Below are 72,089 nucleotides of genomic sequence, written 5' to 3'. Positions count from 1 at the left end.
AGGTCAGGGCCCTACTAAAATAAAATAAAAATTATAAGGTATGACGGTATAAGATAAGCAGTACAGTTGAAAGCTAATAATAAGGATTTAATACAGGAAAACAAGGAATTCAATAACTGAAATAAAGGCAAAACAATCACAAGGAAATAACCGGGGATCTCTCAGTATCCCGAGGATATCTTAGTACTCTCAATATATGCCTGGGATCTCTTGGTATCTCGAGGATCTATAGGTTCCTCAATATGTGCTTGGGATCTTTTGGTATCCCGAGAATCTCTTGGTATCCTCAATATACGTGCTAGGGATATCTTGGTATCCTCAGTATCCATGCTAGGCATCTCTCGGTATCCCGCACCTCAGCTCAAATCATAAATACGTTCAGGGGAACCCCTGGGATGTTGTCCCGTAGTCCCAAAGTAAAACACGCGACCACAACACAAGGAATATTCATTTAAGCTCAATTTGCAACAACACAAGGAATACTCATTTAAGCTCAATTTCGTACCAAGTAAACAGGTAATTCTAACCTAACATGCTTCACATAATACGATTAAGGCAGTTTAAGCAAATAAACAGTTAAGTCAATTAGACAAGCTTTTTCTAAGCTAACATCAGGTTTAAATTGCAAGTAAGATAAAACGGGAAAAAGGAACACAATTGAAATTACTTTAAAAAATCGGATTTTCAACAATTAGCTCAAGTACGCACTCGCCACCTCACGTACAGGACATTTCAATTATCAATACCAAATCCTAAAGGGAAGGTCCCCCACACAAGGTTAGGCAAGCCACTTACCTCGAACCGGCTCAAATCAATCTGAAACCACGTTCTTACCATGAGTACTCGACTCCAAATGGCCCAAATCTATTCAATTCAATTTCATAATGTAAATAACGATTCAAGTAACTGATTCTACAAAGAAATTCTAAGCTAATATGCGAAATTAGGTAAAATGACCAAAATGCCCCTTGGCCCACAACTCAGAATCAAGTAAAATTTATATTTCCAGAATCCTCACACTCTCACGAGTTCAGTCATACCAAAAGTACCAAAATCGGACCTTAAATGGTCCCTCAAATCATCACTCAAAGGTCTCTAATTAATCAAGCCCTAACCCCCAATTTACCACTAATTTTCCTTAGTTTTTCATGTTTAAATTGATAAAAATCATTCCAATAACGAGTTTAGGGACCAAAGACCTTACCCCAATGAACTCCTCTGAAAATTTCCTTTGAAAATGCTCCCCAAGGCTTCTTCCCGATAGAAAAGAGGTGAAAAATGGTTAAATTTCGCGAAGGCAAGTATTTATATGTTTCTGCCCAGCGATTGCCGCATCTGCGGTCAAGGGAGCGCACCAGCGGTCCCGCACCAGCGGAAGAATGCATCGCAGGTCCGAAAAGTCACTTAACAGTCTAGGTCCGCATCTGCGGCACCGCATTTGCGAAAACCCAGCCGCACTTGCAGATCCTGGAGCTCTAGGCCAAACTCGCTTCTGCGGCGCTGCACCTGCGGTCCCACACCCGCAGGTGCGGTTATGACAGAAAACCAGCAGCTAAAGCTGCAACTCCAAACTTCAAAATCCTTCCATCAACCATCCATAATCATCCCAAGGCCCCCGGGACCTCAACCAAAGGCACCAACAAGTCTAATACCACTATCCAAACTTTTACCAATCCTTAAGACACCTAAAACAACATCGAAACGACGAATCAACCACAGATTCAAGCCTAAGAACTCCAAAACTCTAAAAATACGCTTTCGATCAAAAAGTCTATCAAACCTCGTCCGAATGACCTGAAATTTTTCACACACGTCACATTCAACACTAAAGAGCTACTCCAACTTCCGGAATTCCATTCCGACCCTCGGATCAAAATCTCACTATTGAACCGGAAACTTCAAAATTCGACTTTCGGCATTCCAAGCCTAAACTAGCTACGGACCTCCAAAACACAATCTGAACACGCCCCTAAGCCTGAAATCACACGATGGAGCTAACTGAGCCATCAGAATTCCATTCCGAAACCGTCTTTACACTGTTCTGACTACAATCAACTTTTCAACACTTAAGCTCTTATTTAGGAACTAAGTGTCACAAAACTCTCAAAAACTTAAAACCGAACATCTCGGCAAATCAAAATAGTAGAAATAAATACGGGGAAGGCAATTAATAGGGGATCGGGGCGTAAATTCTTAAGATGATCGGCCGGGTCATCACATCCTCCTATACTTAAACATTCAGTCATCCTCGAACGAGCATAGAGACATACCTGAATTAGTGAAAAGATGAGGGTAACGGCTGCGCATCTCCCGCTCGGTTTCCTAGGTTGCCTCCTCGACCGGTTAACCCCGCCACTGAACCTTTACTAATGCAATGTTCTTTGACCTCAGCTTTCTAACCTGCTTGTCCAGTATTGCCACTGGCTCCTCAACATAGGATAGATCCTTGTCCAACTGGACTGAACTGAAATCCAACACGTGCGACGGATCACCGTGATACCTCCGGAGCATCGAAACATGAAAAACTGGATGAACTACTGCCAAGTTGGGAGGTAATGCAAGCTCATAAGCAACCTCCCCAACACGCCTCAATACCTCGAAAGGGCCAATAAACCTCGGACTCAACTTCTCTTTCTTCCCAAATCTCATAATGCCCTTCATAGGCGAAACCCGAAGCAGAACCCGCTCTCTAACCATATAGGAAACATCACGAACCTTCTGGTCCGCACAACTCTTCTGTCTGGACTGAGCTCTGTGGAGTCTATCCTGAATCACCTTAACCTTCTCCAAAGCATCCTGAACCAAGCTTATGCCTAATAATCTAGCCTCATCCGACTCAAACCAACCCACCGGGGATCTACACCGCCTACCATATAAAGCCTCATATGGTGCCATATGAATGCTGGACTGATAGTTGTTGTTGTAAGAAAACTCTTCCAATGGCAAGAACTGATCCCAAGACCCTTCAAACTCAATCACACACGCACGGAGCATATCCTCAAGAATATGAGCAATGCGCTCGGATTGTCCGTCCATCTGAGGGTGAAATGTTGTACTCAACTCCACCCTAGTACCCAACTCATGCTAAACGGCTCTCCAAAATCGTGATGTAAACTGATTACCTCTATCTGAAATGATGGAAACTGGAATACCATGCAGACAAACAATCTCCTGGATATAGATCTCCACCAACCACTCCGAAGAATAAGTAGCACACACAAGAATGACGTGAGCGGACTTGGTCAGCCGATCCACAATCACCCAAATAGCATCGAACTTTCTCAAAGTCCGTGGGAGCCCAACTACAAAGTCCATGGTGATTCGCTCCCACTTCCACTTAGGAATCTCTATCTGCTGAAGCCACCCACCCGGTCTCTGGTGCTCATACTTCACCTGCTGACAATTTAGGCACCGAGCTACAAACCCAACTATATCTTTCTTTATCCACCTCCACCAATAGTGTTGCCTCAAATCCTGGTACATCTTCGCGGTACCCGGATGAATGGAATACCGCGAGCTATGGGCCTCCTCTAGAATCAACTCCCGAAGCCCATCAACATTGGGTACAGAAATCTGACCCTACATCCTCAATACACCGTCATCACCAATAGTCACATCTCTGGCATCACCGTGCTGAACCTTGTCCTTAAGTATAAGAAAATGAGGGTCATCACATTGTCGCTCCCTGATACGATCAAATAAGGAAAACCGAGAAACCATGCAAACCAGAACCCGACTAGGCTCCGAAAGATCCAATCTCACAAACTGGCTGGCTAAGGCCTGAACATCCATCGCCATAGGCCTCTCCGATGCTGGTAAATAAGCCAAACTCCCCAAACTCTCCGCCCGACGACTCAAAGCATCGGCCACCACGTTAGCCTTGCCCGAGTGATACTGAATAGTGATATCATAGTCCTTCAGTAACTCTAACCACCTCCTCTGGTGCAAATATAGATCATTTTGCTTGAACAGGTGCTGCAAGCTCCGATGGTCAGTATATATCTCATAGGGAACCCCGTATAAGCAATGACGCCAGATCTTCAGGGCATGAATATTGGTAGCTAACTCAAGGTCATGGACAGGCTAATTCTTCTCATATACCTTCAATTGTCTGGACGCGTAGGCAATCACCCTACCGTCCTGCATCAACACCGCTCCGAGGCCAATCCTTGAGGCATCAAAATAGACCGTATAAGACCCCAAACCTGTAGACAGTATCAAAATTGGGGTTGTAGTCAGAGTTGTCTTGAGCTTCTAAAAGCTCGCCTCACACTCTTCCATCCATTGGAACAGAGCACCCTTCTGGGTCAGTCTGGTCATAGGGGCTGCAATCGATGAAAACCCCTCAATAAAACGACGATAGTAACCCGCCAAGCCAAGAAAACTGTGGATCTCTATAGTTGAGGATGGTCTGGGCCAACTCTGCACGATCTCTACTTTCTTCGGATCCACCTGAATACCTTCACTCGATACCACGTGGCCTAAGAATGCCACGGAATCCAACCAAAACTCGCATTTCGAGAACTTAGCATATAACTTTTTCTCTCTCAGAGTCTGAAGCACAGTCCTCAGGTATTGCTCATGATCTTTACGACTCCGGGAATACACCGGAATATCATCAATAAAGACAATAATGAACGAGTCAAGATACGGCCGGAACACACTGTGCATCAAATGCATAAAGGCTACTGGGGCATTGGTCAGCCCAAATGATATAACAAGGAACTAGTAATGACCATACCGAGTCCTGAAAGCAGTCTTCGGAATATCTGGCTCTCGAATCATCAACTAATGGTAACCTGAGTGCAAGTCAATCTTAGAAAACACTCGTACGCCCTGAAGTTGGTCAAACAGATCATCAATATGAGGCAAAGGATAACGGTTCTTCACTGTAACCTTGTTCAACTTGCGATAATCAATACACATACGCATAGAACCATCCTTTTTCTTCACAAACAAGACAAGAGCACCCCAAGGTGATACACTAGGCTGAATAAAACCCTTATCAAGCAATTCCTATAACTGATCCTTCAACTCTTTCAACTCAGGAGGAGCCATACGATACAGAGGAATAGAAATAGGTTGAGTGCCCGGCAACAGATTAATGCCAAAATAGATGTCTCTATCAGGCGGCATGCCCGAAATATCAACTGGAAACACATCGGGAAAATCTCGTGCTACTGGGACTGAATCAACTGAAAGGGTATCAATACTGACATCTCTCACATAAGCTAAATACGCATCACACCCCTTATCAACCATACGCTAAGCTTTAAGGAAAGAATTAACTCTATTGGGAGTGTGATCTAAAGTATCCCTCCACTCAACACGCGGTATACCTGGTATAGCCAGCGGCACGATTTTGGCATGACAATCAAGAATCTCCCACAAGAGTAACCAAACATGACCGATAAATATGGTCCACAATTAGAGAATCTCCCACAGGAGTGGAAATATAAATAGGGGAACTCAAAGAATCCCGAGGTACACCCAAATACTGAGCAAAATAAGAAGACACATAAGAGTAAGTGGAGCCTGGATCGAATAGAACCGATGCATCTCTGTGACAAACCAGTATAATACCTGTGATGACAGAATCGGAGGCAACAACCTCGGTACGGGCAGGAAGGGCATAGTATCGGGCCTTGCCTCCCCCTCTAGGGCGACCTCTACCTTCCTAACCTCCACCTCTGGCTGGTTGAGCAGGTGGGGTAGCAACTAGAGCTGTAACCATAGCCTGAGAACTCTGCGGGCGCGTTGTGGCTGAGAAGTCTATGGAGGCGCACTCTTCCCAAGTCTAGGTCAATCCCTCACCACATGGTGTGTGTCACCACACTCAAAACAAGATCTGGGAGGATATGGTGGCTGTAACTGGGTCCGGCCAGGTCTGCTGGACTGACCTCTGAAAGCACCCCGTGTAGGAGGCGCGCTAGATACCGGAGGTGCATAATAAGGCTCCTGAGGTCTAGGAGCAGCTGGAATACCAATGGTTGCTGGAAGAGCTGAATGAATAGGGAGACTTCATATAACCCCTACCATGACGACCTGTAGCTGGGGCACGGGCACCAGAATAATGGCCCGACTCTCGAGACCTCTTGGCCTCCCTCTCCTCTCCCTCCCTAGCATGCATACCCTCAATCCTCCTAGCAATGCTCACCACCTGCTGATAAGAAATATCCATCTCCAACTCACGAGCCATGCTACACCTGATGCTGGGAATAAGGCCCTCAATAAACCGGCGAACCCTCTCACGAACAGTAGAAACCAAGGTTGGGGCATGTCTAACCAAACTAGTATAACAGACAGCATACTCTGAGAGAGTTATAGCACCCTGGCGCAAGTACTCAAACTCTGCGTGCCATATGTCCCTGAGGCTCTGAGGAACATACTCTCTCAGGAACAGATCTGAAAACTGAGTCCAAGTCAGGGAAGCAGCCTCATCCGGACTGTCTAACTCATAGGTGCGCCACCACTCATAGGCAGCTCCTCAAAGCTGGAAAGTAGTGAAGGAAACCCCGCTCGATCCTGATATACCGATGGTACAGAGAATATGGTAACACTCATATAGAAATCCTAGAGCATCATCTGATGCTAGACCACTGAATACAAGAGGCTTGTACATCTTGAACCTCTCAAGCCTCAGCTGCTCATCCTCGGAAATCGCTGCCCTGTCCTCGGGGTGATCTCGGATTGCAGGGTGTACATGAATAATCTTAGGGACCTGATCAACATGCACTCGCTACTCAGGAGTGCGGGAGGCGGGAGTTTGTGCTCCTTCCTCGGCCTGAGATGTGGCTGCAGCAAGGGGAAGCAACCCTTCCTGAGCCAAAGTGGTGTGCATGCTCATGAACTGCGCAAGAGTCTCTTGGATAACTGGAGTAGTAGTAGCAATAGGCATATCAGGTGCCTGGACTCCGGCTGGAACTACTGGTGGTACCTCGGCGGCAGCTCGTGCGGGTGTTGTGGCTGCACCACGTGCGCGTCCTCGGCCTCTACCCCGGCCCTGGCCCCGGCCGCTGACAGCTGCAGTAGGGGGTGTGGGTGGCTGATCATCTCGGGTAGCGTGTGTCCTCACCATCTGTGAGAGAATAAAAGACAGAAGTTTAGAATTGTGATATCAAAATCTCGCTCGACAAGAAAATTAAATGAAGTGGAATTTTCCTAACAGTTACATAGCCTCTCATAGATAAGTACAGACGTCTTTGTACCGATCAGCGAGACTCTAATAAACCGGCTTGTGATTCATGACTCCTATGAACCTAGAGCTTTGATACCAATTTGTCACGACCCCATTTCACCCTCCGTGAACCATCGTGACGACGCCTAGTCTCTATGACTAGGTAAGCCTAAAATGCAGAAGATAAACCAATTTGCAGAAGAAAACAATTTAAAATAGAATAGAGCGATATAACATCGTTTAAAAGTATCGCTCGGCATACACAATATAAATCCTCAAAACTAATACATTTTCCCAAAACCCGGAAACCCATGAATCACAAGCTACGAATATAATAAAAATGCTCTAACTCCGGAATGTCTACATCAACGAAAAAGATAGAAGGGATGTCACTACAAGATAGAATGGAAAGGGGCTCCTTGGTCTACAGACGCAGCAGATATACATCGAAGTCTCTGGAGCGGTCGCCTCGCCTCAAGGGTGATAGGACTAAGTCGCAGTACCTGGATCTGCACATGAAAAACATGCGCAGAAAGAGTATGAGTACACCACAGTGGTACTTAGTAAGTGCTAAGCCTAACCTCGGTCGGGTAGTAACGAGGAAGGTCAGGGCCCTACTGAGATAAAATAAAAATTATAAGGTATGGAGGTATAAGATAAGCAATACAGTTGAAAGCTAACAATAAGAATTTAATACAGGAAAACAAGAAATTCAATAACTGAAACAGAGGCAAAACAATCACAAGGAAATAATCGGGGATCTCTCAGTATCCCGAGGATCTCTTAGTACCCTCAATATATGCCAGGGATCTCTTGGTATCCCGAAGATCTCTCGATATCCTCAATATGTGCTAGGGATCTCTTGGTATCCTCAATATACGTGCTAGGGATCTCTCGGTATCCCGCACCTTAGCTCAAATCATAAATACGTGCAGGGGTTCGCCCAGGATGTCATCCGGTAGTCCCAAAGTAAAACACGCAGCAACAACACATGGAATACTCATTTAAGCTCAATTTGCAACAGCACAAGGAATACTCATTTAAGCTCAATTTCGTACCAAGTAAATAGGTAACTCTAACCTAACATGCTTCACATAATACAATTAAGGCAGTTTAAGCAAATAAATAGTTAAGTCAATTACACATGTTTTTTCTAAGCTAACAACAGGTTTAAATTGCAAGTAAAATGAAACGGAAAAAGGAACACAATTGAAATTACTTAAAGAAAACCGGATTTTCAATAATTAGCTCAAGTACGTACTCGTCACCTCACGTACATGACATTTAATTATCAATATATCAAATTCTAAGGGGAAGGTTCCCCATACAAGGTTAGACAAGTCACTTACCTCGAACCAGCTCAAATCGATCCGAAACCACGCTCTTGCCACGAGTGCTTGGCTCCAAATGGCCCAAATCTACTCAATTCAATTTTATAATGTAAATAACACTTCAAGTAACTGATTCACAAAGAAATTCTAAGCTAATACGCAAAATTAGGTAAAATGACCAAAATGCCCCTCGGGACCACATCTCGGAATCAAGTAAAATTTACATTTCCAGAAACCTCACACTCTCACGAGTTCAGTCATACCAAAAGTACCAAAATCGGATCTTAAATGGTTCCTCAAATCATCACTCAAAGATCTCTAATTAATCAAGCCCTAACCCCCAATTTACCACTGATTTTCCTTAATTTTTCATGCTTAAATTGATAAAAAATCATTCTAGTAATGAGTTTAGGGACCAAAGACCTTACCCCAATGAACTCCTCTGAAAATCTCTCTTGAAAATGCTCCCCAAGGCTTCTTCCCGTTTGAAAAGAGGTGAAAAATGGCTAAATTTCGCGAAAACAAGTATTTATATGTTTCTACCCAGCGATTACCGCACTTGCGGTCAAGGGAGTGCACATGCGGTCCCGCACCAGCGGAAGAATGTATCGCAGGTGCGAAAAGTCACTTAACGGGCTGGGTCTGCATCTACGGTCGCTTGGCCGCACCTGCGGATCCTGGAGCTCTGGGCCAAACTCGCTTCTGAGGCCACATAGCCGCTTCTGCGGCGCCGCACCTGCGGTCCCACAGTCGCAGGTGCGGTTATGACAGAAAACCAGCAGCTGAAGCTACTACTCCAAACTCCAAAATCCTTCTGTCAACCATGCGAAATCATCCTGAGGCCCTCGGGACCTCAACCAAAGGCACCAACAAGTCTACTACCACTGTCCAAACTTTTACCAATCCTTAAGACACCTAAAACAACATCGAAACGACGAATCAATCACGGATTCAAGCCTAAGAACTCCAAAACTCTAAAAATACGCTTTCGATCAAAAAGTCTATCAAACCTCGTCCGAATGACCTGAAATTTTGCACACACGTCACATTCAACACTACGGAGCTGCTCCAACTTTCGGAATTCCATTCCGACCCTCGGATCAAAATCTCACTATTGAACCTGAAACTTCAAAATTCGACTTTCGACATTCCAAGCCTAAATTAGCTACGGATCTCCAAAACACAATCCGAATACGCCCCTAAGCCCGAAATCACCCAGTGGAGCTAACGGAGCCATCGAAATTCTATTCCCCTCCTCTTATCCTTCCTTTTTTCATAAGTCAAGGCCTTTAGACTAGCCCTCTGCTGGAAAGAGATTCTATAGCATCGAACTCGTTCAAAGAGCCCTTCTTTCTATTTTTTGTGACAGAGCCATCGGAATTCCATTCCGAGGCCGTCTTCACATTGTTCCGGCTTATGATCAACTTTTCAATACTTAAGCTCTCATTTAGGGACTAAGTGTCCCAAAACTCTTCGAAACTTGAAATCGAACATTCCGGCAAATCAAAATAGCAAAAATAAACACGGGGAAGGTAGTTAATAGGGGATCGGGGTGTAAATTCTTAAGACGATCGGCCGGGTCGTCACAGCTATGATTACATTACTAGGGTTGTCTAACGACTGTAAAAATAATGGATGCCTGGGGTTATCAATGTCCAGCATCGCCATTGTTGAGCTTCAAAACTTGTGAAAAAATAATTAACTGCTTTCAATTGAACAAAATTAATTTCTCCAAAATCAGAAAGTAAGAAGACGAATCTGAGATCTAATCGATCCACTCAAGCTCTGATACAATGTTAAATCTCACAATTGAAGCGTGAGAATGGAGCTTCTGAATGTATCGAAGAAGAAGAGAAAGGAGATTCTAGAAGGGACTCCAATTGTATTGCAAAAACTAATCAAATTATTTACAAGACTAAGTTATATATACTATATACTTGACTGATAATTAACTTAATCTCTTAGCCAACTAACATAACTAACTTGGCTAAGAGCGCACAACTGTCACTTAATATCCTTCTCACCCTCTAAGCTGTTAGACTCACAATTGTCACCAGTTGTTACTCTACTCATTTCAACAGTTATTGATTTTTGCTTCGCAGGAATCTTAATGTAGTTATCTGGGCTTTGCAGGAATTATTGTCACTGCCTGATCAATATTAAGAATCTCGATCGATTGATCGAATAATATCTCGCTTAATACATTTTGAGGCTTTAGTAGGTAATTATTTTTACCTAACATGCCAGATAACTTGAAATGACATGATCTTATTGGTCTAGGATTTGACCCGTCATTCCATATAATTGGAAGCACATGACATGGGCTTGGATATTATATAAGATGAAATAACATCCAAATGGACGTTCAACTAATATACTCGTTACGGGAAACTCAATTAGACGTTTTAATCCAATCAAAAGTGGACTTTTAAGTAATTTTATTTATTGGATTTAAATAGTTAGTTGATATTCAGATCAATTCTTGTATTTAGGAATTAACTCAAATATTATAGTCTCAATTCAATAATGTTTAAGTGTCTACCGAGTCATATATATAAGGTTCCATAATCCTACTATAAAAGAAAGAAGAAGGAAAACAAGCATGTTATGAAGTAAATGTCAAGCACTTCCATATTTGTACGTTCCAAAACAATGTGGACGATTCTCAAATCACTTACTGAGTACGACCTAAAAAAATATTTTCACCCATAAATTAATTGTGAAAATGTATATTAATCTAAGTTGGAATACTAATTAGTCGTTAAGATAAGGATTAATTAACTTTTATCTTGTCAAAACTACTGTCGCGTAATGAGACATCATTTATTCAATTCCCAGGCTGTAGTAGCCAGTAGGGAAGAGAATTGTGTGGGTTCTTTAAAAAATGAAAAGCTATAACCACTTATAGAGAAGTATTTGTGGTCCTAAAATGGGTTTTGTGGCTTGTACGACCTTCGTTTTGATAATCTCTTCGCTTTCACACATTCCTCTTTTGTGCATAATTGCCTTTGTTTAGTGATGTCTAATCCAATCATTTTTTGCAGAATGATATTTAGCATCATTATTGGCTTTAGAATTTAGATACATAATAATAATAATAATAATAATAATAATAATAATAATAATAATAATAATAATAATAATAATAATAATAATAATAATAATAATAATAATAATAATAATAATAATAATAATAATGTAAATGTTCTAGCTGTCTGCTGCTAGCTTACGACAAAAATAAAGACAACTTTTTGAACTTCATTATTGCCCTCAATGTGATTAACAAGATAATATAAAGTTGGATTAATAAAGATTTTAGTACCAAATTTATGCTTCATTGGCATAACCGAGTCCAATTCGACAAATTGTGAACAATTTAACAAAATAAATGAAAATAAAAATTTGAATCAAAGTTATGCCCCACGCAACAAAATTTGTGAACAAGGCAAGAATTGCCATTTAGAGATCAAGGCTTATAAATAATTTAATAAGATAGGTAGAGTGAAGGTTGTACCCAAATAATAAGAAGAATTAACTTAAATAGTCACTCACTCGATAGTTTAAACTAAAAATAGCCGATGAAGGTATAATATATGCATAATTTGTGTATTATATATGTATAAATGTATATAACCAGTATGTGTGTATGTGTATGACTACAAAAAGTAAACTATGAATATAACCGGCTATTGTGTAAAAAACCCATATTATTTGAAGAAAATAATATCACACCCGACAAAACTTGTGAAAGCATTTTTCATTCTTCGGGGTATGTAATATCGATGTTTACACAAATTCCTTAAACGATGGTGAGAAATCATACCGTTTATGCAAATCTCCTAGCATCTCCAATGCAGAAAAATACATCTATGTACTTTTTTAGAATCACTGCTTATATTTTGTCCCCGTTAATTTTTTTTTTTTTTTGTTGGTAAAATAGCTCCACTAGCATAATTTTAATGCCGTTGAGAGAATTTAAAGTATACGGCATGATTTCCTTTACAAAAATTAATGTGATAAATTTTGGTGATCATCATTTGAAAATTTATGGCGATTACTATATTTTTGCAAATTGCAATGATCACCCATTCGAAACTTTCCGGCGGTTGTCACATTTTTGTAAATCCTTATAATTATCATATAAACAATTTTAGCAATTATTATATTTTTTGGCAAATCCTGAAGATTACCATGTGAATTTTTTTGGCTTTTGCTATATTTTTGTGACAAATCTTGAGAATTACTATTTCAAAAAATTCGGACGATTATCAAGAGCGCTTACCAAAATTTTGATGAATAATATTTTACTAAGACTTGTCTTAATGAGGTCATAAAATCAATAGTTGCACCAAAATATCCTATTCTGCTATCCGCCTTACCTAATGATATCTCGTTTTGTAAAAATTGCATGAGGCACCCTGTTTGGTCGCCCACATTTAACATATACCTATATTTTTAAAATTATTTAACTTATACCCTAATTTTTACAAGTTTAGGCGTCTCCTTCTTTGCGCTCCACTCTTCCTCCTTTCTTTTCCTTTTCTTCTTCTCGTGATCACCAAGTATAATAGATGTTAAAATTAAGATATTTTGTAAAGTAAATCTGAACCTTATATCTAGTTTATTCTTCTGCCACAAAGATTATGTCCTCTGTAGCGTGTTCATCAGCAAATCTGAATTGGTACAACGAAAGTTTAATAGTTCTTATACTTTAACTGCTAACAACTGCATCAAATGTGGCTGCAGACCTACTGAGAGTTGCTTAATCAGTTGGATGGATTTGATCAGCTTGGAGAGGTTGTTGATCTTAGTTCAGCAAATATAAATAAAAACTTCAGCTCCTAGAATTCTAGTTCACCAAATACAAAACAAACTTCAGTCCTGAAGTTCATCACAAATATAACAAAGTTAAGTTAAAACATGCTGAAGTTTAGCAATATAGAACAAAACGTTAGCTAAAACATGCTGAAGTTCAACAAATAGAGAACAAAACTCCAGCTAGTAGAATGCTTAAGTTCAGCAATTACAAACAAAAACTTCAGCCAACACTAAGTTTACGTAAAAAACTTCAGCTAAAACATGCTAAAGTTTAACAATTACAAACAAAAACTTCAGCAAATAGAGAACAAAACCTCAACTATTAGAATGCTTAACTTTAGCAATTACATACAAAAACTTCAGCACACTTGGTTCAGCAACTTTTTTTACTTCAGGCCCGTCTACTAGAATGCTGAAGTTACATAAAAAAGTGAGTACGCTTGTAATTTTTTTTGCAAAGCAAGTACAAGTTAAAACCCGACTCCTCATTTTCAGGAGGAATGGCCCACAAATATGCAGCCCCATAAAGCAAAAGAGGCCCAGAATATTATAGAGCAAAATTTACAGGGAGGTCCCTGAATACTTGTATTGACAAGCTATCAACTATTAATTTGTCACTATCAACTTAAAATCAAGTAATCAACCAACTTGAATAGGTCATCCGTCTTCAAATTGCAAATTGAAAGGTGTTATTGGCAAACCAAATAATAAATTGAACAAAATTAGAAAGCAAAGCTAGATAATACAATTATCCAAAAAAAAAAAGTTAGCTACAAACTTTCTCCCTCATTTTGATCCAATTGGGCTACTACTACACCATCCTCATACCAAGATAGGTTCCTAGCCAAATTTTCCTAAAGATTAAGTTGATCTTTTTTTGCAATCCAAATCACCTTAATCTAGTTGTTTAAAATTTCCCAAATCTACATTGTTGCTGATTCATGTCTCAAAAAGAGATAAATTTTCTCTACTATTGTAACAGCTTGTTTGGATGGTTGTTACGCATCGTTTCATAATATATCGTATCGTACTGTATTGTATTGTACTGTATCGTTTGATAAATACAATGTTTGGATAGATAATATCGTTTGTCATTGTTTCATGATATCACGCACCAGCAATATGAAGAATAAACTTGCAATATTATAAAGAAAAATTATGATGCAAGGTAAAATTACTATATAAAAAGTAGCGTAAATGATAAAATAAAATAATTTAATAATTATAAAGGGTGAGATTGAGAGAAAAAGACAAGGTAACGACGCGACCACACCAAATCGGTCGTTACATAAAGTGGCACATTTCATCGTTATGTAACGACGGATTTACCGATACGATACAATAAAATTTAAGTAACAATCAAAACAAACATTGTATTTAAAGTAACAATACGATACGATACAATGAGTAACAATCATCCAAACAAGCTGTAAGGGATCGTCTGATTATCAAGATAAGAAAAATACTTCTATACAATATTTAGTATTATTTTATGCTAAATTTAGTTGGTATTTTGTAATCGATATAACCAGTACAAATATAATTTTATGCTACAATTTCAATATTATCTAACGATCGTCCAGATCCAACTATAATACCTTATATGTGGATAAAACCGATGAGTATAAAGTACCTAATATATCAGTATAACTTTGATTTCATCTTTGAATTTTTATTTAGGTTAATAACAATTGTAAAATTATAAAATTTTGTATAATATATACGATATATATTATTCTTAATTGAATAAACTAAATATTTGCTCACTATTTCAAGGGGCTATATGGAACTTTACTTATTCATTAGGGACCTGTCTTTAAAAGTTATATAAGCCTCTTTTAGAGCTAGGGTTTTATCATCGTCTTTATTCTTCTACTCTCTGCTTCAATTCTTCATACTCCTCACAAACCCGCCGGAAAGTTGATAACTTATTCAACAATGGTAGGTTTTGAACTCGGCTCCGTTCCATTCAATGCCGACGGATGGGGTCCACCAGATTCCTCCATCTCTGTACCAAACCAAATCTCTAACGCCCCATTCGCTCCTTTCTCCCGCTCCGACAAGCTTGGTCGTATTGCCGACTGGACTCGGTCTCTTTCAAACCGACCCGGATCCAACTCCAAGCAAAACGCTACTGATTCCGCCTTCGACTTCTCCGGCGACGATTCATTCGCTACCCTCGCCGCTGACGAAGACTCCTCTTTCCGCCTCGTCGACACTGCCGCCAAATCCCATCACCACGGGCAACACCGCCCGAAATTCAATCCTAGGTGGCGGTTCAACCCTCACCACAACCGCTCTCAGCTTCCCCAGCGCCGCGACGAGGAAGTCGAGGCCCGAAAACGCGAACAGGAGAAAGAAAGAGCTCGAAGGGACAGGCTGTACAATCTCAACCGTTCGGGAACAAACGCTGGACAGAGAAGAGAATCTGCTGTGTTCAAATCATCAGTTGATATTCAACCTGAATGGAATATGCTCGATCAGATCCCGTTTTCAACTTTCTCCAAGCTTTCCTTCTCCGTTCCGGAGCCTGAGGACTTGCTGATCTGCGGCAGCCTTGAGTTTTACGACCGGTCCTACGATCGGATTACTCCGAAGAATGAACGTCGTCTGGAGAGGTTTAAGAACAGGAATTTCTTCAAAGTTACTACTACGGATGATCCTGTTATCCGCCGTTTGGCTAATGAGGATAAAGCTACTGTTTTTGCAACGGATACGATTTTGTCTACTTTAATGTGTGCTCCTAGGTCTGTTTACTCGTGGGATATTGTAGTTCAGCGTGTTGGAAATAAGTTGTTTTTCGACAAGCGTGATGGGTCCCAGCTGGATTTGCTCTCTGTTCATGAAACTTCCCAAGAACCATTGCCTGATGTGAAGGATGACATTAATTCGGCTCATTCGTTGAGTGTTGAGGCTGCTTATATCAATCAGAATTTCTCGCAACAGGTTCTGATAAGAGATGGGAAGAAGTTGAATTATGATGAGCCTAACCCGTTTGCGACTGAAGGGGAAGAGGTGGCGTCCGTTGGTTACAGGTACAGGAGGTGGAAGTTGGATGATGATACCTTTTTGGTGGCACGATGTGAAGTGCAGAGTGTGGTGGAAGTGAACAATCAGAGATCATTCTTGACTCTGAATGCACTAAATGAGTTTGATCCTAAGTACTCTGGGGTTGATTGGAGGCAGAAGCTTGAGACGCAAAGGGGTGCTGTGTTAGCTACCGAGTTGAAGAATAACGCAAATAAGCTCGCGAAATGGACTGCACAAGCGTTGCTAGCTAATGCTGATATGATGAAGTTGGGTTATGTATCAAGAGTCCATCCTAGGGATCATTTTAACCATGTGATATTAGCTGTTGTTGGATATAAGCCTAAGGACTTTGCTGCACAAATCAATTTGAACACATCAAACATGTGGGGTATTGTGAAAAGTATTGTGGACTTGTGTATGAAGTTGAATGAAGGGAAATATGTGCTTGTTAAGGACCCAACCAAGCCACAGGTTAGGATTTATGAGGTCCCTCCAGATGCATTTGAGAACGACTATGTTGAGGAGCCATTGCCAGAAGACGAACAAGTTCAGCCTCCTACAGAGGATGCGCAAGGTGCTGAGGCAAATGGGGCTGCAAATGAAGTAGAGGACAAGGAGATTAGCACTGAAGCTGCATAAGGGTAATATGATACTGCACTAGGATAATGATTCTTCCTCTCAATATTAGTGTTCTGCCGTTGAGAATTATTGCTCTTAGATAGTGTGACTGTACTTTGCGTTCTTAATTATTTTCAGTTTTGCTATTCTTATACTATGATTGCTCTTGGATAATGTTGCTATTCTTATACTATGATTGCTCTTAGATAGTGTGACTGTACTTTGCGTTCTTAATTATTTTCAGTTTTGCTATTCTTATACTATGATTGCTCTTGGATAATGTTGTCTCTTTTGAAGAAGGTGGGGAAAAAGTTTATCAATACATATAGTTCAAAGTGGATTTTATCTTCACTCAATTTTCTCCTTAGAACCATTCGTTGTGCTAATAGCTGATCTGCTTCGAAACTTTGATGTTTGCCTTTTCCTTTAAATGAATTAGCCATGATGTGGCTGTGAAAACCGCTTTTCATTTATAACTTTAAAGCCACATAGTTGCCTTTGATGTTATGTGAACAGATGCTATTACCCATTTATTAGTATCTTAAGGATATATTCATACTCCACTTTCCTCCGAGAGCGTGAAGTCTCTTAAAAGGAGAAAACTGAATCATAAATTTAGGATAATAGAAGACATAATAAAATCTGGAACGATGAGAAAAATGAAAGTGAATTGAAACACCTTGGTGTCAAGGACACTGTAGGGGTGGGTCCTTACCGGAAAAAGGACACCTTATGTCAAGGACTCTTGTTTGCTTTCAACTACTACACTCCGTATATAAGAAAAAAAGTAAATCCTTAGTTACAGGACTTGACAAGAAATTGCCTTATAAAGATTTTACAAGACAAACCTATTTGCAATAAGATGAACTTAATACCTACACTGAGGGACTCTTAGCTATTTGTAGAGCATTGTGGCTGAGTGTATTTTCTAGTAAGTTGGTTGCAGTGGCCCTTGTAGGGATAGCAGCTTGGTTGTGGTCTTGCGTTCCGGGGCTGTGTGCTGCATCTGTGTGAACCGATGTACTGCCGATGCAGTGGAAACTTGATGTGCCTGTGTGTTGTGGGCCAGAAGTCAATTAGTTGTACAAATAGCTGTAGATGCGCTTGTCTGTTAGCACGGCCAAGGTTTGGAGGTTGTACATAACATAGGGTGCTTATACGCTTCTTTTAGTCCGCGGCGAGTTTCGACTAATGATTCATGGGATAAATATAAAATGCAGCCCACGAGTTTTATTATGCATGTGTTGTGCTTGGATTTTTGCAGTACCTATAGAAGCTGTACTGTGGTTGTTTGCCTTCATGCATATGCTGTATATTTGGACCCAACTAGGAGAGTATAGACAGAAGAGAATGTACTCCAACATATGCTAAAAGAGTAGCTTAATGCAAAGCTGATAATCATGCCCTTCTCGAAGCTAGTTATGGATTTTCTTGGATCTGCTTTTGGTAACCTGTTCGTGTAGGAGTCTTGTGGATCACTTCATCAATACTTAACCCCCCTCCCCTTTCCCTTCCTTACCTTAGGTTTCGTGGAATCTGTTTCTGAAAGTTGTTATTGCTTGAGCCAAGAGGCTACAAGGTCTGTACTATTGTTTGCCTGTGGCTTTGCGGACAACTTGGGGTGGTTTTGGTTTTGTATAGTTATCAAACTGCACGCAGTTCCCAGGTTTCTGGTTTTTGTGTCCGATTTGAATCATGAGTTATGAGTTGTTGCAAATTACGGGTGTATGTATCTTATTATTGTTGGTGTTTTAACTGTATGAATTCTCACTTTGACTCAACCATTCTTTCGAGGGTAAATTCTTGTTGCTACAATGTAATTTGGAATTTCTATAGAGTGCAGTGTTGTCAAAGGCACACTTAAGCCCGGAAGCAAGGCTCAAAACTTGTTGAGCGCTACGCCTCGCTTTGGGGGCACTTTAGTGTCGCATCAAGGCTTTAAGGCATACATTTTCTTGCCATTGAGTGTAATCCTGAAAAGGCGACACTAAACAATTGATATTTAATTTTATCGTAATTCTTTTTCAATTTTTTTATCTTTATATTTGTTATTCATGCTTACAATTATTGGTGTTGGACACTCTCTCTCTATATATATATAGCCTTTTTTCATTAAAGTCCATGTTTTATTTGTGCTTCGCGCTTAAAGCCCCAACGGATTTTAGAGCTTTTTTGCACTTGTCACCTTTGATAACACTGATAGAGTGATCTATAGAGTGACATTTCTTAAGTATATAGTAATGAGCTACTCTATTATATTCAAGATAAAGAAATTTCATAGAAATACTGTCAATTTTGTTGCCCTGATGACTTGCTACTATGTTCCAGTATGAAGATACTGATTGTTTTTCTTGCCATCCAGGTTGTCCGGGAATAAAGTGATACTGGTTGAAACCTCTTTTAGATCTTGAGCTTTCTCTTATCAACAGCTTTATGAGGTGACTGTGCTCTTGTGTCTTTCCAAACAGATTAGAAACAAGGCATCTTGTCGAGAGCTTTGTACCATCTTAACGAACTTGTTCGGCTTCCTTTCTCCCACCTACTGTAGTGGTTTTTTGATGATTATGGACCTTTGTCAAGGCTAATTTTGTGATAGGTTTCTCTTTTAGTTGGATGTTTTTAAGAAACGGCTTTTCATTATATATTTTTCTGTGGTGTAATACATCATTGACTTTTTAGCCCAATACAATACTTTTGAGAAACCATTCATAAGTTGAAAGAGCATGTGTTGGAAGTTCAGGAAAGGAGTTGAATACGTGGAGTCCCTCTAATCCAATTGGCTTCTCTGTAGCAGTGGTTGATGAAGAATCCATGCTCTTCGACTAACTCTTGAATTTCCTCTATGTACTTCTTGATTCTCCATGGCGGCTTCCATTCGCTATTAACACATTTTGTGAGCAACATGGAGTCTGTCTCTCCCAGAACAAGACTTGCTCCTCTGTTAACGCACCATTTTAGACCAAACAACATTGCATTTGCTTCTGCCATGTTACTTGTGCCCGGGCCTAGTGGGATAGAGTAGGCAAATAATGTATTTCCATAGCTATCTCTAATTATTCCCACCTCCACATTGACCCAATAGGCAACTTCCATCACTATTGAGCTTGATTCTTAGTGTCGGAGGCTTAATCCATTTGACGATGGTTATTGTTCTATGTTGAATGTTTGAGTCACATGCTTGGCATAGGCTGGGCCAGCAGTCTCCTAACCTTGCTCTTCCAAATTGGCTTCTCATTACCTGTACCATATTAATCAATATGTTAGTAGTTGATAAGTAAATGGAAGGTCTTACACCTTCATATTTGCCGTTACACCTGGATCTCCATATTTCCCAGCATATAAATGCAGGGATGATCCTAGTGATGTAGGCCTTAATAGGATTTGTGGTTTTGTGGTTCCACCAATTGAGCAAAGTCATCTTGAGGTTTATATTTCTATGGTCAATGCCAATAGGGCCAGCAAAGAATTGCCACACTTTTTTGGCATGGTCACCATGACAAAAGATATGATCAGCAGTTTCCAGTTCAGCTCGCATATTATCAATGTTACAACAATAACATTTAGGGACTAAGATGTAACCAAACCTAGTCACCCTCTGGTCAGTTGCGAGCTTGTCATGAACAGCTCTCCAAGTTAGAAAAGACATTTTGAATGGAATACTTTTATGCCATATTTTGCTATCCATATAGATTGGTTCTTTTCTCTGTCTAATATTGTTCCATGCGGAGCCAATCGAGAATTTTCCTGTATGTGATGGTGTCCAGATAGCTCTATCATCCTTAGATTCGTTAAGGATGATTTTCAGATCAATGGTTTTATTCTTTAATTCATCAGGAGGTTGTATCATAAGGTAGTCCCAGTCCCAGTCCCAGTCCCAGGACCCCTCTTTTAATACCTCTTTTAGTTTAGCATGGCCCAAACTAGCATTAGGTGTCATCAAGTGGTACAATGGTCCTAAATTAGACCAATTATCATACCAAAAGTATACATCACCTTTTCCAATATCCCAGAGAACTTTGGAATCAGAATTGATTTTAATTTCACATAAAGCTTTCCAATTGTGAGAGTGACCATTCTGCCACTGAGCCCTTGTGGGGTGGCTCCCTGTAAAGTATTTGGCCTCCATAAAATCACTCCAAAGAGAGCTGGAGGTCCTTGAGGACCACCACTGCTTAATGTTAAAAGCAAGACATATATCAGTGAGCTTTCTAAAATTACCCCCCCCCTTGGTCATAGGGATAACACTACTGCCAGGACACCCAGTGATGTTTGCCACCACTGTCTGTCATTTCCAGACCAAAGAAATCTAGCTATGTATTTCTCAATAAGATCAAGGGTTGGGAGGAGTTACAGCAGATAGGAGGTGAATGGGAAGGGCTAATAGGACATGCCTTATTAAGATAGCCCTTCCTCCACTGGACAGTAGCTTATTGTGCCACCATTATATCATGTTGACAATCCTGCTCACCATATCAGAGAAATAAGCAAGTTTCTTTTTCCCAGTAATGAGGGGGCACCCCAAGTACTTGATAGGAAATTGTTGATGATTCATCTCAGTAATGTTTTGAACTCTAGCAACAATATTATAGCTAGTATTTGTTGCCACAGCAAAACATCTTTTGTTTTTATTGATCAGTTGCCCTGAGATACTTTCATAGGCTTTCATTGTATCCATGACCCTTTCAAGAGGTCTCTGTCCCCCGTTACAGAAAATGATAATGATTGTGTCATCTGCAAAAGTAAGGTGATTTATTTGAGGACCATTGCCTCTCATAAAAAAATCCTTTATACCCAGGCTTATCATATAGCCTACTCAACATATGTGATAATAGTTCTGCACCTAGGACAAATAGAGAGGGAAGAGGGGGTCTCCTTGTCTCAGTCCTCTCTCTGATTTGAAGAAACCATGTCTTTCTCCATTTACAACCATTGAGTACCAATTGTTGGAGATATACCTGTGAATGAGTTCCACCCATATTTCAGAGAAACCCATTTTCCTCGAGGCCATACAAAGGAAGGGCCATGATACTCTATCGTAGCTTTAGTCATATCAAGTTTTATGACTACATTTCCTCCCCTGTTAGGTTTTTTTATGTCATTGATGTTCTCTCGTGCTAAAAGGATACTTTCAGTGATGGCTCTGCCCTTAACAAAACCACTTTGGTTTTTGGAAATGATCCGGGGTAAGATGTTAGCCAATCTAGCATTTAGAATCTTAGCAATTATTTTACTAGAGACATTGCACAAACTAATTGGTCTCAAGTCACTAAATTTCTGAGGATGATCCACTTTAGGAATCATAATAAGGCAAGTGTGAGTGTAAAACTTGGGGAGAATGGCACCTTTGAAAAATGCCATAACAGCTCTATGAAGGTCATTAGCAATGATGCTCCAAGATCTTTGATAGAAGCACCCACGAAGGCCATCAGGCCCAGGTGCACTGTCAGTGTCAATGGAGAAGACAATATTTTTGACCTCTTGAATGGTGGGAATACCAGTGAGATTGTCATTATCTTCCTCTGTTATGCATCTCTCAAGACAGTTCAGGGCATCATAGTAGTTATTATGATTCTCCCTCTCAAATAATTTCTTGTAGAATCTGACTGCAGCTTCAGCAATGGGTTCGTTACCCTCAATCCATTGCTCCTCTTGATCCATTATTTTCTTGATTGTAAGCCTTCTCCTTCTTTCTTTAATAGTGCTATGGAAGTATGCCGTGTTTGCATCCCCCTCTTCAATCCATTTAATTCTAGTTTTCTGCCTGAGGATTGATTCCTGAATCTTTAAGTATCTGGTGAATTCTGCTCTACATTTTGACAATTCTCTCCTATTTTCAGGAGAATTATCATTGACACAGTTATCCTCCAGAGTTCTCAGATGTTGCTCCAATCTTTTAGGTTATTCATGGATATCCCCAAAGGTCTGTCTAGACCAGATGCTCAGTGCTTTGCAAGTTTTTATTTTTATTTTTTTATCTTCTGGTGTAGGATGTAGAGTGGATTACCATGGATCTCTTCCTCCCAGCTACTCTGAACCAACAAACTGGTTATAGTCAGGATGGTCAGTCCAAAAGTTTAAGAACTTGAAGTATTTGATTGTGCTCGTGACTTCATTGTTCATCTTCACTAGCAAAGGAGCATGATCAGAACATGCCCTAGATAAGTGTGTAACAGAGGTAGCATTTAAGAGGTCTCTGTCTAGTCTCTTCCATATTGTAGTTGGTGGATCCCTATTGTCACACCAAGTGAAGTTAGAGCCACTATATCCTGCATCTTGAAGGCCACAATCATGTAAACATGTAAGAAAATCCAAGCTTTCCTCCATTCTATGACTTCTTCCTCCTTGTCTCTCTTCACTGGTTGTGATTACATTGAAGTCTCCAATGACTCCCCATGGGTCTTGTATGGTTTCAGCAATATCTGTTAGATCATCCCAAAGCTCTTTCCTGAGTTCCTCTGTGCATTTAGCATAGACCACTGAGAGAAATAATGGATGATCATTTGAATGAGTCAATTTGATGAGTACATGTTGTTCCGTATCTTGAATGATATCTACTTCTATCTCGTTGGTCCATAGGATCCAAATCTTGTTAGAGCAGTTAAAGATACCATTTTGCATCCCTAATCTTCTTTTGTATTTCTCCATCTTACTGCTATGCACCATAGGCTCTTGCAGGCAGATTAGAGACTGGTGTTTGAGCTCTTGAAGCCTTTCCAAGGACCCTTTAGATCCTATCCCCCTAATAATATTGTACTTATCATTGGAAATATTAAAGGTAGGATTTGTTTTGGTTATCCTGCGATTTATTTGTCAGATCATTTGTATGGTCTGAGCATTTGGAGGTGACAAATTGTTGTAGTAGATTATAGCCTCTTGGACTTGTTTCCATACTTGTACTTACCCCTCACCAATTCATCATGGCATGAGTTTCATGGGCATCTTAGGATCTATAGAGTTGTCCTCATTGAAGAACGGCATTCTTTCCTGTAGCTACTTGGAGGTCGGGTGGATCTGCTTCTTTGTTTTCAGCAAGGTTCCCTTTATGTACTTCTTTATTTTTAATTTCGGAGTTTATACAAAATCATCACCTCTCTTTCTTTTGAATTTGGACTTGTTGTAGGAGATTTTCAACATTTTCCAGCACTGGGGCTTTCTCATTGCTAGATATCTTGACGCTTAACTTTGCCTGATGCTTTTTTGCCTTCTCATTCTTCCTGGTGACTTGAGATTTGTTCCATCTAGTGTTGTTGAGAGTATATATTTTTAACAAAAGAGAAATACACAAACAAAAAGAAGAGTCGTTATAGAGAGAGAGAGCTCTTCTGGCACCGAAGATGAAAACAATCGACGGAGACACTGACGGCGAGAGTAGGTGAAGAAGCCCTGAGCTGGGTTTTATTTTAGAGGTCGTTTGGTGGAGTGTACTAGAGAAAATAATGCATGCGTTAGCTTTCTGTATTAGTAATATTTTGTTTTGTACACTTTTTCAATCTATGTATAATTAATATAAACATTAGTTATACACTCTACTTGTTATTATTCTATCTTTAACTAATGCATAAAAAATCATGGTTTAGTAATACCAAGGGTATTAATGCATGCATTAGTATGATAAAAGATAAAATTGTCATTAAAGTCCCTTAAAGCTAAAAAATAATAAGGGTATTTTTATAAACAACTAATTTATTTAAAAGTTGTGTAATGCATTTTAATTTTTAATGCACCATACCAAATAGTGTATAAAAAATAATCTTTGCATAACTAATGCTTGCATTACTAACTCATACATTACTAATCCTTGCATTACTAATACACCATATTCAACATTATTCTTATACACCCTACCAAATGACCCCTTACTGAGCTATGTTCATTGCACTAGGAAAGGAACCGTTAGTTTTGTGCATCTGTTTGGGTTTGGTGTTGACAGAGACTAAAGGTTGCTCAACTTATATAAACTTAAAGGACAATAAGTGCTCAAGATAATATATAAAGGACAAATTTAAATCTACCCTCAAAAATAAATGACAATTTTGACTAAAAACTCGTTAGAGAGATGTAGGAGAAGACAGATGATGTTTTCTCTATTACTTTATTCAATTCGAATTAAGCTTACTTTTTTGAACCCCAATCAAGTTTATTTGAGTCAAAAACGATGTCTAAACCTCCCCGAATTGACTGATATAAGTTGATGGTACTATTGAATCAAAGAATTCCCAAAAATTACAAGCGAAAAATAAAAAAAATGAAAATGGAACAAGTGGCAGGAGCTCGTGGTTTCATATTTCAGAAACAGCTAGCGGTGGCTGAGCCTCCATAAATGAATACAACTGTACGAGCCTTCCTTTTTGACAAAAACAAACTGTTGACAAGAACAACCAAAAACAACAGGAGCCAACTGCTGGTAATGCTTACAACTCGAAAAAGAGTTTATCGATATTTATACGAAATTATATTAATTTATCATAAATAACTGATAAGATTAATATAATAATATGTATGTACTAATTAATTATGATTAAGTGATGATGTATATGTACAATTTTGAAAGTATATATGTATTCGAGGGTAAATAAAATCTTTCGTATGCACCCTCTCCCCACGCAAAACCATAACCATAGTTGTAGGTTCATCACTTTTCTCCTGAGCCAACTGCTTTTGTTTGCCCCATGTTACACAAAAATGGTTGGTTCTTTTTTTAAGAAAAGAAATTCAGTGGGCCGCCAATATGTTTTTAATATTCAACTACTTTTGGTTCCGCTTATAAATGGGGAATTGTGTGCCCTGACTTCATTGTCTTAAAACAAAGGCAAATCTTGAAAAGTTTAACATAAAACTTAGAAATAGTCTCAAATGGCTTCTCTGGTTCTTCTATTATCTGAGCTTCTTAAACATGAAAATACAGATTATTTAACCTCATCCTCACCTTCTTTAAATTCTTCAGTTTCTAATTCTTGTGCTGCTGTGGCTGCCAAAGGAGCTCAATCATTTTCCAACAAAAGGGTATTCAGCTACTCTTCAAATTGTTTCAAAGTGGCTGAGGAATTAGAAGAATTACCCAGGATTTGTGTTGTGTTGATTTAGTTTGGCCTTAAAGCATTTATTATCTTGTAATTAACTATTTTGCATCACTAATTAATTATTTCACCACCATTCCTTTCTATATATGCTTCTTTTGTTTTTCTTTACTGTTTTTCACATTCCATTTATTTTACTTACGTATTAGGTGTAGTTTTTTTTTTTCCTTTCATTTCTTTGTGAGTAAAATTCACAAATAGACATATAATTGTGACTTTTTTCACCAAGTCATATAACTATATTTCCTAACACAATATTCACAAGACTTTCATCTGCATTATTTTTTCACACCACATTTTTTATGTTTTTAAATATTTTTAATCTAATAAATATTGCACCCAAAAAGCCTTTTAATAGAGAGAAGTTATTAAAAAACAATTCAAGCTCTTTTAATTGGATCAATATTTATTAAACTAAAAATAAAAAATAAAAATTGAATAAAAAAATATAACATTGTGGAGTAGTGGAAAGTCTAGATTAATTCCTCGTATTTTAAATTCTAAAAAGCTTATTTCGTAAGCAAGTCGAATATGTGGCGTTCAGTTTATGAATTACATTTGAAATTACAAGTATTGACAGACTAGTAAGTTATACCGACTTAGTAACATATGCAAAACACAACTTTGGAATGTAAATACTCAAAAACGAGTGGCTGGGATATTGCATTAAGCTTAAGAAACTAAATTCGCTAAACTCAAGTAGTAGAATGATGTAGAAAAGAGAAAAGAAACGTAAAAATAGCACGGGCTAGCCAGTTTTCGGACTGGTCATTTAAAAATAGCCACTATTTTGCTGCAATAGGGACCGGTCCAGCATAATATACTGAAGATCGGTGCATTTGTGTATGAACTTCCAGCATATTATGCTGGAACTCCAACACGCGGAAAGTTCCAGCATAATATACTGGAGATCGGAGCACCTGTGTATGAACTTCCAACATATTATACTGGACCGGTATATTATACTTGAACTCTAGTATATTATGCTGGAGTTCTAGTATACTTATGCTCGAACTCCATTATAATATGCTGGAGTTCCAGTATACTTATGCTGGAACTCCATTCTAATATACTGGAGTTCCAGTATATTTATGGTGGAACTCCAGTATATTATGCTGGAGTATTTTCTGGATTTTGAACAGTGTTTTCGTTCAGATTTATCTTTACATGTAAAGTGGCTAAATTTCGATTACTTATGAAACTGTGGCTATTTCTGAATGACCACTTATAAATCTGGCTATTTTTGAATTTCTCCCTATAGTAAAAATAGCACGGGCTAGCTAGTTTTCGGACTGGTCATTCAAAAGTAGCCAGTGTTTGCAAAGTTATTAAAAAATAGCCACTATTTTACTGCAACACAGAGAATTTCAGCATAATATACTGGAGATTGGTGTACCTATGTATGATCTTCCAATATATTATGCTGGAACTCCAACATGCGAAAAGTTCCAGTATAATATACTGGAGAGTGGAGCACCGGTGCTCCAATCTCCAGTATATTATGTTGGACCGATATATTATGCTGGAACTCCAGTATAATATACTGAAGCTACAGTATATTATCCTAGAATTCCAGTATATTATACTTGAGTATTTTTTCGGATTTTGAATAGTGTTTTCGTTCAGATTTATCTTTACATAAAAAGTGACTAAATTTCGATTAATTTTGAAACTGTGGCTATTTTGAATGACCACTTGTAAATCTGGCTATTTTTGAATTTCTCCCTTGGTTATAGGATCGAGCCCCTCTATTTTTCATTTTTAACAGACTCGTGCCCTCATCTAGTCCCTTGAGGTGATTGAAGTACACAAATAGTCTATAATGTGGATGGTCTTGAACTTGTGTCTTTGTTTGCTTCACGGGCATAACTTCAATTTTAACAATTATTGCCCTATGCTTACCTCATAATGGATACTTTTAATTTTTGACCTTAAAATTTTGCCCATTTGGTAATTGGGATTAAAAATTAAAAGACGTCCCCAAAAATATCATATTTCTGCAAATTTTTTGAGTCCTTTCAGATTGCAGGTTAATTTTTGAAAGATGATCAACTTCTAAATATAAGGCCAAAATTTGGCTATTTGGTAAAAGTGCTCCTTAAAATGAGGATTGGACCAGAGCCAGAACCAAGCCCGGGTCAGTGGAAAATTCGCTGGTCACTTGTTAGGTCCATGTAAGGTACATGTAACTCTTTAATTATAACTTTGGAAATTGAGATAATTTTATGGAAAAATGACACTATATAGCTGTTGTAAAAATAATAGCCGAAAAAATATATAAAATTTGTATTTTTTTTTGTGTGTATATATATATATTTGTATGTTATATACAAAAATTATACACTTTTTTGGCTACTAGATATAAATAATTTCTGCGTAGGCTAAAAGTGATAATGCCCCTAATTTTATATGCTCCCATTTGGCCATAAAATTTGGGATTTTTTTTTTCAAATTTTATTTTCAAACATCTATTTATTTATAGATTTTAATTATTTTTTGGTAAATTTTGAAAATAAAATCTTCAAATCCCAAAAATAGCTCTAGAGTAGTTTTTGAAGTTTTTTACTCATAAAACTTCGAGTTTTGTTTAAGTAAAATATGTGTCCAAACACAATTTTAACTTTCAAAAATTATTTTTTGTCTCATCTTTAAAAACTTTTTTTTTTTTTAAATTTCAACTAAATCTATGTCCAAACCTAGCTAGATGTTCCCTCTAGTTTGGGTTCGAAAGATTTACTTCCTTTGTGCTGTACAATAATTAAGCTTATCTCTCTTATCTTGAATTTATAATAATAATTCCTTTGAATCTATTTATGGTTTAGCTGATTTGTCCTTTCAAATATGTTATTTTAATTAATTAATTTTGTCAGAATACATTCTTTTATTATGTAAGCAGATAGTGTAAAGTTACAGTATAGCAGAAAAATTAAGGTTTTTCTTAAGATGCAATGAAATAATATGGAAGTTAGGGTAAATTTTGGATGGAGGGTATATAGTTTAAACTTTCTTCTAATTATTTTGGATGGAGGTTTTTCTTCTACAATTCAACTTTCTTCTCCTCTCAAGTCTCAAGTCTCTCAGTCCTAATTATTGCTTCTATTTTCTTTCATGTTTCCTCCGCAAAGAATGGCCTAAAACATAATTTCCTCGATAGTGAGCAACCCATAAACCCGAATGACCCTAAAGTCGTGGGAATCGCAACATTTGCTGTAAATGAGCACAACAAGGAGGCTAAAAGCAACTTTCGACTTGTAAAAGTGATGGCAGGAGGAATTGATGTAACTCCTGATAGTACTGTTTAGCAATTGCAAATCAGTGTCAGTGAATCAAATGTTATCACAACGCGTCTCGTGGCTGTTTTAGTGCATTCAGACAATGTTAAAGACCTTCTTTCTTTTGAATGATTATCCTTTCTTATAATTTTAGTGTATGTTCATCTAGAAATGATATTAGAAGCATTTATATTAAATAAACTATTTGAATTAAATTTTTATCTTGTTCTATTGATTCGTTTGGCCATATTAAAGATGGATGATAAATTTTCATTTTGGATAAATCGAATAAATTGTATTGATATTATACAAAATTAAACTCCAAATGTCCCAATTGTCTATTTTGAGAGTTTCAAAATATATATCACATGTTATTTTTCTATTTGCTAATCCATTCTGTATCTTGGGAAAATTGTGCAGAACTCATTCTTCCATAAATCTAGAACTAAGGGTTGTGTGACCAAAAAAAAAAAAAAGGACAATGCTGTAAGCCTAAAACACCTTCACAAAATTATCACTTTTCTTGTTAGTGATATAGCCTAAAACACTACGCCTTTTCTCCTCATAATTTCTCATAGTAGTTTTTCCCCAGTGTTGATTAATCCACCAATTCACTTTAGTACATTTATACAATATTTAAAATCATATATATATATATATATATATATATATATTGTAATATAATTTACAAATATTTCTTAAACTTTTTTACAGTTGTAATATTTTACGTATTATTTCAAGTTTGGACTTAACATTCTTGAATGGTAAATAAATTTTATAGCTCATAATTGTAGTAACTCAAACAAAGTTCAAATTAATACTAATGCCAACATAAGAAATTCAATTCGAAACTAGGAATGGTGATAGTGTTGGATATCTATTTTTTAGTTTAACATTGGTTTATAATGAAAATGCATAACTTAGTTTTTCTATAGCCCATAATTGTTGTAACTCAAACAAAGTTCAAATTAATACTAATGCTAACATAAGAAATTCAATTCGATACTAGGAATGGTGATAGTGTTGGATATCTATTTTTTAGTTTAACATTGGTTTATAATGAAAATGCATAACTTAGTTTTTCTTTTTCTTTAGTGCTTAGTTATGTAATTAATAGTACTTATTGGCTATGCTTATTTTAGCATGGCCTATATAGTATTTTTAGATTATGTTAATTTTCATTATGACTTATTAATTAGCAATATTTTCTTTATGCAATTTTATTATCTTTGTTATTGAATATTTTAGTATAATGATATAACTTATCTCATATAATTGTATTATTTTTTTGGAAAATACATTATATAGTTGTATCTTACTAGGACTAAAGAAATATTTGAAGCACAAGTTACATATTTTGTGCTATGAAGACTTTATCGGGAAAAAAATCCAAAAACTCGAGAAGAAAAACCCGAAAAATCTGAGAAAACCCGATTTCGTTGGTTTGATTTGGTTTATAGGCTTAAAAATTCGACACCATTGGTTTGGATTGGTAATTGAAAAATCCGAATCAACCAGACCTATGTACACCTCTACTAGGAAGTATATCCTTTTCTCTAACCATGGACCTTAACTTGACTAAGCTAACCCGTTTTTCATTTTCTTCTTTAATTTGTCACTCTTTTACTGGTGACACAAAATTTGTACTCGCTTAATCGTTTGAAAATGTCACAACCCCAAAACCGACCCGGTTGTGATGGCGCATATCGTGAAATTAGGCCAGCCAACTCATTTCCAAAACAACCACATTTTTCCTTTAAAACTTAATTAAAACCCTTTTTTTTCAACAGAAATCCAATAAAGATATAAAGATCAAGTTTAACAAAGCGGAAAAATCCAAGTCCAACCTCGGGTGTCACTAAGTGATGAGCAAAATACTACAACTGTTCGAAATAACAAGACCAACACAGTCTGAGAATACCCAACAAATATACTAAATGAAGATAAGGAAGGAGAAGCCGGAACTGCGGTTGCCAAACAACTACCTCGCTATCTCCAAGGAAAAGTCCACAATGATATGATCAGCAACCACTACCGTGACCCGAGATACCTGGATTTGCACACAAGGTGCAGGGGGTAACGTGAGTACACCAACTCAGTAAGTAACAAGTCCAAACTATGGACTAAAAGGTAGTGACGAACCAAAGTTCAATAGGTAATATCATTAACTGTAAAGAAAGTAGACAATGCTTGCAGTCTAGGCAAAATTCAACAATAAATAAATGTAGTCTGAACAGCACAGAGTTTAAAAAAACTCAGGAAATATCTATGTACCAATGCACGGATAGCATGATCAATGTTCTATGTACCTCCACTCACAAGTGCTCAACCACTCGGTACTGTATATGGCCATCCGGCCTAGGGAAGATCCATCCCGGAAAATATATTACTGACCGCGGTCATCCCGTACCGAGGAGGGTCATTACAGCCCTATGGAGAAGATCCATCTTCAGGTATAAATATTTCGGACAAGATCCATGTCCATGGAAGATCTATCCCTCAATATAATCAACTGCGCTCACTGTGGGTGTGTTACAGACTCCGGAGGGGATCCTACAGCTCAAGCGCTATCATAATCATCAACATAATCACTGCGGCGTGCATCCCGATCTTATATAATGTCACTCACAACCAGGCTCTCGGCCTCACTCAATCATCACCTCTCCAGTCTCACACACAGGGGCTCACAATATTATGATACTGGCCCGAATAATGATATGAAGTGCCAAATAACAATAATCGAGACTGAGACATGATATATGATGCATGAACAAGAGTGAGTAAAAAATATCAATAAAGATAATGATATGACAGCAAGAAACGACCACTCGGGTCTCAACAATATCGGTGTGAAGCCCTAGCAGGATATCTAGCATGTTTTCATAGCGCATTTACTCAATCACATGATAGAAACACGGATATCAACAAGAAAGATTTACTAAGCGGTGCCATGGAATGATCCAGGCCCCAATTTTCACGATGCACGCCCGTCACTTGGTATTTGCGTCACCTCAATAGCAATCATAAAATACATAGTTCGGGGTTTCGAACCCTCAGAACCAAGTTTGGAAGCGTTACTTACCTCAAGCCAAGCCAAACTTTAGCCCGCGACGCCCTTGCCTCTCGATTCGGCCTCCAAATGCTCCGACTCTAACCAAAATCAGTACATTATCATCAATATACGCTAAAGGAATGAAACCCATTTGAAAATTATTAATTTAGACCAAAAATCCCGAATTTGCTCAAACCCATCCCCCCGGGATCATACCTCGGAGTTTGATAAAAATCACATCAAAAGAATCCTCATCCTCCCACGAGTTTATACATATCAAGAACATCAAAATCAGACCTCAAATGACCCCTTAAATCCCCAATTTACACTTTCCAATTTCAAGCCCTAATTCCCCATAGAATTCCCCAATTTCATGTCTAATTAGTTAGAAATTACCATAGAATCGAGTATTGAGTTCAAAAATCTTACTTCCAAGTGTTTCACTTCGAATCCCTCTTCAATCCCTCTTAAAAAGCTTCAAATTCGGCCAACAATGGTGAGAAATGGCCTAAAAATCACGAAGACCTCTTTTTAAACATTCTGCCCAGGTATTATTTCCTTCTTCGCGAACGCGGTAGCTCCCTCGCGTTCGCGAAGCACAACTTGCCTCAGACCAATATTCCCTTCTTCGCGGAGGGCCCACCCGCGAACGCGAAGACCAAACAGCCGACCCTACGCGAACGCAGATCGCTCCTTGCGAACGCGTAGCTTTAACTCATGAACTTTCGCGAACGCGAAGAAGAAACTCACTGCCTCTCATAACAACCCTTCGCGAACGCGATATCCCTCTCGCGAACACGAAGAAGGATTCTCTGCAACAAAAACACCAGCAATTCTGCCAACTTTCCAAGGTCCAAAATGATCCGTTGAGCATCCGAAACACACCGGAGGCCCTCAGGACCTCAACCAAACATGCCAACATATCTCATAACATCATCCAAATCTGTTCCGATTATCCTGAAAACCAAAACCGACGATTTACATAAGTCATAATACATCATACGGGGCTAGTCATGCCCGAGAACTAGCGAGCGAAGTGCAAATACCCAAAACGACCGGTCAGGTCGTTACATCCTCCCCCTTTGATAATAAAAAACCCTTTAATCCTCCTTTAAGTCGATTTTACTTCATCCGTCTCAAATTACTTGTCATATTTTTCTTCTACGCGGACCTTAAGAAACATTAACTAGAAGAGTTTTTAATGAATATTTTACCCTTATTTATACCTTAAGATATAATCTATCTTCATTGAATATTTATTCTATTTATATGACATTTTCATATTTAAGAACAATTACTATTAAGGGTAAAACAAAAAAAATAATTAATTTTATCTTAAACTTTTTAAATAATAAATAATTTAAGACAACTATTTTTAGAAACCACGACAGATAATATGAAATGGAGGGAGTATTATTTTGACGTGCTAATATAGATAAGACGTTTAACAAGGGAAGTATGCTTGTTTAATAAGGAAAGTCAAGCAACGAAGAAGATTTTGGAATCCACATTGATTGATAACTAATCTAAGCTTTCCCTCCCGAGGTACAACCCCCCCCCCCCCCCACAAGACACTTTTCCCTTACAATTTCCTTTTTTTGTTTCTGGTAATTATTCTAGATTGACCATTGGCAACATGGTTTTGCGTGAAAACACGTGAATTATGGCTAATGTTATGACTGTTCAATTACCAATGAGATTAGCCGTGTTTTGTTAAATAAAATTAGTCAGCTTTTGAAGACTTCTGATATATGCGACAAAGGCATTTAATTGGAATGACAGAGCAGACTAGACTAGCTACATAGTGCAGTTGTCTAGTTGATTTTAAGAGGCCATTTGGACATTAAAAAAAATTCATTTTTTTTCAAAAAAATTTCACTTTTTTTTCGAAATCAGTATTTGACCATAAAATTTTTAATTTTCACTTGAAAATAAATTTTAAAATTTTTCGAAAATTTGAAAAACTCCAAAAATCTCAGGTAAATATAATGATGGATCATTTGATAAATAGTAAATAATAATAATAATAATAATCTATCTATCTATATCATATTAAAAACACGAAAGCCTTTAGCGAAATGTTGTTCGCCTTTTTTACCCTTTAAAAATATATTTCACGTTGGTCAAAATAGTCATTTTAATTATTTTTCTTATATTTGGGAACAATCATTTAATTATTTCCCTAATATTTTGTAATTCGAAATCAACTATATTGATTTTGAAAAAATATAAAAAACCTAAAAATAATGTTAAGAGTTTTAGAATGGAAGGACTAAAAGTAAAAGGAGAAAGATTTAAATTCGTCAACAAAGATTATTAAAAGATTTAAACTTAAAAATAAGGAAAGGTTTTAAATATAGAATAGCTAAAAATAAGAAAAATAATCGGTAGTTGAAGGAACAAAATACGGTTCAAATGGTAGGGAGTATTACAGAAGAAGAACTCTTCTAAGAGTATTTTCTTTCTAGAAATTATGTTGCCTGTTACAAGTTAAATACAAAGATTGATATCATTATTAAATGTGCTATTGTTCTATCTGTAGTCTTATGTAAGAATAAATTATAGAAAAGTTTTCACAGATTCATCTACTAAATAATATTTTAGTATGATCTATTAAAACTTTCCTCATTTGAACTAGGTAAGAAATTCTAATATTTAGCACTTCTAAATGAATATATAAATTAATACGCATACACAGTGTATTCAATAACTTTTCATAGATTATTAAACCAGTAAAGTGACTATATTCTTTGAATAATTTGGTCGTTTATTTTTTAACTCAAACACAATTTTCAAAACAATACTTATGTATTTTTTTTTCTTCAAAAATTACTCATTTAGATGCCAACCCCGCAACGTCTACACTAAGGCTAGAATATCTATGCTAATATAAAAGCACGAAGACCCTTAGTGAAATATTGTTCGTTTTTTTAATCCTTTAGAAATAGATTTCACATTAGACAAAATTATAATTTAAGTATTTTTTTTAATTTTTAGAACTTTAAAATCAACTAAAATTTGATTATTAAAAGTCCTAATATTTAAGCCTTTAAATCAATTAAAAAATTTACCTTAAATGAATTTCTTTCTTTAGAGCCCGTTGGTATTAAAGGTGTATGAACGATAAGATTCTTTTGTTATTGAAGATATTAGAAATTATGAGTTGACAAAATTTTATATGCGTCACAAACACAACGATTTTGAAAACACAAAGATCCAAAATTGACATATGATTTTTTTAACTACTTAAATTTTTTTTGGTTAAAGACATAATTATACTTAAATATTAAAAATTAAGATGAACAATACTAAGAATGTGAATGAAAGAAAACTATGTAATTTCCTTTATTGTTGAGATCAAATAATTAAGTTTTTGAATTAACTAATTAGAAAAGAATTCTATTCAATTATGTTTTCAAATTTATCATATAAATAAGATTATTTGTCAAGTTGATAAAGCTCTTAAGGTATATAAATTTATTTTCGTACGAAGAGTATTAGCGTTGAAGTAAATAAAAAATAAAGCAAAATTGATTATAATATAAAATTAAGAGTCATATTGATAAAAATACAAATATGAAGCAATAAAGATGAAATAGCAGAATAAGAGTTATATATATTATAAATGAGTTGTAATTTGTTAAATTTTTCTTTCTTGCATTCAATTGAAAAAATAACAACGTCTCACTATATTCTTTTTTATGTACTAAGTTATTTGTTATAAAATATAATTCAACAATAGTCATTCTTTAAACTTTATATTGTCATTATCAATTTTGTAGTCAAGCTTTTCACTTCAAAATTTCTAAAAAGCTATAAGATTTAAATTATAATTCGTATGTGTTATTTGGATATCTTTTGAGAATCGTAATAAAAGTATTTTTGCGTTTTCTTTTAAGTATTAGGTTATAGAAATTACAATAATTTTTATAAGATATTTCGGCATAACTCCTCATAAATCACAATGAGGCATCTGAAAACTTCTATGAGATAGGATTCTTCATTTTTTGAGCTATCTAAATAATAAATATTTATAATTTCAAGAATTTTTTTTAAAATTTTATTTTATAATTTTATATAACTTGAACAATTTGTCTAATAATATTTACACAATATTTTTAAAATTATGAATTTATTGATATGGGTACAGTAATAACAATAACGGATCATTATTAGGACCCACTTTCTTCCTCTCCGCTAACCAAGACGCTTTACTTTAAAATTAAGATGTACGAGTTCCTTCCCACTGAACAATTATATTACACAATAAAAAATAATCATTTCTGATCACTACCTGGATTTCAGTAAATTCGTGCGTTGTATTGCGTTCCTCACTTTTTATATATGTTACATTCCGGATCATTATAGCTGAAGTAAGTTTCGTTTTGTTACAATGACATTGTTTTAGTACAGTGAGATTGTGTTCCTTAACTATTCTGCCGACTGCCCGTGTAAATGATTTTCTTCCGTTAACAGATTGATTATGAAGGTAATTAGAAGATATACGTATCCAGGTTCTACTTTAGACAGCCATATGCTTATTAGATCAAATCACTACGTTCTCAGAAGAAAGATAAAAATATCAGTTTCATTAATGTTGAAATTGATATGTTCTTAAGAGAATAAAAATATCAACTTCGTCGATGCTAAAAAAATACTTAATCTCGTTAAAGCAATAAGTTATTTTGTGGAAAATTCCATTCTGAGTATTGTAATCAAATACTGATTTCAAATTATGAAGTTGATTTGATAGAGAATTCTGATTAAATTTGGAACTTAAGCGTCCAAACCAAGCATGTCGAGTTAACAACAATGGATATAGTATATCACGTTACTATATTCAAAGGGAGATAAAGAAGGAAAACATTGCATGAACAAGGTCTACTTTTTTTCCCCTTTTTGTTTAATTTTTTGCAGAATATGCATTGAATAAAGGTCATTGCATAGGAAACTTCTAAGTGGCCTTCCGTTCCAGCATGTGCAGCATTTAAGCACTTGTCTTCCCTTGTTAGGACTTCTCCAGCTAGAATCTAGCTTCAATTGAGATTAACTGAAACCCTTGTCTTATGGATCACATTTAATTAAGGTCAGAATAGATATCATACTATAATCTTATTTATGTAAACAAAACAATTGTAAAAACTAAACTTGTTCGAGCCCCCGTACATACATTTTTTTTTAATAACTACTGTGTATCCGGATCAATTTGTGCGCACCTCGATTAATGTATCAAGTATCTGTTACCTCCCACATACTACCGACTAGTTCTGCCCCTATAAATTCATACCTCTCACTTCTCTTTTACACACACAATATTAGCAACAATGGCAAAGGCCCTTGTTCTTTTTCAGCTTTCAGTTTTATTACTTAGCTCATTCACAGTAGTTCTTAGCCAGGAGGAAGACATTGGGGGTTGGTTTACCACCAAACATCATGACCACCTTTCACCAGCTCAAGCTCCTAAGCCTCACAAAGGCCACCACCACCCCAAACATTCCCCAGCCCCTTCACCAACTAAGCCTCCCACTTATAGCCCATCGAAACCACCAGTTAAACCACCGGTTAAACCACCAACTAAGGCTCCCACTTATAGCCCATCAAAACCACCAGCTAAGCCACCAGTTAAACCACCAACACCAACACCATCACCTTATCCTGCTCCTGCTCCTATTACTAGGAAACCTGTAGCAGTCCGTGGCCTTGTTTACTGCAAGCCGTGCAAGTTTAGAGGGGTTAAAACTCTAAACCAAGCTTCCCCACTCCTGGGTAATTTGTTTAATATCCTTCTTTTTTATAAATCATTACTCCCTCCGTTCCAGTTTACGTGAACCTATTTCCTTTTTGGTCCGTTCCAAAAAGAATGACCCATTTCTAAATTTGGAAATAATTTAGCTTAAACTTACAATTCTACCCTTAATGAGAAGCTTTTATAACCACACAAATACTCTAGGTCCCCTTTTAACTTGTTTAGGACCACAAATTCCAAAAGTCTTCATTTTTTCTTAAACTCCGTGCCCAGTCAAACAGGTTCACATAAATTGGAACGGAGGGAGTATTTTTTTTTAGTTAACATTTTAAGCAATCAACATTAACATATAATCTGAGTGACTCATATCAGTATTACTTATGTCATTTTACTTGGCGAGATATACTATAGGTAAGGTTAATAAACCCATTCCGATAGAAAAGGGCATTTTACCAAAAAGAGTCAAATTTTCGTTTTCAAAACTCTAGTACCACATCAAACTTTAAGTTAATACATATGTTTCTAACGATTTCTTAGTATTTTGAGCTGAAATTTTTTACTCTTTTTATTTGGCAGCATTGATGTTGCTATGGCTATTAATATAGATTGTTATACATATCTTATGTGCATGCACACTGAACAGTAGTTATTTACCCTCGAAATTATAAATTTGAATATATACCATGACATATTGACACTGTAAATAATTTCTATTCACCATCAATCTATTGTAGTAGGTTTCACCCTTATTCTTCAAGTAGCTAATTACACTCATAATTATAGGTGGTTATCTATAGTTATCTTTTAGGTGACATGATACCGTAGCACTTTCGTTTAGTTATAACATTCCGAAAACTTAGCCACCTTAAAGGATACTGATTTGTTGTATATATATGATGGTATTGCAGGTGCGGTAGTGAAGCTAGTATGCAACAACACAAAGAAGACATTAGTGGAACAGGGCAAGACAGACAAGAATGGCTTCTTCTGGATCATGCCCAAATTCTTGTCCTCAGCAGCTTACCACAAATGCAAGGTGTTCTTGGTCTCATCAAACAATACTTACTGTGATGTCCCAACAGATTACAATGGTGGAAAATCTGGTGCTTTGTTGAAATACACCCCACTTCCTAAGCCACCAGCAGCTACTTCTCTCCCTGTTAAACTCCCCACATTTGATGTCTTCACTGTTGGACCTTTTGGTTTCGAACCCTCAAAGAAGGTGCCATGCAAAAAGTAACTTGCATGGGAAATTAGAAAGATAGGAAGGAAAAATTAATTATGTGTTGAAGAAAGACGATTATGTACCTGTTTCCTGTGTTCTTGTTATTATTTTATTAATAAATGAAGCAAAGAGGAAAGAACGTAGTTTTCTTGTTTTCCTATTTTGTTTCTCTCTATCAAAACCCAACAAGTAAAATGGATTTATAAGTTTTTCTTCTATGTTTGTGCCATTTTCTTTAACTTTGTCCTAACACAATGTTATGGCCTTGTGGAAGCTCGTTTCAGCCACCTTACATGCACCTAACACACTTCATGGATTGCTATATATGTGACCATGATATAGGTTGTTTGGATATAACATTGGGTTAAAGTTGAAAAAAATCGTTATTTAAGGTTGAACTTGAAGTGAAAAGGTCCTACTCTCTCCATTTTCAGAAGTACGCAGGACTCGTACTACAAGGGTCAAACCTTTTAGGGCCCGTTTGGCCATATAAATTTTTTCACTTTTTTCCGCTTTTTTTTTTATTTTTTTTTGAAATTAGTATTTGACCATAAAATTTTTGATTTTCATCACTTTAAGATGAATTCTGAATTTTTTTGAAATTTTGAAAAATTCCAAAAATTTATTTTTCAAAATTTTCGCTTCAGATCAATCACAAAAATTTGAAAACAGCCCAAAATTATATTCATGTCCAAATACAACTTTAATTTTTAAATACCATTTTTATTTGAATTTTTTTTTCACTTTTTTCGAAATTTTACAATTCTTATGTCCAAATGCCCACTTAATCTTTGTTCTCTATTTTGACATCAACTTCTTAGTATATTAAAAAAAATTAAAAAATTGAGAACTATATAAAGAATATAATAAATTATATACTTTTATAACTAAAAATATTTTAAAATATACGAAAGCTTTGTGATAAAATAAAAAATCTGTTTGGTAGAATAAAATTTAAAAAAAAAGAAGGAAAAATTATGGACTTGCAAACTAGGTAGTGTCATATAAAGGCACAAAGAGAGAATTTGATTTTGAGAGATATTGCCGCTTTTGTTGTGCCTTTGCTAAATAGTTACTAATTCTTCAAACAGAAAAAAATCAATTAAAATTATTAATATAAAGAAGTTGGTTGAGTACTATGAGGTCCAGGTGCAAATTTTAACGGAGATAAAAAATACTAAGTGATTTCTTCTATCCGTCCAGATTTTAACTTATACTATTAGGAGATAACCCTAAAATTAATTTGAGGTGCTTGCAAGCTAACATAAATTAGAGCAATGCCTTCCAAGTGCAGTATATCTGACGGGTCGGAAATCAGCCGAAGTTCCTTTCCATCTCAAGTTGTCTCATTTATTTGGGTATTTAATCTTTTTTTTTTCTTCTTCTTTCATTTGGATATAATTATTGAGAAAACCTTGATGCTATATATACTTTTATTGCGTGCAAATGAGGGTCCAAAAGTGTAGATAAATTTTTCTAAATACAAGACACATGCATACTACGTTATTCCTTGCCATAAATAATTATTAATTAATTATATCACTATAACAATCATTTAATTAATTTCCTCATATGTAGGAGTTTAAAATCAACTAAAATTTTATATATTAAATCTTTTTTTATTGAACTATATTGAAAGTCCTTATATTTAAAAGGAAAAATACATAGGATGCATCTTGTACTTGTCCGGAAAAATTGGTTTCACGTCTAACCTTTTTGGGCGTCCCAATCTCATTACCTCCCTATACCTATCCAAAGTGAATTTTAACCCTTTTCCAAAAGCTAATTTGGCAAAAATATAAAAAGGCGTGTTTTATTAGCATTAAATTTTAAAAAATCATTTTTTCTTTGCAATAATACACTTTCTTGGACGTCCCCTCCCCCCCCACCCCCCCACAAAAAAAAAAAAACCCTTCCTTTCTTCTCCATCTAAGCACTCACTCACTTCTTCTCCAATTTCACATCCACCTCCTAAGAATCAATTTTCTTGTCTTTATCTTTCTTTCTTCATCTTCACACCCCAACCCTTTTTTCTTCATCACCAATTCTTTTAATTTTTTGTATATTAAATTGATTTCTAAAATACAATTTTCCCTCAAGCCAATTAATGTCCTCCATTAAAAAGCACCCAAGGATTTAAATTTGAACTAACTTAACATTAGGCCTAAAATTCTATGTTTGGATGGCTGGGTTCGTGAATTGATGAGAGATTTTCTTTGAATTTTAGCTGGAACTAATTTGAAGGCCATAAAATTTAGCTATAATGGATGTTTGGTAGTGGGTATGGAAGCAAAAGAAAAAAGAAAAAAAGTGCAAATGAAAAGAAAGAAGAAAAAATAGCAAAAAGTACAAATTTATTATATTTCTGACCTGATGTTGATGTGGTGGTGGTATTAAATTCACTTTGGACAAATATAGGGATGCAATGGGAAGCCCGTAAAGGTTAAGTGTGAAATTAATTTTTTTGCACAAGTACGTATTTTCCCTATTTAAAACTTTAAAATCATTAAAATTTTACCTAATAAAAATCTTGCATTTAATCTATATATAAATGATAAAGAAAATAAATAAAGGGAATAATTAAAAAGATCAAAAAAGGGAAGTATGAGGTTTTAAATAATACATAGGTGGCCAAAGTCTTATAAACTTTTGTACGTTCTGATTTATATGGAACAATTATCAGTTATTCCAAAATGATAATTTATAAAATATATTAATATTTTTAAATATCATTTTTAACATTTTTTAAATTTGGCTGAATATAAGTAGGTTTGTTGACAAAAATTATGGCTTTGCATTTGATTTAGAATTTATTTATTGTACATAGTGATTCTTAATAATTTGATTTACAAAGTATTTCTATTGCTTTTCTTTTTTTGGGAACATAGTCATTCATGGATGATTTTGTATCTAATCGATTTTTTGCTATTTGAAAAAAAAAATCTTATTTAATCAGAATATAACCACAGTTAAATATTTAAAATTTGGTATTAGCTAATACTATTGAATTACTCATCTCACTTGAATAATGACACTTCAAAATCAAATACACATTTTCAATTCTAATTTCAGTCATTAAAATAAATTTTAAGTTGAATTATTGACTGATAATTAAGTATTTATATTGGACAATTTATTTTACTATAGAGTTAATTATACACGATCAACATTTATTATTTTTAAAAACATATACTTTTATTTTATAACTCAAAGATAAACTTTATTTTTACTCATTGAAATAGGGTACACGCGCTTTAATAGTACCAAATGTGTGGGCACATGCGGATTTACGTTTTGAGATATGAGTGTTGAAGCACCCATTGGCTTTGGCCAGATTATATAATATATTCATAAATAATACCTAAAAACTTCACTAATTGATCATGAGCACCCACTATGACCATGCTTGGCCATCTAGAATATAAATTAAAATCAGTGAAGTACCCATGACCTATAAATCCTGGATCCGCCACTGCAAATTGATATGACTTGCATATATAGGGAGAGACGTCCCATTCCAAGTCTATGGTGACAATAATGGTGTTTTCATACCAATTGTTGAGATGATCAACTAATTGCAAGAGAATAATGGCACTTAAGAAACTTATGACTGGTTAATTTATGAACTCTATACATGAATTTTCACGTAGAAAACTTTAATGTATATTAGAATTAGTGAAAAGAAAATAAAAATTTTTCTCTACCTTCTAATTTTCATAATTTTATACTCATTATTATTGTTAATGCAACGGTATCCAAACATTATCGATTATTCCAATCACACTTAATATAAAAGAAAATGTATCATGCTTAGCAAGTACTTGACATGTGAGATCTCACAACCACGTCAGACAATGTAGTAAAATAAAAATCTTTTACACGGGCTAAGCATATAAAAAAATAATGGCTACAGAAAAATGTCCATCCTAATGTTGTTAGTAGCAACTTCTTAATATTTTTTTTTAAAAAAGATCGTTGTATAATATTTTAAATTTATTATTATAATTATAATTATTATTACTATCATCATTATCATTCTGTGTTTGGAGCCTTATATTCTGCATATATTTAAAAGTTTTGCTTATTTATCATTGCTTTTTATTGTAGCTGACATGATGTATGGTTTTCACTTAATTTTTTTTTTTTTTTGGTTATGTTATGGACTCAACCTAGAGCCTGATACAGGGATAAAGTTTTCATCTTCAGATGAGGTATTATTCTACTCTTAAATAATTTAATTGAATCGCCATTAACTGAAGAAGTCACAATTACATCATCTTTCTCTCAAGCTGGCACTCTAAAATAGGGTACCAATGACAACTAGAACTTAGTATTTTAGATGAAAATATTGATCATTCTCTTTTTGTTATTTGAAGCTGTTCTCATCTATAGTAAGATATGATTGAAATATTATTCCGTTAACAACATTTCTTAAGAAGGGTAAATCATCCAAGCAAGCATCAGTGTCGTAAAACGCAATCCTCACATTGCTCAAATACATCAGACAATTACTCATAAGATGGTCTTGACTATTCAAATATGTAGTTTTTCGTTTAATTATTTGATTTCATAAAAATAAGTTGATTTCTATTAGAAAAATTTATGAAATTCCCATTTAACTATTTCTTTAAATTTTTTTTAAAACCGTGCGAAGCGTGGACAGATACACTAGTTACTCATAAAATGGGAGTTGATGTCTTTTCGTATGTTTGTATTATAGGCTAATTAAAAATATTGATCTACTGCAAATGAGTTCTATTTAAGGAAACGCTTAACCTATTTAATTGTTTGTCTTAATTTGGAAGTAAAACGTTTTCTCGTAATTACCTACCTCGTTGCGAACAAAAACCTTAAACTAAGTAAAGAAGGGTAAAAAAGAGAGCACATATTTATTCACCGATCGAAACCTTAACAATATCCTATTACCCGCTCCTATAAATCCTATCGCCTTTGGCATCTTTTATGCACATTTGAGTTTAAATAAAAACTATGGTTGTTATTTCAGTGAAGGCCCTATTGCTTTTACAACTTTCAATTTTAGTAGTTAGCTCACTAATGGAGATCATGGCATTGAAAGTTTGCCTGATGCAACTCTTCAGCGTTTTAAGTTTAAGTGGCCTTTCTTTTTTAAATCTCCAAAAAATTCTCCTAAAAGTAGCCCTTCCCGTAGCCCTCCACCTAAGCGGCAACACCCGTCGCCACCACCACCACCGCCTTCTCCACCAGCTGATGATATGGCACCATCTCCATCACCAGCTGCGGCACCGACACCACCAGATATGCTGTTGCGACCCTCAGCTCGTCTCGCTGGAAATCCGATGGTCATTCCTGGACTTCATTAATTACTATGGAAAACAATAATAAGAAGGAAGGAGTAACAAATTTATTAAATGATTGAGAAAGAAAATGTCCATTGGTGAGAATAAAAATCGGATGTGCATTTGCTATTGTAAGTCCAAAATTAAGAGTTACGAAATAAAAAGAAAGTACTAGTCTTTTACTACGAATATGTGAATGTTTCTAGAATTTGAATCTCTAAATATCATTTTCCTACCTTTGCTTTCCTAATTAATCACAAGAGAAAAATACATAAACACCGAAAGAGAGGTATTAAGACTTAGAGGGAAATTAAACAAGCTGTAGGTATCGACGAAATTCTTATCTTGTCTTTCGCTCCTTCCAAATTCCCTTGAATTCTTATCTTCTTTTGATCTCTATATTTAATGACATTGGTACTTTAGTTGTTTAAATTGTCATATTATGTATTGTTGAAATTACTGTGCTTTTGTTATAATTACTCCACTATGGGCAATCACTCTATTTTGTGCCATGACATTCACTTGTTGTTCTGTTACTGTTTATCCTGTGTTGCCCAAGTGACATGAGTTAATGTTGCTGAACTTCTTTTTGGTAGTACTTCTTCTGTTATTCTTTTTGATGATGCCAAAAAGGGGAAGTTATATAGGTGTCAACATGGGAGGAAGAAAATCGAATGTTGTGCATGAAAGATGGATCTGCTTCGCAGGGGGAACGATGCTAATAATGCAAGGAAACATATGAGGAATCTGGTTCTCTGGTGTTATATAGGTGTCAACATGGGAGGAACAAAATCGAATGTTGTGCATTCTGCTTCGCAGGGGGAACGTTACTGATAATGAAGGGAAACATATGAGGAATCCGGTTCTCTGGTTCTCAAGAGATAGCTCTGCTTCGCAGGGGGAACGTTGCTGATAATATGTTGATTATAGGTCTGATCCGTAGGAAATATGTGAGGAATCTGGTTCTCAAGAGGAATATTAATTTTGGGTTTGTCATCATCAAAAAGGAGGAAATTGATAAGTTATGGAACTTTGAGTTTTGATGATTTGCCAAACAGTCTTGAGGAACCAGCTGTGATCGGCTCCTTAGGTTCGGTTTTCATGGGAAATATGGCTAATTCGTAGGGGGGAACAATATGGAGATCTGGTTCTCAGGGGGAATATCAATTCTAAGTTTGTCATCATCAAAATGGGAAAATTGATAGGTTACAAGTACCTTGGGGACAAACACTTTACTTTGTGTTTTGATGATCTAACAAACTTACCATTCAGAACTAGATAAGGAACTTGTTACACATCTAGCCAAGACCTTGAGATCACAAAGTTCCAAGTTGGGATCCAGCCCTTGGGAAAGCAAGGTGAACTCTATTACTAAATCAAAGGACCTGCATGAGCTGACCATAGAAGAGCTGGTTGGAAATCTGAAGACCTACGAGATGATGAGGAAGATAGACAGTGAAAGAAGAGAACCAAAGAAAGAAAAGAACCTGACACTCAAAGCTGATAGCAATGACTCAAGTGAGGAAGAGTAGAAGGAACATTTTAGGAAACAGGTCCCTACCAGTTCACAAGGAGACTGTATTAATTTAACTCTCCAGTAGGAAAGTTGCTGTCTGCACAGGAACAACGCAACAGTCAACTTTCTGTGGAAGGATCTTTACCTACCTTGCTTACATCATTGTAAGTGATGTCACACATATATAAATACAATCAAGGTAGATAAAACACCTTACTTCATGGGAGAACCAGATGAAGGACCTGAAGCATGCCTGGTACAATCATTCAAGTTAGTCAACTCAAGATAATCTGGGCAGTGTGCCTTTAGATTCACATGAACCAAATTAGGGACTTGATATTTTGGTGTTCCCCTGACAGAAGTATAAGTCAATAGTACAGCTGGAAAGCAATTATAGAAAGTGACTGCATGTAACTGTACATGCAACAGTACAACAGATAGTGCAGCAGTCGCTTCCCATTGAGAAGGGGCATGTACTAACCAAGATTGGACATCACCATTGTGAATTGGCATCACTAAGGTGATGTCTTTTGTAATATAAACCTGGTGCAAGACACAAGACATCTCCCCTCCAAGACTTGCAAAATCAGAAATGAAAATATTCTCTCAAGTGCAAGAACAACCTCTCTCAAGAATAAAGCTGCTTCAACCTCAAGGACCGGATCTAAGATTGAAGATCTCCTAAGTCCTTAGGTTTGTTGAGTCTTTGTTATTTGCTCTTCATTGTAAATCCTATCTTGCTTTTTAGAAGATGTTTTTAGGAAACCCAAAATCCGTAAACTCTCCAGTTCATGTTGTGACTAGGTTTAGTCATAAGTTAAAGTCTTTGTAACTAGAGAGTTATAAAATGGCTTGTAATAGTGTTATTACAAGTTAGAGTGATTGAAGTCTTTGTAATAGAGTTATTACAAAGCGACTTGTGGTGAGAGTATCACAAGTTAGTCAAAGTTTTTGTAACTAGGGAGTCACAAAAGTGGCTTGTGGTAAGAGTACCACAAGTTAGTTGAATTCTTTGTAATAGAGTCATTACAAAGTGGCTTGTAATAGGTGTTTTACAAGTTAGTAAAGTTGAAAGCCTATAAGGGTAGGTCGTGGTTTTTTTACCCTTGAGTTGGGATTTTTCCACGTAAAAATCCTCTGTGTTCTTTACTTACTGCCGAGCTACTATAGGAACAATTAGAGAACCTGATTCCCTATACTGGTTGATTTTACAGTCTGTTGCTTACAGTGGGAACTTGTAGAGAATCTGGTTCTCTATACAATGGGAACTTATCCAGTGTCTCATTTACATACTGGTTCAGTAGGTAGCACTATACCAAACTGATATATGACCAGATCGCTATACAGTTTGGTTCATCAGTATCTTCAGTGGAAACTCATAGAGAACCTGGTTTTCTATACAGTCTGGTGGACGCTCAGTTTCTAACACTAACCCAATTTTACCCCTCCTTTAATTTCTATTTTTTTCACTACTAAAATTTTCTTCCCCTCCACCATCATTGTCACATTACCGCCACCATGAAAAATATTGTATTTTAAAGTTTAGTCTTTTATATATATTTGTTTCTCCACTCATCGCTCGCATTGGATTCAATACAATTCGAAGCTTCTTGAATTTCAGGTGAAGTTTTGTTCCTCGAGAAACTAGATAAATCTCTTTATGTATACTAGTGTGCGTGATATTGGGGTGACGAATTGAAGTATTTGTTTTGCAGACCCAAGTGCTCAAAGCATATATAGATGGGTAGCATTCAGTCTCATATTATTCAAATACTCTGATTTGGTATGAGTTGATTGGTCGGAAATTCAATATTGTTTATGGTAGTGACTATGGTGGTGGAGCGGAAGAAAATTTTAGTGGTGGAAAAATAAATAGAGGGGAGTAGTAAAATGGGTCAAGGGCGCGGAGGTGGCATGCGGAGGTGGCATGCCGAGGTGGCATGCCACGTGGCATCCACCTTATCAAATCCAATGCTAGTGCCACGTGAGATTAGATGTCCACCTTGAACAAACTTAAGAGAAGAGGGGTATATTATTTGAACTAATAATATCATAATAGAGGTATATTTAGACCCAAAGTATAAAAAGGTGTATATGTAAAACTTTTTTTATAGTATAGGAATATATAGGGACCCTTTCCGTTTATCAATTGTAATGAGCGTTTACTAGTACAGGAATATTTTAAGTGAAATGCCGTCAATTAAAATTCATGAGAAATTGTGAGCACGTGATTTTTGCCTCATACGAATTACTCCAAAAAGAATTCCCAAAATTAGATTTTTATCTAATTATTTGCTAAAATTAGGAATTACTGTGCAATTTGCCTGAGTGTTTGCATATGTTTGTGTGCATGTTTAATTTTATTAATACATTAAAAATACAAAAATATAGCATCTGCATTTAGGATTTGATTTTACATTTTTTTGGAATTAATTAATAATTAGGTGTTTTACAAAAAAAGAAAAATCACAAAAAAATAACGTACTTTGCATTTTAGTATTTAATGTCAAAATTGTGTGATTTTCTTTTAAATTAGTATTTAATTATTTGTGATAATTACTACTTAATGTTAGTAAGTATTTTTAGGATAATTTGGTCAAGGTTTAGTTTAAGTTTGTATTTTTATTAGAAAGAAAATTGAAAAGAAAAATAAAATAAGAAAGGAAAACAAGAAAATCGGAATGTGAGGCCAGTTTTAATTAAATTCATAAGCCCAATTCTATTTCCCGGGTCCAAATCCAATTAACCCAGCCCAATACAAACCCCTAACCGGTTCGTCTCAGCCTAGACCCAAAACGACGTTGTTTTTGTAACGGCTAACTCTAGCCGTTGATCTCTGATGATCAAATAGTCCAGAGCATCGCCCGTTACCCGCCCCTGACCCGCCCCTGAACCGGTCCGGCCCCATGAAACCAAAATGACCCCGTTTTAATTATTGATTCAATCAGAACCATTGGATTCCAATCATCTAACGGCCCTGATTGAATCAATAATTTTAATATGTCAAAACCCATCAGACCCCCTTACCCCCTCAGAACCCGCCTCCTTCATCTCTCGTCTCTCTTCAAAGACCAACCAACACACCACCGCCTTCCGCCCGCCGGAAATCACCCACGGCGGTGGACGGTGGCCAACCAGCCCCAAATTTACACCGTAGAACCCCCTCACTTCCCTCTTCACAAATCCGTAACCCGTTACCTTCGAACATCCCTAGAGCCCTTCGAATATCGATTCGAAGGGATGAACCCTAGCGTCGCCATAACTTTCTCCGGTGGCGGAGCCACCTCCAATTGACCCAAAACTAACACCTCATAACCTCCACAACCTCCTCATGCCCAATATATCATTAGTTTCCCTCGAATGTATCCAAAACTCTTCAAATATCGAATATGAGTTCGAGTCTTAGAACCCTAAAATTCTGATCAGTGCATGAAATAATATTTGGCTGGATTTCTGGGCTTATTCAAGTTTGTTTCATCACAAAATAATGACGCTCGTTTGTTCTGCACCAAGAACAAACGTTTGGTATTATTTTGGGTTGATTCAGAGTGCCAATTCCAAGTTCGAGCCTGTTCGGTGAGTTCTTTGCTAATTTTTGTTTATTTTCGTTATTATTATTCTATTGTTCGTCTTCCCCATCTCTTTTTCTTTTCTCTGGTCGATTATGAAAACTCGACCAATCTTCTGGTATAAACTATCTTTTGATTCGTTGTTTTGTTTTTCAGAATGTTTAAATTTGTTTTTGGTTTCATAAGTTCGTGTGGTTAGTTTGTTTAGAATTTGGAAATCATATCTCGTTTAATCACTTAGTCAGAATAATTAGGATTAGTTCAATAGTTTGGTTTAACTTCTTGTTTAATTATATTGATAAGAACTGATTAATATAAGTATAATTCAAGTGTTTACCTACTTAAGAAGCTTCTAATAGTGGTAGGGTTGGGATTGCAATAGCTGTTTAAATTAAGAAAGCACTAAGCTAGTGGGTAGTTAAAAATGAAAAGGTAAATTGACAATGGAGGATACACTAAAATGGATGCCTATTTAAAGGCTGAACTTGAGAGGTGTTAAGAGACACGGGGAGGAGAGATTTAGGACTGGAAAATAGAGTTATAGAGTCAAAAAAAAAAGAAACCCAAAAAATACTAAAAAAAAACTACTGTTCCATTAAAATTCTGTTTTTTAAATCTTGAGGTTCTGATTGCTGAAACAAAAAAATTTCTGGTTCATTTGAGGTGAAATAAGTTTGAATCCGAATCGTTAGAAGTTTGGTTTGAGGACAGCTCTGATTATTGGTCAATTGAGAGTGAATTTTGAACTATTTCCCTTCATCTTCTGGTTGAAAGGGACTCATATGGTTGAGTTTAGCTGTGCTGCTGTTGTGTTGTACATTTACTGAACCTTCGTTTTCTTCTTGTTTCCTCCTATTTCCCAGGTAAATGTTCTTGAATCCTGTTTCATATGAAGAATGATTAAGGAAAGACTGTTGGATATGTAATGGGATTGGAATAATGTTAAGGATGCATTTAAAGTTGATTTTCTTGTTTCTTTACTATTTTTGTATTCTGTACTTAGGATTTGAATTATAGACATTAACTAGACTTTTTTTTCTTCTGAAATTGTGACTTATAAAGTATTTCGTATGTATATTGATAAGTGGACTATGGACTTTGATTATTTAAAATTCATGTTTTATTTTTGTGTGGCTAAATATGACTTAAGCTTTAATTAGTTGGTATTTTGGAATATCTAGCTCATTTGTTTCTTAATCAAGCACTAATCGATGTTGTTGCAAGAAGGTATATATTACGTTATAAGTATGTACTAACGTGAATGTTCGAAACTCCAAATTGGTTGGTTTTAAAAGAAGGCTAGTCATTATATAGTCTGTTTATATTTGTGGGGTTGTAGTATTCCAATAATGATAAATGGATTCATATCATGTTGTAATTAAATTTCTTGACATCTGTTAGTGTCTTAATCCATTTTCAATTTTCATTTAGACAAGTTAATTACCTCTTATTGATTTGGTTTGTTGAACGACCATTGAATTGAAAAGTGAGTACATTAGTACATATGCAAACGAATATGTATGTACCTACCAAAACAATAGGTTCAACTTATTAGTTTCAAATGGCCGTGTTTATTGAGTGATTTGGAGTTGAATAGAATGGCACATCTTTAATTTAATTTGTTTGTTTGAGATGAATATCTTTGTTTGTGCAACAATTGATTGAATACATCCTTGTCCTAAGTTGTCTACTTTTAACACTTTCTTCCATATAGAATGCTATCAGATTAGTTTTTCCTTTTCTGCACAATATTAAATATCAATTTCACTTCTATGAAGTTTTAGTCACAAGATAAATTGTACACGAATCTGAAATTGCAAATGGATGATCTAATTGAGTATGCAATTCTAAAATGCAAGGACAGTACGCATGGTGCCTTCTTTGTTTGGAATTGAGAAGAATTGGGTAACGTATTTAATAGATAAATTATTGTGATTATGTACACATCCATGTGACATAGTTATAATCTTCATACCAATTTGGAGTATGCGTTCGCACAACTTCGATCAATTTCTTCTTGATAATAAAAATGGTTTCATAAGGTACTAACTAAATTTAGTTCATATAGTCCGAGGTGTGCCATCCACCATTAAATCACACATGGCCCTCATATAAATTTCACACCCTAAATATAAAAATAACAAATATTCGTAGTTTACTTTAGGCTCGATTTAGATTAGTATTGTGATTATGTATACGTTCGCGTAACATAATTGCGAATTTAACTCTAAAAAAGACTCGAGGGATGCGTTCGCGCAACCTCAATCAAATTTTTCTTAAATAAATAAACAAAGCGTTATTAATTGTGGACACGTTCGCGTAACATGATTTTTGACGCGCCAAAGAGAAAGAGTATACGCACGCGTAACTCAATTCTTTATTTACGAATAAATCAAGTTATTTTAAAAGCGGTTTAATAGTTGAAAAATGCACACAGGTTTGAAAATATTTTAAAATAAGATAATTAGGCCAATAATAGTTGAACAACCGTGCTAGAACTACGGAACTCGGGAATGCCTAATACCTTCTCCCCGGTTAAAAGAATTCCTCACCCAGATTTCTGATTCACGGACTGTTAAACAGAGTCAATTTTTTCCTCGATTCGGGATTTGAACCGGTGACTTGGGACATCATAAATTATCCCAAGTGGCAACTCTGAGTTTTAATTAAATAATCTCATTTTGAATAATGTCACTTTAATTGGAAAAACTCCTCATATACCCCTCGGGTGTGTAAAAAGGAGGTGTGACAACTATGATGACTCTGCTGGGGACCGATCCCAGCATTTCTGGTTCAGGGTTTAAGAATTCGAGCTTATAGTAACTGTTATATTTGGCTTTATTATTATCTAATTTTTACATGTTCGGGCCTAATGTACTAAATGTTGCTTTTTACCGCTTTGATATTATCTGAATTGTATATATAAACTGTTACGAAACCCTTCTTCTTTCTGAGTCTTCTGAATTTATGGTGCACACGTGAGCGTGACCCACCTTTCTGTTAGAAGTCATACCAAATAGAACGAAGTTGGTCTAAGTAACTAGGTCGGGTAGACTTTCGTGCTCCCGGTACGTTGCCCCCACTTCGGCTCGAGCTGTCCGCTTGGGTAAGCCAAGTCTAGAATAGTATACCCCAGGTTTTACACTTAGAATAACTCAGCTTCATGCCGGATCCCTAGTAGGAACGTTTTTTTGCATCATGTGCATTTGTCTTCAAAGACTCAACACAAGGGTTGAGTCTGTCTAGGACAGGTATACCCGAAATGAAAAAACTATCCTGATGCATCTTACTTGCTACTTGTGCATTCATTTATTTTGGATTTGCATGTTGACCAACTTATAGGAAAAAGTTAGAAAAGGAAAATCAATGTGATGATCGAGAAAGAAAAATGGATGTCTTTCGAAAAAAAAAAATAATTTCCAAAATATTTAGAAATTCTTTCGAAATTTTAAAAAACAAAAGAAGGAAATTTTGTGTTTCTTTTAAAAATAGTTTTATTATTACGAACTATGTAAGTTTGATTCTCGCCGGATGTGAGATACGTAGGCAACCCACATCGGGCCCAGCTATTTTTAAAAATAGAAGAAGAAAAAGATAATAAATAAATAAAAATATGGGTACGTAAATGTCGTTGTTTTGTCATAAGTAAGGCGATATCATTCTTGTCCAAAATATGCCGAATGTTCCCAAAAGGGCACCGGAAGGCCGTTTTTGCAAGAACAACCGCTTTTGGTCATTTTTTTTTAAAAAAAAAATTTTGGCTGGTTAGCAAACACTACCTTTAAATCTTCTTCATCGAAGTGTTTTTTTTATGAATTATTTTTTAGAAATATTGATGTTTTTTTTTTCAAAATGAATCTTGATTTTTGTTTTTAAAATTAAAATCACTCACAGGTACAAAATGAGCACCATCCAAAACCCACCGTTCACAGATGTAGATGAGTTTCTATTTCGGCTTCAGATGTGGTGGTATGAATTAGGAGGAGATGGTCAGAAATGGGTCATTAAGTATTTGGGAGCTCTCACAGATATTATGAAAGTTAAACCACGCGATGATTTGATTACGACACTAGTGACTTTTTGGGACCCTGTTCACAATGTCTTTCGCTTCTCTGAATTCGAACTTACTCCCACATTAGAAGAAATAGCTGGATATTCCGGTTTTGACGAAGATTTGAGAAACCAGAATCTTATATTCCCAAAAGCTCCCTCTGTACATCAATTCTTTGGTCTTCTGAATATCAGTAATCAAATCAGAAAGAGCAACATTGTCAAAGGGTGTTGTTCTTTCAACTTCCTATATTCAAGGTTCGGAAGGTCGGATGAATTTGAAATTCATGAAAAGGGCCTTACTAACAAACAAAACAAGGACACTTGACAGATTCACCGTCGCTTCGCTTTCATGGTGGCTTTTCTGGGAATCATGGTCTTCCCAAACAAAGAGCGGACGATTGATATTCGCATAGCCAGAGTCGTACAAGTCCTCACTACCAAAGAACATCACACTCTTGCCCCGATCATTCTCTCAGACATTTATCGGGCGTTGACTTTGTGTAAGTCCGGGGCAAAATTCTTCGAAGGGTGCAATATTTTGTTGCAAATGTAGTTGACTGAACATCTCCGACATCACCCCAAGTTCATGCAGTATGATCCGAGCAAGGACAATTTCATTGAGAGTTATGGAGAAAGAATAAAAGATTATAAATCTCCAGAAGGGGTGGAAGCCTGGCTATCCTATTTATGATCTTTAATGGCAAGTCAAATTGAGTGGACTTTGGGATGGATCCCGGTAAGACAGGTGATACACATGTCAACCTTAAAGAGTTATTTGCTGTTGTTGGGTTTAAGAAGTGTCCAGCCGTATGTGCCACAGAGAGTTTTAAGACAGCTAGGGAGATACCAAGTGGTGCCTGATGATGAAGATTTGAGTGTGCAAGTGATTGAGCTACACCCCGAAGCCACACTCCCTGAGGCTTTAATCCAACAGATTTGGAATGGTTGTCGATACTTGAAAGATGATACCCAAGTTCCAGATCCTACGAAAGGTGAGATAAATCCGTGTTATGCTAGGTGGTTTGAGAAAAGCTCTCATGTGGATGATGCACCAGAACCCGATCCTAGAAGGCCCATAAAAAGACCGTATATCCAAGCCTTTGATGACAAAATCCAAGAAAGGTTGGCTTGGGGTGAAAAGGAAAAGGGGTACAAAGCAACTATTTATGCCTTAGAAGAAAGCCTGAGGAACCTCAATTTGGAGAAAGACTTACAAGCACAAGAAGCAGAAGGTGAAAAGAAGAGTCTGATTTGCGAGAATAAAACTCTCCGCGCTCAGTTTCAACAAATGAAGAAAGCCTCTGAAGCGCCAGTGAGAAGTTGGAAAGATCAGAAAATCATTTCCAATCTAATGGAAAGGATGCAAGATTATGACTCCATTTTAGCAAGAACCAAAAAGGCGTTAGATAAAGCTAAGGAAAAAATCATACAGTTGAATGAGGAGGCCAAATCTAGTAAAAAAACACCAAGTAATGAGATTTGAAGAAGAAATGGCTCAATTCGAGAAAGAGAAGGATCATTGGATACGTTCAAAGGCTCATCTCCATGCACAATTGGAAGAAATAAGAAAGTACAACAGAGAACATCAGCATGCAAATATTGATAGGGAGATAGCACAGGCAAGACTCGAGCAGGCCAGACTTCGGGCTCAATTGGAGTCGGCTTTAGATCGCGAGGGCCACATAAGAGATATAGCCACCACTCGCCAACAACAATTGCAAAACCAAGACCAAAATCTCCAAGATTTCAGAGCACAAATCCATGATTTGGCCGTTTATACTTCTCAAAGTTATGTGAACTGCCATGGGATGGATTATGAAAGATTTTTGGAGCATGCGCCTACTTTTGCCCGTCATCTTGCAGTAGAGTTAGAGAGGATGTACCGTACATTAGGGGGTCAGCTGGGTCAAGCTCCGCCATGAGCAGATGTTCCAGTGATTGAAAGCAAAAGACTGTGGAGTGAAGCATAGTCATAGTTGTTAAAACCTTTCATATAATAGTCATGTTTTAGTTTATGTTGAGTCTTTTAAAACCATTTTCTTAAAATGTTGTCCAAATGTAATATCATTTCTGTCATTGTACTGTTTTGTTTGTTAAAATAAATAAAAATTATAATAATTGTTTCCGCCAGAACTACGCTCGGTCTGGTTCATGCGGGGTCATGATACGTAGGCAATCTCCATAGGATTCGATCATAACCAAAAGAAAAAGGAATAAAATAGAAACAGAAAAAGGGGGAATAAAAGATAGGTGTGAGTAACAATAAAAGGGAAAGATCATAAAAGGAAAAGCCGGGATTACAAGCAACCGAGCAAATACATGATAGGAATGATTAATTGCCTAGGTGCATTGCATTCCATGTGCGATTGCCTATTTGTTAAAGCTCTAATCACTAACAAGTTTTGTTGATGAATCCAGAATTCAAGCAGTTAGTTCACCTAAGCATACTGGCAACCCACCCATACCAAACCAGATCCAAAGGTGAAATAATCATGTACATCCCAGATGTAGACACCAGTGTCATCGATCCTTCAGGAGAAGGAGAAGAGTTTGTTATCAATGCCATAAAAGAAGAGATGTACAAATTGAAACAACAAATGGACAAAATGTATCAGGCCTGGGCTAAAGGACAACCACCATCAACTTACCCGGCTAACCCTACCTTTACCCCACCCCGACTCAGTATCAAGATCATCCTATCACTGATCTATCCCCGAGCTTTCCCATTTACCAACATTACCGGGGCACCACTTCTCATACGCCACAATCTCCACCCCCTAAACCAATTCCATACCCTCTTCCACCACTAACTCCTGTCTTCGTAGCACCTCCACCAGGTATACTCCACAAATCTCCTAGCGAGCCAATGTTCCAGGCCTAGGACAACCAATACTACCCCTCGGAGCCCATTTTTAAAGCTCCAGAAACCCATTCCTATACTCCTCGTTTTGACTTCCCAATAGAAGCAGATAAACCATCCAAAAATCATGATCAGGAAGAGATGTTCAGGAAAGTCAGAAGCTTAGAGCAATCATTCAAGGACATGCAGGGATTGGGAGGTCAAGTAAGTGTGGCTTACAAAGACCTATGTCTGTTTCCAAATGTGCAATTACTGACAGGTTTCAAGATGCCCAAGTTTGATCTATACAATGAGCATGGTGATCCAATAGCCCACTTGAGATGTTTTTGCAGAAAGATGAGGGGAGCAGGAGGAAAAGATGAATTGTTAATGGCTTACTTCAGTTAGAGTTTGAGTGGATTAGCATTGGAATGGTATACCCGCCAAGATCACGGAAGATGGTACATGTGGGATGATCTGGCACAAGCCTTCGCTATTCACTTCCAGTACAATCTTGAGATCATTCCAGATCGACTGTCCTTGACTAAACTAGAGCAAAAGCACAGTGAAAGTTTCATAGAATATGGTTTTCGATGGAGGGAACAAGCAGCCAGAGTAGACCCCCTGATGAAGGAAAGAGAGATGGTAGACTACTTCATACAGGCTTTAGAACCTACCTACTATGGACATCTGGTCTCAGCTGTGGGGAAGTCATTCAACGAAGTGGTGAAGATAGGAGGCATGGTAGAAGAAGACCTTAAGTCGAATAAAATCATGAGCTATTCGGCTTTCAAAGCGACTACTCAGGCTATTCAGGGCGGCATAGGAGGGATTGGGAAAAAGAAGAGAGAGGACGCGGCAATGGTTGATTTAGGAACTTGGTCCAGACCTAGAGGAACACCTTACCACTATAATCAACCTTGATCCCACCAACAAACTTACCACCACAATCCGCCACAACACTACTATCCTCTACCAGAACCTCATTTTTCCGTCCACTATGCACAAGCATACAACCAACTTCCTACCCACACTCAATGGTGTGCTCCCGTCCTACAAAATACTCATCCACATCCACGAGCCTACCAAAACACTCCCGGACCAAGTTTCCAGCTTAGTCAAGCATTCAAGGGTGAAAGGTTGTAGAAAAAGAAAACATTTACTCCATTGGGAGAATCATACACTAGTCTGTTCCACATGCTAAAACAGCTAGATATGCTAAAGCCGATACAGTCCAAACTGCCAAATCCTCCTCCAAAGAATCTTGACTATACTGTCAGCTGTAAGTATTGTTCTGGTACTCCGGGTCATGATACAGAGAAGTGATGGCACTTGAAAAATGCGATACAAGAGCTTATTGGTACTAATAGAATTGAATTTCAAACTCCCGATGCGCCCAATATTAACAGGAATCCAATGCCAACCCACCAGGAGGCAAATATGATCGAAATAGTGCGCGGAGGGAGAGCCCAAGAAGCCATCACAGACCGTCATGATGATTCGGTCTAATAGAGTCAAGACAGATGAACAATCAGCAGGTGAGAAGTTGGTGCTCAAGCCGAGCAAGAAGAGTGTTGAGCCAGCTGTGGCAGTTGAGAAAGGGTCTTTGAGCAAGGTTGCAACGAAACAGGAAGGGATAAAGGTGATTGTACCAGGAGCAGTCAGCCAACTTGTCATAATCGTGGAAGGTGCCCGTGCAAATCGGGTTATTATCAAGTCAGTAACCCAGTTACCAATAATCAACAGCAAGGCTTGTGAGCACGTGATTTTTGCCTTACGAAAACTACTCCAGAATAAAATCAAAAAATAAAATAAATTTCTTTTATTGTGTAATTTTTTTGAATTTGCGTGGTGTTAAATACTTGTGTTATGTCCGTAAGTGTTTACTTTGTCATAATAAAATGAAAAAATAAAATAAAATACATATTGCATGCATATAGGATTTAATTATGCATTTAAAAGATAATTTAAATAAAATCACAAAAATATGCAATAGTTCTATTTTAAATATTCCACTGTGTGATTGATGTTTTGTCTATGTGTTAAATAATTGTTATAGAATAATTAATATATTTTTTGCGAAGTTAGATTTATTTTATAATTAAAAATTTAAATTAGAAAAAATGAAAAAAAAATAATACATATATACAAAATTGGACCTGGATTAAAATCCAGGCCCAAATCGAATTAATTCCCCCCCCACAGCCCAATCCAAACAACCCAGGCATCCGGTCCAAATCAAACGAGTCGAAACGACATCGTTTGATTGTGGTGTATCAGGGATCGTTGGATCAAAGCCCACCAACGGCTGAGATCCCACGAACTTTAACCCATGCCCATTACCCGACCCAGTGCCCCGATTCAGCCCGACCCCAGCAGGAAACCAAACGACACCGTTTGGTTAAGTGAATAAATCCTGACCACTCATCCTACTTGATCTAACGGATAGTATCAATCCACCCCACCCCTATATAAGTCCCAAGCCCCTACCCCGGCCCCTAACTGAACACCCCCCCTCCTCTCACTGTTCATCATCTTCCTCAGACCCCCCTAACCCTAGCCGCCCTAGGATCCCACCGCCTGAAACCCGGTGGCATCAACGCCGCCGGTCACCAAAATAACACCCTAGAATCCCCTGAACATCCTCTACACAAATCTAACATTGGTTTCCTTCGAATCAGGTCCCAACTCTTCGAATCTTAAATCGAAGGTTGGCCTGAAAACCTTACCTTCTCCGATGGCTTCCAAAATAACACCACAACTTCCCCTAGATACCCTCATCACGGATCTGTTAGTTGCATGGCTCGAATCCTACTGGAACTGCTCGAATCTTCATTTGAAGATTCGAGTAAAACCTGAACCTACCCCAACCTACCTCAAACTAACACCAAATGACCCCTAGGCCTCCCTCACCCTTGTGTCATCTTTGGTTCCCTTCGAATCTACCCAAAAGTGTTCGGATTTAAGATCCAGGAATTTGAAACCCTAAAAATTTTCCAATCTTGGAATTTTTCCGATTCGAGTGAAGTACTGAGGTCTAAGAGACTTTAATCGAGGTATTCTCAACTGAGAATACTTCGAGTAAAGTCTGTTCAGCCTAAAAAATGTCCGAATCCAAGTTGAGTTGAGTTCGGTTGAATTCGAAGGTTCAGAGGTAATTTCTGTTTCTTTTATGTGCATTCTGCGTGTATTCCATGTTCATTTCATTAGTTTGTTTGATTTTTTATATTTTTTCTAGTCAATTTTGTTATACTGTCCCCTACCCGTCTACTTGATTCCAAATGAATTGTTTTTGTTGATTTTGTTTGTTTACAATGTGTGTAATCGACTCGATTAAGTTCATCGATTAGTTATATTACGAATTTTCATTTCTGAAAATGCTGACTGAAACAGTCTGCTTCTATTGTTTTAGATTGATTATGGACAAATGTTGTAAATAGCCAACTGATTAATACTCGTCAATTAAATCATGTTTGTTTGTGAATCAGTGAATTCAAATGTATGCTGTATATGTTGTTTTCTGAACAGGGCATTGTCAGTATATTGACAATGCTCCTGTGTATGTTTGATCTTAGTTCAATTTGAAGATCAGTTTGAATTATTATGCTGAACTCAGTGTAATATTGTTGTAATGTCAAGTTTGAATTCAAGTTTACAAATGTTGATTGGATATAATTGTGTTAGGGGGTTACATTCTTAGTCAGGATTCAGTCCAAACTTTAGGATTGGTTTGTAGCTGTTGTAAATCAGACTAATAATCAGGCTTATACAGATTTTAAAATCTGTATTGTTAAGATGCTGAATTTAAGGCAGTAATACCAGTATAAAACAGTAGGTCAGGGACATTTCTGGGATAGAACAATGAGGATAATATGTTAATAGCAATGTGCTGAAAGTGGAAGTTAATGGTTATAATTTAAGATACTAATGGGGAACAAGGGATAATGGGCTGCTGAAAAACAGGATAAAAAGCACTCAATAGGATTTAAAGTATTCAAAAGTAGTTTTAATGGAACTTTTCTGATTATTTAAAAAAAGAGAAAGGGTCCAGGCAACATTTAAGAGAGCTGGACAGACCTGTATAAGATAGAGGGGAATGGGGACTGATTTTTAAGAGTTTTTAGTGAGACAGAAAACAGAATTTAGGAGACTTTAAGAGTTTTCAGAGAGAAGAGTGATCAAAAACAGCGAAGAGAATTTAGACAGACTTTAAGAGATTTAGAGAGGAAGAGAAAAAATCTGAAAAGATACAGTTTTCAGACAGAGAGATAGAGGTTAAGGGGATTGGAAGGGTTACAGTCATAATAAAATTTGAAGGAGGGTTACAGTCACACACACACAGATACAACAGCAGAAATAGAAAATCAGAAAAATGGGAATTTGAAACCGAAAAGAAACTGAAATCTGAAATATTGTTCTTTTGTTGAATCTGTTCAACTTTATTTGGTTCCACTGATTCAGTTAACATCTGAAGTGTCTTTTAAAAATAACTGTACTGTGCATCTGTTTTCTTTGGGTCTTATTATTGCTCAAATCTGTGGGAGTACTGGTATTTTGCTGAGTTTGTTACTGCTGCTACTGCTGGAATTTACTCCTTCCACCTTCATTTTCAGGTACATGTCTTTTAAATTTCATGTTGGAAAGAGTTTCAACATGACTAATCAATGAAGCTTGAATTACAATTCTGTTTTCCATTTGTCCAAGTTCATCAATTTAAATTTCGTTTTTTTTATGTTAGTTAATTAGTAGTGAATTCAATTTGATAACTATGAGTTAATTGTCTTACCTTGAAATTCATATAAGGCTTTGTAATAATGTTAGCTCTTCATCTCATTAGTTTTGTCATGTTTTGACTATCAAGGTAGAAAACATGATATAAAGATTGGCCATTAACTAGGCCTTGTGACATTGTTAGTTGAATTAAAAATAGCGTGAAAAATATAAAAACCATATTGCTAGTTTATTCTGATAATCTGATTTAGTTGTGGAAGGAATGATATAAGTTGTACGTTCATATGTGGCATTATAACAGGTAGCTATAGAACCACTAGTGGATGGTAAGTTGAGTTGTTATGGCTCATTATGATGTTAAAGTGTTACGAATGTTTCAAAACATACAAATATGAATATATGGCATGTAAGACAATGTTGTTAATCACTTTGTATAATAATTCCCTTTCTTATCAATTTAATGCTTATTTACCATCCTAAATAAATAATTAGGCCTATTGGATTAAAAGCAAGTATATGAGAATAAAATGAGATATACAAATTGCAACACTTTACATCAACGACAATTAGAAATAGGACTTGCATTAAATAGAAATAATAAAAGTTCTTAAAAAAAAATATATTCTTCCCTTTATAAATCATTTTAATTTCATATACAATTCATTATTGGGCATATAGATATATATGTCGTATTTGTGAAGAATAGTATTAATCATGTTCTTATTCTTTATTTTGAATTTGAATAGTCTTGGATGAACATAAATTATATGCGAAAATTATAATCGACGGGCAACATTTAAAAAAAATTGTGAATTTCTTTTAAAAGAATTCAAAGACATCCCTTGAATATGAATTTCTCAGTATTTTCATATAAAATGTGTAGATATAACAAACAATTTGTGAAAAATTCATAATACCATTAAGAATATTTGGTGTAATTAGGGATACGTTCGCGTAACCTGATTATACCAATAAAAGCAATTCGAATTATGCGTACGCACAATTTCGAGTGAATATTTAATGTAAGGAATTTCTTCGAGGACGTTAAATTAATTTCATAAAAACCCGAGATGTGCGGTTCATTATTTAAGAAAAACAAATATTCTTGATTCGACACAATTTCGAAAAAATGATTGTTTAATAAATATATTATCAAAAATTATCGTGTACACGTACGCGTGACACAATTCCGCATTTTTAAATTTATAACACGAATATACGTACGCGTAATTCGATTCAAAGAAGGGTCCTTAATCACAATAAGTAAAAGCGGTAGAAAAATCACGTAACAAAAAATGTATTTAATAAAATCAAGATAATTAAGCCAATAATAAAAACAGTTAAGCGACCGTGCAAGAACCACGGAATTGGGAAATGCCTAACACCTTCTTCCGGATTAACAGAATTCCTTACTCAGGATTTCTGGTTCGCAGAATAATAAACAGAGTCATATTCTCCTCGATTCATGGATTAAAATTGGTGACTTGGGACGCCTTAAAATTCCCAGGTGGCGACTCTGAAATAATTAAATAAATCCCGTTTCGACTGTCCTTTAATTGGAGAAAACTCCCCCACGCGCCCCCGCGGGTGCGGTAAAAAGGAGGTGCGACAGCTCTGGCGACTCTGCTGGGGACTTTTGTGGTTTCTATCTTCCACTGTAACCCAGAACCACTGGTTCAGGGTTTAAAGAATTCGAGCTTAAAATAACTGCAATAATTGGTTTTATTTACTATATGATTTTCAACTGTTTATATGCTTAACATGCTAAATGTTTTTTTTAACGCTTTAATATTATTTGAATTGTGAATATATACAACTGCTACGAAACCCCCTTCTTTCTGAGTCTTCTGAATTTATGGTGTACACGTGCGCGTGACCCACCTTTCTGTTAAAGTCATACCAAATAAGACGGAGTTGGGACAAGTAACTAGGCCGGGCAGACTTTCGTGCTCCCGGTACGTTGCCCCCGCTTCGGCTCAAACTGTCCATTTGGGTAAGCCAGGTTTAGAACAATCAACCTAAGGTTTTACACTTAGAATAACTCAGCCATGTACCGGATCCCTAGTAGGAACGAATATTTGCATCATATGCATTTGGCCTTGGAGACTCAACACAGGGGTTGGGTCTGTCTAGGACAGGTGAACCCAAAATAAAAGACCATCATGATGCATCCTACTTGTTACTTGTGCATTCATTTGCCTCGAACATGCTTGTTGACCAGCTTAAATAAAATCATGGTGAGAAGAAAGGAATAAAATGGGTTGTTTTAAAAATTCCGAAAAAAAAATATATAATTTTAAATTTTGAAATAAAGGTATTTAATAAATAAAAATTTTCGAAAAATGTTTTTTTAGTAGTATAAATTTTCAAAATGAATTTTGACTTTATTAAAATTAAATTTCAGATACAAAATGAACACCACACAAGGCCCCTCATCTACGAGTACGAAAGAATTTCTATTTCAACTTCAAATATGGTGGTATGATTTAGGCGAAGATGGTCAAAAATGGGTCGTCAAGCATTTGGGAAATCTCACGGACATTATGAAAGTTAAACCCCGTGATGATCTGATTGCAGTGTTAGTAACTTTTTGGGACCCTGCTCACAATGTTTTTCGTTTCTCTGACTTCGAGCTTACTCCTACATTAGAGGAGATAGTTGGATATGCTGGTTTTGACGGAAGTCTAAGAAATCAAAGCTTGATATTCACAAAGGCTCCTTCGGTACATCGATTCTTCGGTCTTCTGAACATCAACAGTCAAATCAGGAAAAGCAATGTCATCAATGGATGTTGTTCCTTCAACTTTTTGTATTCAAGATTCGGAAAGTCAGATGGGTTCGAAATTCATGAGAAAGGCCTTACTAATAAGCAAAACAAAGACACTTGGCAGATGCACCGTCGATTTGCTTTCATGGTGGCTTTTCTAGGAGTCATGGTCTTCCCAAATAAAGAGCGAACAATTGATATTCGCACCGCAAAAATTGTGCAAATCCTCACCACCAAAGAAAATCACACCTTTGTCCCCATCATTCTATCAGACATTTATCGGGCTTTGACTTTATGTAAATCAGGAGCAAAGGTCTTCGAAGGATGCAAAATTTTGTTGCAAATGTGGGTGATGGAGCATCTCCAACAACAACCCAAGATCATACAGTATGGGTCAAACAATGATAATTGCATCGAGAGCTATGAGGAAAGAACAAAAAATTATCAGGCTCCAGAAGGGATAGAAGCATGGGTATCTCATCTAAAGGCTTTAACGGCAAATCAAATTGAATGGACTCTGGGATGGCTCCCGATGAGGGAAGTAATACACATGTCAGCCTCAAATAGTTATCTACTACTATTGGGATTGAGAAGCATTCAGCCGTATGCACCACTGAGAGTCCTAAGGCAATTAGGGAGATATCAAATAGTTCCTGATGATGAAGATTTAAGTGTGCAAGTAATCGAATTACACCCAGAAGCCACTATTCCCGAGGCTCTACTTCAGCAGATGTGGAATGGGTGCCGATACTTGAAAAGTGATACTCAAGTCCCAGACGCTACAAAGGGTGAGATAAATCCTGGATATGCAAGGTGGTTTGAAAAACGGTCTCGCGTGGATAATGTACCAGAGCCTGAGCTAAGAAGGCCAACAAAAAGACCCCATGTTCAAAACTTCAATGATAAAATCCAAGAACGGTTGATCTGGGGAGAAAAGGAAAAAGGGTACAAAGCAACTATCCATGCCCTAAAAGAAAATCTAAGAAGCCTCAGTTTGGAGAAAGATTTGCAAGAACAAGAAGCCGAAGGCGAGAGAAAGAGTCTAGCTTGTGAGAATGAAAATCTTCATGCTCGATTCCAAAAAATGAAAAGAGTTTCTGAAACGCCAAAGAGGAGCTGGAAGGATCAAAAAACCATCGCCAATCTCTTTGAAAAAATGCAAGATTATGATTCCATTCTTGCGGAAAACGAAAGGGCATTGAGCAAAGCAAAAGAAAGGATCCAACAATTAAACGAAGAAGCCAGATCTAACAAAGAACGCCAAGATAGGCAATCCAAAAAAGACAAGGCACAATTCAAGAAGGAAAAAGACTATTGGATGCGATCAGAAGACCAGCTTCGTGCACAACTAGAAGAGGCAAGAAGATGCAACAGAGAATATCAACAAGCAGACCTCGACAGGGAAAGATCGCAAGCAAGATTAGAGCAGGCCAGACTCCGAGCTCTATTAGAATCAGCTCTAGATCATGAAAACCGTGTCAGAGATATAGCCACCACTCGTCAGCAGCAATTGCAAGACCAAGACCAACGTCTCCAAGGTTTCAGGGCACAAATCCACGACCTGGCAGTCTTCACATCTCAAAGTTATGTAAACTGCCAAGGAATGGATTATGAAAGGTTTACAGAGCATGCACCCACTTTTGCTCGTCATCTAGCAATGGAGTTGGAAAGGATGTATCGTACGCTGGGAGGCCATCCGGGTCAAGCCCCACATTGAGCAGATAATCTAATATTTGACAACAAAAGTGGAAAGTGGGGCACGTTGTGAGATGTTAAGAATTGTATCTTTTATTTTGATTTAAGTGTGTGTTTTCAAGCCATTTTCTTAAAGTTTTCAAATGTAATTCCATCTTTGTGTAATGAATAAAAGTGATTGCCTTTGGTCCAAACTACACAAGGTCTAATTCATGTGAGGCATGATACGTAGGCAATCTCTAAGATTTAACCACCACGATAAAAGATATATATAATAAATAAAAATGAATAACAATAAAAATTTCAAGAAAGCTGGGACGACACAAACAGCCGAGCAAATGCATAATAGAAAGGGATTATTTGTCTAGGAGCATTGCATCTCAACGTGTAATTATATATGTGTTAAACTCTCAAAACTAACAAGTTTGTCCATTTCCAGAATTCAAGCAGTTAGTTTCTCTAAAGAGTATACTGGCATATTATCACTATCACACAAGATCAAAAGGACCAATACCCGAAAGTATGTCTATCCCAGATGTTGACACAGGTATGGAGATAGAGGAGATGGATGTCGGGAAAATGAAAGAAGAGATGTTTAAGCTCAAGCAGCAAATGGCTGAGATGTACCAAGCTTGGTCTACAGGACAGTTACCCCCATCTTACCCAAATAACCCTGCTCCATCAATGACCCAAACTCAGGATAATATCACCACTGAATTATCCCCAAATTTCCCCATTTACCAGCACTACCGAGGCACCACCTCTCAGACACCACAGTCTCCACCTCCAAAACCAGTTCCGTACTTTCCTCCAACTATGACTCCTGTTTTCGTAGCACCTCCCCCTGCTACATTTCACAAATCTCCTAGTGAGCCTACATTCCAGGCCCAGGACAACCAATATTACCCCTCAGAGCCCACCTTCAAAGCCTCCGAAATCAATTCAACTGCTCCTCGGTTTGATCTCCCAACCGAAATTGACAAGCCAGCCAAAAATGCTAAACAAGAAGAGATGTTCAGGAAGGTCAAAAGTCTAGAACAATCGTTCCGAGACATGCGGGGATTAGGTGGGCAAGTCAGTGTAGCATACAAAGATTTATGCTTATTCCCCAATGTACAATTGCCAGTCGGCTTCAAGATGCCCAAATTTGACCTATACAGCGGGCACGGCGACCCAGTAGCCCACTTAAGGGGTTTCTGTAGCAAGATGCGAGGAGCTGGGGGAAAGGATGAATTATTGATGGCTTACTTCAGTCAAAGTCTAAGCGGATCAGCTTTGGAGTGGTATACACGCCAGGACCATGGAAGATGGTACACCTGGGATGACCTGGCACAGGTATTCGCATACCATTTCCAATACAATCTGGAAATCATCCCAGATCGATTATCTTTGACAAAATTTGAGAAGAAACACAATGAAAGTTTCAGAGAGTATGGTTTTCGGTGGAGAGAACAGGCAGCAAGAGTGGATCCTCCTATGAAGGAGAGCGAAATGGTAGACTACTTCCTCCAAGCCTTGGAACCGACTTACTATGCCCATTTGGTATCAGCGGTTAGGAAATCATTCAACGAAGTAGTAAAGATGGGAGGTATGGTGGAAGAAGGCCTCAAGACAAATAAAATCATGAGCTATTCAGCAATTAAGGCAACTACTCAAGCTATTCAAGGTGGGGTAGGAGGAATCGGAAGAAAGAAGAGGGAGGAAGCAGCAGTAGTTGATTCAGGAATTTGGCCGGGACCCAGAGGTTCACCTCTTTACTATAATCAGCAACGACCTCGCCAATCAGCTTACCACCATGATTCATCCCAACACTACTATCACCCTTCAGAGCCTCATTTTTCCATTAACCATGCTCAAGCATACAATCAGCCACCTGTTCACACCAATTGGCGTGCTCCTGTCACACCAAATACTTACCCACGAGCCTATCCCGGACCAGGTTTCAGGCCTAGGCCAGCATTTAGGGGAGAAAGGGAACAGAAAAAGAAAACTTACACTCCATTGGGAGAGTCTTACACTAGTCTGTTCCACAGGCTGAGACAGCTAGACATGTTGAGACCAATACAATCCAAGCTACCCAATCCTCCTCCAAAGAATTTGGATTACACCATTAGCTGTGAATATTGCTCCGGTGCACCAGGCCATGATACGGAGAAGTGCTGGCATTTGAAAAATGCAATACAAGAGCTGATTGATACTAATAAAATCGAGGTTCAAACCCCGAAGCCCCAAATATCAATAGAAATCCAATGCCAGCCCATCAAGAGGCTAATATGATAGAAATCATACAAACTGATGGGGAGACAAAGAAGCCGTCACAAACTGTCATGATGATCAAGTCTCATAAAACCAAGCCAGATAAGCAGTTAATGGAGGAGAAGCTGGTGTCTAAGCAGAACAAAAATGGTGATGAACCGTCTATGATAGTCGATGAGGGATCATCGAGCAAAGTTGCCGCAAAACAAGAAAGGCCAAAAGTGATAGTACCAGGGGTTGCTAACAAACCCATTGTATTCGTGGAAGGAGCCCGTACAGATCGGGTTATTATTGCACCTGTAATCCAGCTGCCGGTCATCAACAACAAAGCCATCCCATGGAACTACGAACGAGTGACTGTAATGTACAAGGGAAAAGAAATCAAGGAAGAAGTGTGTGAGGTGCAAGGCTTGACTCGTTCGGGAAGATGTTTTACTCCCGAAGAGCTGAGAAAAACTAAAAACAATCCAACGCCAACAAAGAGAGCTGTGACGGAAGAAGAGGCGGAGGAGTTTTTAAGAAAAATGAAACTCCATGATTATTCTGTTGTGGATCAATTAAAGAAGACCCCCGCTCAAATTTCATTGTTGTCATTACTGATCCATTCAGAGGAACACCGTCTGGCGTTGATGAAAATCCTGAATGAAGCTTATGTTCCTGAAAAGATCTCTGTAAATCATTTGGGAAAAATAGCCAACAGAATCTTTGAGACAAACAGAATTACATTTGCTGATGATGAATTACCTGTGGAAGGTACCGAGCACAACAGAGCTCTTTACCTCACCGTGAAATGTGAAAACTCCATAGTAACCCGGGTATTGGTTGACAATGGGTCAAGTGCAAACATATGCCCTCTCTCCACTTTAAACAAATTAAAAATTAAAGAGGAGAGGATCCATAATAATAGTATCTGCGTACAGGGGTTTGACGGTGGAAGCAGAGATTCATTTGGCGACATAGTGTTGGAACTAACAATAGGGCCAGTTGAATTCACAATGGAATTCCAAGTGTTGGACATAACTGTTTCTTACAACTTGTTGTTGGGTCGACCATGGATCCATGCTGCTAAAGCAGTCCCGTCAACACTACATCAGGCTGTCAAGTTTGAATGGGATCATCAAGAAGTAGTCGTGTATGGAGAAGAAAGTTTAAATGCTCACAGCAGTACCATTGTACCGGTCGAGGGAACAGAAAATGACCAGGGACCATGGGTATACCAAGTGACCGACACAGTGTCGATAGAGAAAATTCCAGAGGGGAAATATCTTCCAAATCCAAAGATATCCTCTGCATCAGTCATGGTAGCTTATGAAATGTTAAAGAATGGCTTTATACCCGGCAAAGGTCTGGGTTTATCTTTGCAAGGAATTATACAACTAGTATCTCTCCCCGAGAACTGGGGAACATTCGGTTTGGGGTTCATACCCACTGCCAATGACGTGATAAGGGCTAGGAAGCTGAAACACCAAGCATGGGTTCTTCCAAAACTAGTCCCACATCTGTCAAAGTCTTTTGTCAAGACCAGTGCTAAAAATCGCCCGATAACAACAATTCCTAAATCCTGGGTCAATCCTGAGAAGGAATTAATTGAAAGGTTCGAGAAATTATTTAGTGATGTGAATATGTTGGAAAGCGGAGAAGGGTGTAGCAACGCAGAAGTTCAATTCGTTGGGCCAGAAACAAAGCTCAATAATTGGAAAGCCACTCCTCTCCCAATTCGAAAGGAGTCTTGGTAGTTTATTTTGATTTTCTTTCAGTTTGTTTGGGTTACTTCAGGGTTGTAATCCCAAAGCTTATCTTACAGTTTGTTTGAAGTGTGCAAACCTTGTTATCTTTCATCATCCAATAAAAAGCAGTTTCCTTTTTATTATCATTCCTAATAGCTTTCTTTTCTTTTTCTTCTTTCCTGTACAGTTCCTTTTACGCTGGCTCTAGTGATATGGCATGCATGAGGAATCCTCAGCCCAGTCTTAAAAATCAATCTGGTTCCGAAATATTAATTCAAGAAATATATTGTGATTATGAATCAGAATATGATGAAGATGAGGTTTTTGAAGAGATTAGTAAAGAGTTAATTCACTTTGAGGAAAAAATCAAACCTAACTTGAGTGATACCGAGGACATCAATATAGGGGACACGAGTAATATCCAAGAAACTAAAATAAGTGTCCATCTGGAACCAAAGATCCGAGAGGAGTTAATTAAAGCACTCATAGAATTCAAATATGTTTTTGCATGGTTGTATGACGACATGCCGTGCCTGAGCATTGATTTAGTGGTTCACAAATTGCCCACCGATCCAACGGTGCCTCCTGTCAAGCAGAGGCTGAGAAAATTCAAGCCTGACATGAGTGTGAGAATTAAGGAAGAAATCACCAAACAATTGGAAGCAAAGGTCATTCGAGTCACTCGATATCCTGTTTGGTTGGCTAATATCGTTCCTGTACCAAAGAAAGACGGCAAAATTAGAGTATGCGTCGACTATCGCAATCTCAACAAAGCAAGTCCAAAGGATAATTTCCCATTACCTAATATCCATATTTTGATCGACAATTGTGCCAAGCATGATATAGGGTCTTTCGTGGATTGTTATGCCGGGTATCATCAAATTCTAATGGATGAAGAAGATGCAGAAAAGACGACATTCATCACACCATGGGGAACTTATTGCTACAGGGTAATGCCATTCGGTTTGAAGAACGCCGGAGCAACCTATATGAGAGCAATGACCACAGTGTTTCATGATATGATACACAAGGAGATTGAGGTATACGTGGACGATGTGATCATAAAATCAAAGCATCAGGCCGACCACGTTGGGGATTTGAGGAAGTTCTTCTTAAGACTTCGCAGGTACAACCTCAAGCTTAACCCTGCCAAGTGCGCATTTGGAGTTCCATCTGGAAAGTTGCTGGGATTCATAGTCAGTCGACGAGGCATCGAGCTAGACCCATCAAAAATCAAAGCCATCCAAGAATTGCCACCTCCCAGGAACAAAACTGAAGTAATGAGTTTGTTGGGAAGGTTGAATTATATCAGCAGGTTTATTGCTCAGCTCACAACAACTTGTGAGCCAATTTTCAAATTGTTGAAAAAGGATGCTGCGGTCAAATGGACCGATGAGTGTCAAGAAGCGTTCGATAAGATAAAAGGGTACTTGTCGAACCCACCCGTGTTGGTCCCGCCAGAGCCAGGAAGACCTTTGATTCTTTACTTGACGGTTTTGGAAAATTCATTTGGTTGTGTATTGGGGCAACATGACCTCACTGGCAGAAAAGAACAGGCCATCTACTACCTTAGCAAGAAGTTTACAGCTTATGAGGTTAAGTATACTCATCTGGAAAAGACATGTTGCGCCTTAACATGGGTAGCTCAAAAATTGAAACACTATTTGTCATCCTACACTACTTACCTCATTTCTCGGTTGGATCCATTGAAATACATTTTTCAAAAGCCTATGCCAACGGGAAGACTGGCAAAGTGGCAGATATTACTCACAGAATTCGACATCATCTATGTGACTCGAACTGCAATGAAGGCTCAAGCACTGGCCGATCATTTAGCCAAAAACCCGGTCGATGAGGAATATGAGCCGTTGAAAACTTATTTTCCTGATGAAGAAACAATGCATATCGACGAGGTGAAGCGAATTGAAAAGCCTGGCTGGAAACTTTTCTTTGATGGAGCCGCTAACATGAAAGGAGTCGGGATAAGAGCTGTAATCATTTCTGAAACAGGGCATCACTATCCTGTTACGGCTCAGTTGCGATTTTATTGCACCAATAATATGGCTGAATATGAAGCTTGTATTTTGGGGTTAAGGCTAGCCGCAGACATGGGTATCCGAGAAATCTTAGTTATGGGAGATTCGGATTTGTTAGTACATCAAATTCAAGGAGAATGGGAAACCCGAGACTTGAAGCTCATCCCATACCGACAATGTCTACATGATCTTTGTCAGCGGTTTCAATCAGTGGAATTCCAACATATTCCAAGAAT

The 72,089-nt window shown here is 37.1% G+C and overlaps 3 protein-coding genes across 3 annotated transcripts; 2 read left to right on the top strand and 1 right to left on the bottom strand.

Annotated features, from left to right (window-relative positions):
* Positions 1 to 15,176: 15,176 nt before the first annotated feature.
* On the top strand, positions 15,177 to 19,658 carry LOC107813351 (eukaryotic translation initiation factor 3 subunit D-like). Its single transcript, XM_016638609.2, has 2 exons — positions 15,177 to 16,997; positions 19,337 to 19,658. Exon 1 carries the CDS (start codon positions 15,265 to 15,267, stop codon positions 16,993 to 16,995), a length of 1,731 nt encoding a protein of 576 aa, XP_016494095.2. The 5' UTR covers positions 15,177 to 15,264; the 3' UTR covers positions 16,996 to 16,997; positions 19,337 to 19,658.
* Positions 19,659 to 20,023: 365 nt separating this feature from the next.
* On the bottom strand, positions 20,024 to 23,619 carry LOC107813353 (uncharacterized). The gene is made up of 4 exons (XM_016638611.2): positions 23,018 to 23,619; positions 21,930 to 22,801; positions 21,443 to 21,705; positions 20,024 to 21,256 (listed from the first exon to the last, which is right to left on the bottom strand). The coding sequence occupies exons 1-4, from the start codon at positions 23,617 to 23,619 to the stop codon at positions 20,024 to 20,026; spliced, it is 2,970 nt and encodes a 989-aa protein (XP_016494097.2).
* Positions 23,620 to 37,674: 14,055 nt separating this feature from the next.
* LOC107813352 (pistil-specific extensin-like protein) lies at positions 37,675 to 39,506 on the top strand. The gene is made up of 2 exons (XM_016638610.2): positions 37,675 to 38,141; positions 39,030 to 39,506. The coding sequence occupies exons 1-2, from the start codon at positions 37,700 to 37,702 to the stop codon at positions 39,359 to 39,361; spliced, it is 774 nt and encodes a 257-aa protein (XP_016494096.1). The 5' UTR covers positions 37,675 to 37,699; the 3' UTR covers positions 39,362 to 39,506.
* The last annotated feature ends 32,583 nt before the right edge of the window (positions 39,507 to 72,089 follow it).

The sequence above is a fragment of the Nicotiana tabacum genome, chromosome 3, assembly GCF_000715075.1.
Source record: "Nicotiana tabacum cultivar K326 chromosome 3, ASM71507v2, whole genome shotgun sequence".
NCBI classification, from domain to species: Eukaryota; Viridiplantae; Streptophyta; class Magnoliopsida; order Solanales; family Solanaceae; genus Nicotiana; species Nicotiana tabacum.
Note: the sequence above shows the minus strand (reverse complement) of the source record. Positions and strands in the feature narration are given on the sequence as shown.

Bases quoted from the DNA above. Each gene is read 5' to 3' on its own strand.
- LOC107813352 (XM_016638610.2), top strand. From the start codon at position 37,700: ATGGCAAAGGCCCTTGTTCTTTTTCAGCTTTCAGTTTTATTACTTAGC. The intron at 38,142-39,029 runs GTAATTTGTTTA...ATGGTATTGCAG, and splicing joins CCAAGCTTCCCCACTCCTGG to GTGCGGTAGTGAAGCTAGTA.
- LOC107813351 (XM_016638609.2), top strand. From the start codon at position 15,265: ATGGTAGGTTTTGAACTCGGCTCCGTTCCATTCAATGCCGACGGATGG.
- LOC107813353 (XM_016638611.2), bottom strand. From the start codon at position 23,619: ATGGAGAAATACAAAAGAAGATTAGGGATGCAAAATGGTATCTTTAAC. The intron at 22,802-23,017 runs GTTTGTTGGTTC...TCCTGAAAATAG, and splicing joins GACCATCCTGACTATAACCA to GAGAGAATTGTCAAAATGTA. The intron at 21,257-21,442 runs GTGAGCAGGATT...TGGAAATGACAG, and splicing joins TTGCTTATTTCTCTGATATG to ACAGTGGTGGCAAACATCAC.